Source organism: Anopheles ziemanni, chromosome 3 (genome assembly GCF_943734765.1).
Source record: "Anopheles ziemanni chromosome 3, idAnoZiCoDA_A2_x.2, whole genome shotgun sequence".
Classification (NCBI taxonomy): domain Eukaryota; kingdom Metazoa; phylum Arthropoda; class Insecta; order Diptera; family Culicidae; genus Anopheles; species Anopheles ziemanni.
In genome coordinates, this window is record NC_080706.1 from 27,915,609 (window position 1) to 27,983,684 (window position 68,076).

Consider the following 68,076-nt stretch of genomic DNA (forward strand, 5'->3'; position numbering starts at 1 on the left):
ATCGTGGCTTCTCAAGTTTCACATTTTTTTGGTTTGTTACGTGAATGAATCAAAATCATTCTCAATGGATGAGGCTAGGATGCGGCGGAAGGGGGGATTTTGGGGGTGGTTCTGGCTGGCCATCGGGTTTGTCCGATCGTGCGAGGCACGCGTCCACTAGCGCGTGGAAGCGACACGCAACCTCCCTCTCGGAGGTGTCGTATTTCGGTTATGAGTTATGAGTCGTTGGGCAAATTGTTTTGTTTTAATTTAACGACAACCGACCGTCGATCGGGCCGCGTCAGGCGGATCGGTGTCGTTACGAGCAATTAGCATACGAATGTGGTCTTTAAGGGAGTTTTTAAAAGCCTACCATCGCAAGGCCGCATCGTTGGGCCACGGGGTAGCCACGGTTGGCATCGGCAACCAGCAGCACCGACATAAAGTAAAAGGCATCTCCCCCGAGCGGTGGACGAGTAACGAGCGCAGAGTGTTCCGGAGACATTCCGGAGACCGCACCTTCTTTCTTTCGGATCCCTATCGGGCTGCATTCCTGGGGCGAAGGGCGAATCGCTCTCTGCGCTTCCGGTCGAGAAGGGCCTCAATCCGAGGGATAAGCCGATTTTACGTTCGAGCGAATGGCAACGCACGATCGGTGTACTTTTTGCGACATCGTAACGGCGATCGACGAATTCGCTGCCGTAAGCCGCGTGGAACCGGAGTGCACGAAGAACCCCCACGCTGTGGGTTCCATAATTTTCCATAATTTAATGGATGATCGTATCGATCTGTACGGTGTTCCCCCGTCTGCCATTTGTCGAAGGCACGGAAACGATCGTGTCACCATCTGTGACAGTGATGAGCAGACGCGTTTCGGATCAGTCATTACGAGGAGCACCTAATTTTTAAGAAACGGAACGTTGCTCCTTCGAAAATGAAGAATAAGTGTTACCAATATTTTTAAAACATTTATCGTACTTATACAATATAAATATTCCTTGGAAAAGCTTTAGTACAAACTAGTAAAATCAATAGCGAAAAATAAGGGCTGATTTAATTGAAACTAGACAGATTGTTTAATTGCAAAAGGAAGAATCGCACATTTATTGATTTCTTCATTTGATGATTTTATAGGTTCCTGCTAGGAATGGCTGGGAAAATTGAAATAGACACACAGATTGACGGCCACGATAGTGCTGGCAATGTGCTTCATTAGTGCACCGTGGCTCGGAAGGCTCGGTTCGATTCAGCGGTAATCTTCGGCAACGAATTGCAACACCGTTTTCCGAGGAATGGTTCCAAGCCACACCCCACCGGAGCCTTGCGAAAAATTGAACGATGCCAAGGTAACGACGGTGCTACCGTTTCGATATCAACGGGTCGCGATGGCAAGCGATAATTTCTCTTCCCTTTGTGGCGGAACTTCGCGAACAGACGGAACCAAAGCTGACCGTCTCTTGTGTCGCACAAAACATCCCTTCACGCGATCCCGCGGACCGATCGTTCAATGTTTCCTTCATGTTTTAATATCGGTTTCGTACTTCGCTTTCTTGCCCATGGACATTTCCTTCGTGTGAAGGGTTAGTACGAAAAACAAAAAATAACCATAAAATCGATAACAACAAAAAAAACAATCACATCCCGCAACACGTCGATGTTCGTCAGATTTCGGTCAAAGAAGTTCGTTCCGAATGGAGTTCAAGTGTGGCGAGAGGGCGGCCACTGAAACATTTCGCGCGGATTAAATTAAATGATACCTTTTAAGATGTCACGATCGAGGCATAAATACGGGGAAATAACATATCATAAGATTATCAATTAAGGCACCAACCCGATTGTCTTTGGGTGTCAGGATGTGGCTTTGTGAGGTGCTCTTCGGACCAATTGCCCCGCTATAGACCGCATTTTTATACCCTCTCGATCAATGGATTTTTTTCGCCTTGTTCCTTGTCGTGTGTAATTTCTCTAGGGGTTTCTCTTATTTCTCCCATGGCGGTTCCAGTGAAACTGCGTGCTGAACAAACTAAATGCCCACTACTACTACTACCACTTCACCAAGGATGGCCATTTTCAAGAAGGAACACCCAGCGCAGCAGGACAGGTGAGTGAGTCTTGCCAAGCTCCAAGTTGGGTCCTTTCTCGCGCTCTCGGACTTTTCATTGCCATTCTGCCCCTGGTTGAGATTTTGTCTGCACGGACTTGTTTCCATTCCCCAGCACGCGGTCGGACGCCCGCTAGCCACACGCGGTCGTAAAATAAAACTCCCTCCAGTAGCGCTTTAAGTGGTGGATTAAGAATTTCCGATCATCGTAACCGATACGGCGGGGGAAGACGATCGAAATAATGGCGTTCGCGACACGATGAAACCATAAACAGTGTGATAAAAGATATCGGCAAGATCGGCGGCCGCATTTCCCCGCCTGCAAAACGGGCGAAGGAGCAATCGTAGGATCTTGGTAATTAAATTTTTAATGATCATCTTCCCACATTACTTGCACACGATCGAGGTGGCAGGAAGTAGTTTAGATGGTTTTACACCAGACCATAGTTCACTTGAGGCCGATAGTCGACGGATTGTCAAACGACTCTAGAAAATCCAGTAAAACATCTCAAGTTTTTCGCGACGCACGATTCGTTTCGTGCACAAAAATTCCACGCTTTGAGTCGTACACCTCGTATATATTGGATTGAATAGTATTGTAGAAAAATATTTTAGCGAAAACGAAAATAATGTCGGGACTGAATTCAAACTTTCAAATGTAGGATAGCCGTGTTTCATAGTATCAACGACTTGCGCTGCATGGTATCTATAGTTTATTCTCATATTATCAAACATTATATCCTAATGGGACCATTAGAGCAGTACAAAACAGTAAAGTAGCCAACCGAAACGGAAACAACGTAACAAAACTAAAGGACGCGAAAAAAAACTACAGACTACGCGCGCACACGCACACACAAACACACGCCGCGTCGTGTGGTATAAGAATTATGTCAGCCTTTGGTACCTCACAAGAAGTACCGTTCCGGCGGAAGTACTCTTGTTGCAAATGATCAAGAATTAATGCAATTAATCCGATGATGCTAAAATCCGTTGGGTTAAAATAAATTACTACGGTGAATTCCAGAAACCGTGCCATGTTTATCGTGTCTGTCCACTCACCCACCACCACCTTCGAGCTGAATGGACGGTTCTGATTCCGATCGTTTGTGCGTTCGAACGTGGTGATGCTGATGATGGTGATGGACCGAAGAACTTTCGTTCCCATCGGAACCGACCGTATCGCTTGGAAGTCGTCCCGGTTGCTTCTCGAGGCCCGGTTCCTGCTGCAGATCCGGCACGCTACGGGCAACATTTTCATCCTCCTCCTTAGCTGACCGACTACCGCACGGATCGGCGCTTCCCACCGAGCTTCCGTTCAGCACCTGATCGTTCAGTTTCACGTCGTCCAAATCGACGTCACTGTTCGAGAAGAGTGCCGTTGCGCCGAGCCCGGAAGTTTTCCGTAAGACATCGGTTGAGCTGCCTGAGCTGGTCAGCGAACTGACCGACATCGCCATGGTCGATGGTGGCGTGGACACACCCGATGTTTGAGATGTTGGTGAGGTGGCCGATGCGGGAGACGTTGTCACAACCGGTGGCGGTTGCGTGCGATGGATGGGGGAAGTCGCGGTGTCACTTGTCGCTCGCCCGATACCTCCACCGGTAGCACCCCGTGCGTTACTTGGAATTGGGGTCGATGTAAAAGGATGACATCCACTTTGATTCTTCTCATCCTGATGCTTTTGGGTGAGATCGCACGCTTTGCCGAGGGCGCAAATCGTGTTCAGAACGCGTCCACTCAGCAGCACTAGAAAGGCAACGAACAATATCACCACCGAAGCGGCGTTCTCGAACGAGAGCGCATGGTAGAGAGCTTTAACAAGCACGACACCGAGTGGGAACGGTATGAAACCCATTCGGCGAGCGACCAGATCGGAGTGGTCACTGAACGCGTGCTTCTGGCGGGTCTGCGTCATATCGTACGCCAGGCTGGTCGTGTACTCTCGATACACATCGCACGGGATCTCGTTGAAGCGCGTGATAAACGCGTGCTTAATCCAATCCACCAGGCACTCGGTGACCATCACGTACATGCAGTCCGGGAACATCACAAAGAACTGCTCCGGCTTCCAGCTGAACTCCTTCATCGTCTGTATCAGCACGATCAGCATCAGCACCGACAGGTGAAAGCGTTCCCGCACATCACTGCAGCTCAGCTGGAAAAGATTGTTCTTGTCGAACTTCTTAAACACGCTGCCCTTCAGCTCGACAAAGTTGTTCGACATCATGATCGTCAGCAGACCCTTGTTGTTCGAGTTGATGGCCACGTTAAGCGACGTCGCCTGGAACATCACCAGCACACTGTGCATGGTGACGTACACGATCGCGAAGAGAAAGTGCGGAATGGTCCCCAGATGCTGCCGCTTGCTGTCCTTCGGCTCGGTCGCCGTCCAGAACAGGGCATCGATCGTATCCTGCCCGAACGCCGACAGCAAACGATCGCCCACCTCGAGCATGTTGTAGAATATGTACAGCTTGATGATCGACTGGCTCTTGATCATGTGGTACAGCATGTTCGTGTCGACGTACAGCAGCGTGTAGCTGCATATGATCCAGATGGTGCCCTTAAGCAGATCGCAAATTTCGGCCGGCGCTAGCAATCGCTGCGATGGACGCCGCAGGCCGATGCAGCGTGCAATTGGGCGGCTTATCAGTGCCCAAAGGGCAAGCAGGTATCTTATCGGTAGAAAGGTGTAGATGTACAGAAATGAATCGGCACACTGCAGCACACCGTACAGCATGAAGCTCTCGAGCTCGCGGGGTATCTTGAGGAAGGAGTAGATTTTCTCCCGCCGTGCCGAGTAGCGTTCTTCGTCATGCTCCAACACGTACCCTCGCGTTAGCTCTATTCGAACGAAATCGTACAAGCTTCCCCTTTCGTTACGCTCTGCAGAAAACCAATGACACATACAAAGCAAAATGCATTTAGAAACACAAAACCCAGAAAAAAAACAACAACGAGAAAGCAAAACTCACCTTCGGTAGCCTCTCCACTCAGTGACCGTTTGGTATCGTCCTCTGAAGATATCTCCTCGATACGACTGTTGCCCGTCGTCCCGTTTAGCCCGGAGCCGACGGAATCCCGGTTAAAACCATAGTGTGCCGCTAGGTCACCGCGGAAGCGTAACTTTTTCCTCTGTCGTTCCTGTGGCGTCGTAAGCATATCTTCCTTGCGAAACATTCTCACCGGGCTGGTTGCACCTGCATTTCCTGTCACGGGCGTTACTACAGTACAGTTTACCACACGTAAACGGTAACAGTGCTACGGGAAATGGATAGTTTTGCGACAATTTTGTTCCCGATACGTTCGATAACAGCTACCACGGATGTTAGCACACAAAGTATACGAATGTCGGCAGAAAGAAAAATACGTCAACGCCGATTATTCTCGCTCAGCTGTTGACACCAATTTCGATGTAGAGAGAGCTTTGTTCACGCAGGCTTGTTTATTGACATCGTAGTAAGCAGCGATTGTGGCTAAAATAGTCGCATGGATGCAACAAACTTGGACGTAAAGAATTGCTAAACATTGGGGAATAGGATACAGTAAATTCGTTAAAAATTTACGAGTAAAATATACGGTCCAATTACATATTTTTAGAGAACTTTTACACAATATTCAAGATATAGACAGAGCCAACTTCACCCTCTCTCGTCTGGAAATGTCAGACGCATTTTGTCAACACACAAGTTACACAATTCGCCTCGTTCGGTTTCGTTTCGTTTCGCGTACCGCATCAGTGTGCACAAGCAAATTGTGGCCGGCAAAATGTCCAAATATAAAGAGCTCACCAAACTTACCACCACCTACGCCCGGCGTATGAACTACCTATCGAATCGGATCTTCGGAGAGGTGGCACGCCCAACGAACCCGCAGTCAATGAAGGTGGTGAAAATGTTCAGTGAGGAACCGATCCACAAGCGGGACTACGTCGTCAACTGGTACCCGCGGCACGTGGAAACCCATCTGCTCGCGATGAAGCTGCGCGAGTACGGGCTGTTCCGGGACGAGCATCAGGATTTCAAGGAGGAAATGAAACGATTACGAGCGCTACGCGGTAAAGCCCCACCGAAGAAGGGCGAGGGAAAACGTTCGAAAAAGTAGTGCAAGGAAACCCGTCGAAGGTGCGTCATCCAGGTCAGCTAGTTTTAAAGTCCTTTCCTGTTGGGTGCTTTAATTTTATCCGTTGGGTGAATAATAAATCCAGCATGTTATTTAAAACAAGTAAAGAGCGACCGTGTACTCTTGCATATCTTTATTAGTAGATATAATTCTCACATACTCGACAAGAACGTAACTGGCTTACCGTAAGTTTGTCTCAAACCTTAATCTTATTCACGGGGATGAGCTTAGACTATAACAACCTCAATAAGACATAAATAACTTAGAAGTATGTTTTCACTTGGCAACTCGTTTTTTTCATGTCGCCGTCCTCCAATTCCTCCATCAGACGAAATTCCTCTTTAAAAGCAAAGTTGGTTCGGTGCGGACCCAATACCAGCGGAACCACTTCCGGAGCCCGAGCCGGACGTACTGTAAGTACGGCTGTCTTTTCTGCGTGGCGGCAACTCAAAGTGCCATTCATCACCGTCCTCCGATTCGAACGATCCGCTGGACGTTCCGGTTCCACCGTTAACGACGAGCGTTTCATCAACGACACTGAGTGCGTTGGTCGATTTGCTCGAAGGAATACGTTTAAACGGAGGATGCGCCTTGATACCGAACGTTGTTGGTCGATTTTTAGGCGATTCCGACAACATCAGCGATAGTAGCTTATACTGTAACGAGAGGAAAAAAGGGCAGTATATGTTAATTAAATCTAATTAAATAATTTCCTGTTTCGAAGAAATCTTACCTCACATTGATAATCCTCTTCAAAGCGATCAGGGAATGCGCTCTTCCGCACGTTCTTGAGCGTGCAGATCCTCTCCATCTCCGTACCGAAGCTTACGAGCAGCTCGAACAGGATTAAGCCGAGCGAATAGATGTCCACCTTGTAGTCGTACGGTAAACCCTTCAGCTGTTCCGGTGACATGTACAGTTGCGTTCCAACTTGCCTGGTGTGCCGATCGGGACCCATCGTGGGCATATTGTTCTCACTGTCATACTGCAAATCGCTCGAGTCGGTTACCAGCCCAAAGTCGCCAATTTTTATCCTTCCATCGAGCGAAAAGAAAATATTGCTTGGCTTCAGGTCACGATGTATTAGGCCCTTCAGATGGACGTACTCGACGCCGGCCACAATCTGCTCGAAGATGGGCACGATCTTGTCCCGACGGGCCGGGAACCCGTTCAAACTGAGCCACTCCTTGAGTGATTGTTTGTGGCACAGTTGCATCTGAATGTAGAGATAAATCTTATTGCTCTGGGTCGTCGTGCTTGCTTTGGTTGGCTGCGATAGGATGGAGCTCGTGCCGATCGTCGTGCCGTTGCGCAAGTCGACGGCTAGTGGTAGTGGCCTCTTGTTGTTCTGCACATTACCCGTGCTGGTGAGATCTAGCGAAAGGGGCCGGCGGTGTGTTTTGCGGAATGGATTCTGCTGCTGGGGGTTCTCTTTTCTGTACGCACCACCAACACCACCACCATTTGTGGATGCAGGTGGACGTGTTTCTGGTGAAGAAGACACTTGGATGGCCACTGCTCCATTGCTGCTAATACCGTTGCTCATTGATGGTTCCTTAAAAACAATGTCCAACGAATCATCGTTGTCATCGTCGTTGTTGGTCCACGTGTGTCTGCTTCCGTGCGCACCCGACGGTGCTTCCGACTCGGACTCGCTTGAAGAAGACTCATCGTCTTGCTCTTCGCTATCTCCGTCCCCATTTTCTAACCCCGACGGTTGCAGCGACGCTTCCGGATCTGCCCGGAATTCAATAAACGAGGAACCGTCGCTCTGCTCGTAGTGCAGTGATCGACCAACTCCTCCTTTTGTACCGGCACCGTTTGCGAAGGAAAAGTTCGGTTCCGCAGCACAAGGCATCCAGAGGTTGGCCTGAATGGACGAGGGAGGAATACTGTTTTTCGCCCCCCCGACAAACCGATTCAATGAACCGGACACCACCGACGATGCACCCGGAAGTGGAGGGCACGTATCCGTCGGTGTTTCGATGTCGATCGACGTTGAAAGGCAGTGTCGTTCGATCCACTCCCGATCGTTCCGTTCCTGCCAACCGGGGGGTGGCGTTTCGATCCACGCATGGAAATACCTCACAATGTTCTGATGCTCACAGTGGGCCAGCGTTTTCACTTCCCGCATCACACGGTCCTTCGATTCCTGCTTGTTCGGTAGCACGACGCGCTTGATCGCGTACCGGCAATCGTCTAGCTTATTGCGCACCTCAAATACCACCCCAAAGCCCCCCTTGCCGAGGCACTGGACGAGATCGAAATCTTCATGAAACCGGGACGTATAGTGTTCCATCATCCCTGCCCCTTGTCCCCGTGTTGGGTCATTGGCTGAGTTCGATTCGGAGTAGCTGCGCGTCGTCATACGAATAGCGGGCGGGAATTCTTCGACCGCTTCAACCGCCGTTGGGATCGGTACGGTAACCTTCCGCTCGACCACCACCATGACCGGGGGTTTTTCGGCACGTAGCTTAAGCATCATGTTAAGCACCAGCGCGCTCGTGATCGAAATGATCACGATTTCCTTCCACCAGTGCCACATGGTGACACTCATCACCTTAACCGGCACATCGAACATCGTCTCCACGTCGTCCGGTGCGGTTCCGGTGCGTTCGCCATCCTCCTCGTTGGTGGTGTTATCGATGGAAACTTCATTGTTTTTGTTACACCGCTCGGGTGGATCGTAGAGGAGGAAAAACCCATTGCCATTGATATAGCTCGAGGCGTAAAGTACCGAACGTGCGATCGCCGTTGATTCCCCATTGTCATCCGTTTGTGGCTCTTCGGGTACGCTGTTTTCGTCGGTTATCAATCCAGCTACGGCGCCACTAGCGGGCAATGGCCTCCAGGGAATAGCCGGTAGTTTACTTTCATCCGTTAGCAGCGCGATCTCCTGAAGGTTTTGCTCCCGTTTGTTCATCATCGCATTCGATTCCTGAATGTAAAGCTGCTTATCGTGCATTCCGATGTAAAGCGAAGGGCTTACCAATGGAGGCTTGTCGGCGGTGGTGTCTTCTACATTCACGTTCCACAACCAGTCGGTACGATCGAATAGATCCACTTCGACCAACCCACCTTCCGTATCGCCGGGTGGTGTACGCCAAGCGCTCACAATCGGCACGTTAAACTTGTGCTTCCACACAATCTCCCCCGGTGCGCTCTTACGCACCGCACAGATCACTCCCTCCGGAATGATCACCCGCAGCTCCAAATCCAGTATCACCGGGTCCACCTCGCGACGTTCCTTGCCACCGCGGCAATCTTCATTGCTCATCTTTTCCAGCTCATGGTGGCCAATGCTAAAGTTCCACCGCTCGCTACCGGTACGCGACTCGACCGCGCGTACCGTTTGCGTTTGCCGGCGGATCACGAGCACATCATCGATCGTGCTGCCACCGATTTCGTCCTCCGGCGGTGGACCATATTTACCTTCTCCGGCCGCCGATTCCATTGCCAGTTCGGTCGCATTCTTACACCCTTGCATCGTGCAGACGTAGATCAGGTTACCCGTTTGCATCGACACACCGTACGAGCGGGTTTCCTTTCCACCGGAGATGACGAGATCGTCCGAAAACTTGAACGACGATTGCAGCATCTCTTCAGCACTGAACGGGATCGGTTCGATTGAGTCTCCGTCGAACTTGTACAAACTTCCACTGAGCGACGGTATCATGCGTACCCATTTGCCGTTGTTGGTCAGCTCGAGCCGGTGGATGCTGGAGGAAAGCAACGAACCGGGGCCCGTTTGGATGCTCCATCGTTCCTTTCCCTCGTCGAGCATGTCCAGCGCGGACAGTTTGCCATCGAGTGTGGTTACAAAAACCAGTCTAAAAAGATTCAAAAGAACAAAATATCAATTAAAAATACGGTATAAATGGAATTTTATGAAAGAAACAAACGTTAGCTCTTTGAATATTCAAACTGGGCAATTCAATTCAACCTCTCAACTCTATGGCATAAACATTGCTCCTTTGACAGCTCTTGTTTGTTTATTCGAGAACAAACGTGTGTACTGCGTACGTTGTTTTGTGTTCGTTTAGTAAAAAAGCAGCCGCCTACGTTATGGGTCGTGAAATTTTAACCTTTCAGTTAGGAAACTACGCCAACTATATCGGAACACACTGGTGGAACATTCAGGTAAGCTACGCCACGCCTTTGCATCGATAAACACAATATGCACGCTTCCTATTCTTCGCTATCGTTAGGAATCATCGTTTAACTATGATCCCAATGCGGAACCATCGGAAATCGATCACTCGATCCTGTACCGGGAGGGTCAGACGAGTCAGCGGCAGGTCACGTTCACACCGCGACTCCTGATGGTCGATCTCGCCGGGACGCTGGGTCACGTCCCACGCACCGGTGATCTTTACGCAGATCCGATCGATCCGGCACAAATTACCGACGACCCGTCCGAACTCACCGACGTCGAGTGGGACGCACAAAAGTTGGAAATTATCAAGCAAAAAACCCCCGCCAAAAAGCATCCGTATCAGACGGATCTGGCCAGCGGGTCCACTGAGGGTGAGAAGGATTACGATTTCGCAAACACGGTGGAAAATTGGATCGATTTTAGCTACACCCGGTATCATCCGCGCAGCATCAATGTGATTGACCGATACGAACATTCCAAGGATGAAAACCAATTCGATACCATCACGAATGGCATGGAGCTGTGGAAGGATACGGATTTCCAGGACGAGCTTACGGATCGCACACGACAGTACGTTGAGGAGTCGGACGCTTGCCAAGGCTTCCAAATGCTGTTCGACTGTACGGATGGATTTTCAGGTCTCGGATTGAAACTGTTAGAGCATCTGCAGGATGAATACGGAAAACCCTCTCTGCTGTTTCCTGTGTTTTCTCCCAAGCCTCCGATGTTTAAGAGTGCGGATGAACCGATGAGCGATTCGATACGCGTTGTCAACACCGCTCTTACATTTGCGCAGCTGCCGGAGTATGCTTCGTTGTTCGTTCCACTCTCTACGATGCAGCGCTGCTGGCGCAATATAGATGGCCCTCGCACCCTTCCCAACATTGCGTATGATGCGGCGAATCTGTATCAAACATCCGGTATTCTGGCGAGCTTTCTCGAAACCGCATCCATACGCTATCGGCTAAAGGAACCGGCGAGCGGTGGATTTCTTTCCGGGCTGTGCTGTGATTTGAATGCGTACGGGCGTAAAATGGCCGCTGCTGGGATGGCCATGCCGTTTCCGCTCGGTAGTACGCAGGATTTGATCGACTGCCTCGATCAACTCGAGGACAAAAGCCTCAGCGTCCAGCTTTCCCCCAACGTGAACGTTGGCAAACGAGCTATCGTTCAATCCGTGTGTGTTCGGGGTCTACCACTGAATCGCCTAAAACGACCCCCGACGTCTAAATCCGCTCAGCGGCAGCAAATTATGCCCGCCTACCGGTGCACCAGCGTAAGCGAGATGCTGCAGTTTTTCTACTCGTGCAGCCTGGAGGTCAGTATGTCGCACGTAACGTCCGTTAAAGCACCGATGACTATACGGCAGCCATTTCCGGTGGAACTGTTCGACAAGCGGGTCGGTTTCGACGGGTTCCTCACCGACTGTCCGCTGGCACAAGCGACCATGGCGTACGTTCAGCAGTGCCCTACGCTGGCAACGATTCAATCATCCTCCGATCTCGGAGACGGCCTGGAAGCGCTTCATCGGGAGGTGAGCCGTATTCGACTGGCAAAAATTCCACGATTTACCGAGTGTGGCCTGGAGGAGGTGGACTACAAGGAAACGGTAGAGCGGCTGCTGGATTTGAAGGAGAATTACGACGAAAACTACGAGCTGTAGATTCGTTGGAATGTATTTCGCTTTTACAGTGCTATTTACAACTTCATTCATTTGCTTGCTAGGTTTTAAACCGAGTAATAAAGTGCTTTAAACTAATGTGAAATTAAATTCTGAAAACAATTTGCACACAATACTGGATGCATTAAGTCGTCGAGAGAGGCTTTAGAACAACCTGGTGTATCTTCAAATGATATAATAGCCTGGCTCGTAAGCCTATTAGTGGCACCTAAGCCTCCTCGCCGCTATGACTCAGATCGAACAAAACAGACTTTGCAAACAAACGTCCGCAGAGCTTGCCGTTTGTGTTGGTAAAGCACCTGCGCCGCAATTTGTGTTATCAATTTGTAGAATGTGCTTCACCAAATATTACGATGGAAAAGGAAGGTTGGAAGTCCCAAATCCACACTAAATGAAGCTTTAAAAAAGGCTAAAAAATCAGCCAAATCAATGACGCAATATTGGCCTACGATAAGGTGATAGATTTACCTGGCCGATAACCAATAAACCAACTGATAACCACGTTGATAAGAATTCAGAAGTTTATCTAATTGTGGTTGATAACTTTCTTTAATGAAGAAAGTGTGTAAGATGCTTATGATTACTGACGATCGTTGCGATCGCATCGATTCCAGAACGAAAACAATTCAGCGCAGACCGAACGCGAGACATAACATGATGATGTTTATGCACGCACAATCAATTTTAAACCTGCACGAACATGTTGCAACTGCACAAGATTGAAAAGGAGTTTTGACGGGGAGGGGGGATTAATTTTAGCCAATCTTACCCATCCCGATCGCGCTGCTGATCTACTTTGTCGTCGCAGAAGGGCAGCTGCTCGACCGTCTGTGGACCATCGTTTGGTGGATTGTTTAGTGACCCCGCGGCAGCATTCCCCAAGGCCACCGAGACGACGGTGGCCAGCAGCACCGCTCCGATGCACAGCGCGCAGCGAATAAAAACAGAGCACGTAGGCATGACGATTGCCGAACGCCTACTGCAGCGATTGTCCCACTAGTCGTGTGTCGCGAATTTTGCCAATTCGCGGGTTCATATTTCGTACACTTTACTACATACACTTGCTACAATTACAACGGAATAGAACTCGTTTGACTATCGAGAATTTAAACTATTTAAACGGCTCAAGAAAAACAATCTTTGCGGACGAAACGAAGCGCTCCCGACGTCGTCGAAATCTACAAGTTGAAACTGAAAAACATCCAACTTGGAACTGTCAGAATGGGCAGGGCTGTGCGCTACGAAGACCGGAGAATAAATGATAGAATTGTGGATTTGGTGAAGAATTCTTTCTTTTATGAATAAAAGATCAATCTAAATAAACAATTTGAAGTATTCATTGATTAAGGGATTTCCATAAATACCGAAGATAAAGGAAAAGTTTAAAATATAAATCCGTCCTCCACGCGGCAGCAATAGGAATTGACAGTTGACAGGTTGTCACACCGCGGGAGGTCCGCGGGAGGATTAACAGTTTTGAAAAGTCAAGGAAAAGTACTTCGTATACAATCGACGTAGACTTTTGCTTTCTAATTACGTTGTTCTGTACATTTTTGTTGCTCAAACATCATTTAATCAAGACCTAATTGTTTGGTACAATGAGTGCTCCTTCGGTAAGCTATACTCGAAACTTTTGGATAAATGTTCCTACTAGGGTTTCGTGATAATGTCTCACATTTACTTGCTGAATCTTTCAGAACTCGAAGAGCACAGCTGGCCCGTCACAGCCCGCGCCGTCGGGGACGTCGTCGGCACCGGTTTCCGTCCAAGAGTTCGTGATTCGTGTGCCAAAGAACTTGAAAAAGAAATATCACGTCATGCGATTCAATGCTACACTGAACGTGGACTTCGCCCAATGGCGCTCGGTAAAGATGGAACGAGAAAACAATCAGAAGGAATTCAAAGGAATGGAAGAAGTGATGCCAAAGTTCGGTGCTGGTTCGGAGTTTAACCGGGATTTGCGCGAAGAAGCTCGCCGAAAGCGATTCGGAATAATCTCGAAAAAGTACAAGCCCGAGGCCCAACCCTGGATCCTGAGAGCCGGTGGCAAGGGCGGGAAAATGTTCCGAGGGATCCGCGAAGGTGGAGTTGGTGAAAATGCAGCCTTCTATGTGTTTACGCATGCACCGGATGGTGCCATCGAGGCTTACCCGCTTAATGAGTGGTACAATTTTCAACCGATAAACCGATACAAAGCCCTTTCGGCGGAGGAAGCGGAACAGGAGTACGGTCGGCGGAAGAAAACGATGAACTACTTTTCGCTCATGTTCCGGAAGCGTTTGAGGAAGGGCGAAGACAACGATGGCGAGGAGCAGGAGGAAACGAAGGGCAAAAAGGGTGAGGGTGGTAAAAGCAAAGACCTGAAGATCAGTGATATGGACGAATGGATCGATTCGGACGATGTGTCATCGTCAGGGGATGATGACGAGGAAGGTAAACCGAAACAGAAGGACAGCGATGACGAGGCGAAGGATAAAAAAGCCAAGAACAAAAAGAAGGCCTTGGCGGATAGTAAGAAAAAGAAACGGGATGTGGACGAGGAAGCATTCGAAGAATCGGATGACGGCGACGAGGAAGGCCGAGAGTTGGACTATATTTCCGATTCTAGTGATAGCGAATCCGACCATGACGCCAAGGTTGTAAAGGAGATGAAATCCGTAGCGGAGGAAGATGCCCTCAGAAAGCTGCTAACGTCGGATGAAGACTCGGAGGAAGAGGAGAAAAAATCGGACGAAGAAGAAGAGAAGGAAGAGGACAAGAATGGGAAATCCAAGGAAAAGGACAAGGATGGCAAGGAGAAAGAAAGCAAGGAGGGCAAGAAGAAGAAGAAAGCCAAGAAGAATAAGAACAAAAAATCCGAATCGGACAAAAAGGATTCGTCGAGCGATTTCAGTTCGGACAGTTCCGATTCCGATGCGGCTGGTTCTAAGAAGAAAATTAAACCGAAGAAGGAAAAGGAAGGTGTCGGATCGAATCTTTCGAGTGCCAATAATTCGCGTTCCGCATCGCCGAGCGTGAGCCAGTTCGATTCGAACAAGCGCAAGCTGGTAGGATCAAATATGCCTTCGACTGACCTGACCGGTTCGGATAACAGCAACAGTCCTGTGTCGACTCCTGCGAAAAAGCTAAAATCGGAATCAGCACCCTCAATTCCACCGACCTTTGCTGGAATTGTGAATTCCTCGAGCAAAGAGTAAGTGACGGGATACGGGTTGGGACGGGGAAACGGAGTTGTGACTAATGTTTCATTCTATTTCTGCTTTTAGTGACAATGGAATAACTGAAGAAGCGGTCCGAAGGTACCTGATGCGTAAGCCTATGACCACCACGGAACTGTTGACAAAGTTCAAGAACAAGAAAACGGGCGTATCGAGCGAGAAGCTGGTGGAAACGATGACGCAGCTATTGAAGCGAATCAATCCCGTGAAGCAGACGATACAGGGCAAGATGTATCTTAGTATTAAACCGAAATAGGTGCCCTGTGTCTCGCGGTGTGGTTTGCTTTCTCAATAATACAATCTTTATGCTATAAATAAATTGGCACAATAATATTCCATTCTTAAAAATAGTTTCCATTTTATTTATACCCTATTAGCATCTATTCGTAAAACTATTTTTTCAGTTCGTCCGTGCTGATATTGTACTTCGCTTTCATGGTATCCAGCTCCTCCTGTTTCTTGTCCACGTCGAGCTGTTTGAATGCCTTCGTCGATTGGTAATACAGCACGACCAGATACCGATTACAAACGTTGAATCCTGAAAGGTGATCTCGGGCATTCTTTGCGTCGAAAATATCTTCATAGACGACGAACGCAGTACCACGAGTCTCAGGAGTGTTGCCACTGAAGAAGGAAAATAAGAATGTAAACTCATGATATGGTTGATTCATTAAGGTTTCCCGAAGGATCTATTGGTACTTACACACGAATTTGACGTATTGCTCCATATTTGCCAAATATATCGTACATTTCATCAGAGGTAATTTTGTACGGAAGATTACGCACGTACAGCACCCGGTTTACCTCTGGGGGTAGGCGTACCTTTAACAGAAATACAGCGCATTAATACAACATTCGGGAAAGTATGTTTGCACGTAAGGTTGTTTGTCACAAAAACTTACATTATTTCTTTTCTGCATTGCGAGAGCCATTCTGAAAGTGTGTTTAAATCAGTTTACAATTTGCGAACAAAAATGCAGCAAAGCGTTCTGAAAAATGCTTCTTGTTTACTAACTGAATTTGACATTTCGCTTCACTGACGAACACCATCATTTGCCACATGTTTATAACATCGTGCAAACGGCTTCACGTGGTTGAACGGTTATGGATTACAAAACTATAAAAAGCCTTAAATTACTAAACTTGTGGCAAAAATTGTTCAAGCATCGACTAATATTTTGTTATAAAATATTTTTATCGTTAATACAGTGTATAAACGGGGGTTAAAATGGGTTTGTAGTTGTATGTTTTGTCCAATTTCATGACCAACAAACTCAATGTGTGTCTGCTGTCAGTGCAATGTGCCTGTATTGTTCGAGAAAAGCAAAATATTACAACAGAGCAAAAAACATCTGTGTGCTATCAGTTTCACGTTCTTGACGAAGAAAAAAGTGAAAGCTAGAAGTATTAAAAGATGGCCTCGATCATACCGTTGTAATCGTCCTACATTACGGAGCGTTCTTTTCGCAAACCCCGCAATAGAATACGGTAGCATTCGGCCCACAGTGAGCAGTGCGTTATAATGTTCCGCAGCCGTAGTTGGTTCGGTGGAGGATGGAACCGTCCGAAGAATCGTCTGTCGCTCGATCATCTAAAATACCTGTACAGCGTACTAGAACGTAATACGACGGTATCGGAAAGCAACCGGGGGCTGCTGGTGGAATCACTTCGTTGCATTGCGGAAATACTGATCTGGGGCGATCAGAATGATTCGTCCGTGTTCGAGTGAGTTGCTACGCCTCCACCCCATCATGGTTGCCATCTTTCGTTGTGAATGCATTTGTTTTTTGATTTCCCCGCAGCTTCTTCCTGGAAAAGAATATGCTGTCCTATTTCCTGCATATCATGCGCCAGAAGAGCGGCGGTTCCAGTTTCGTCTGTGTGCAGCTACTGCAAACGCTAAATATTCTGTTCGAAAACATCCGCAACGAAACATCGCTATGTAAGTGTGAAAGCATTCCGGAAAACCAGACAGACCATCGCGGAAAGGTGGTCACCGATGCATGGCGCGCATGGGGTGTATTTTATTAACACGTATTTACGTTGTACCGTGTTGTGTAACGTTTCACTTTACTTACAGATTATTTACTCAGCAATAATCTGGTCAATTCGATAATCGTACACAAGTTCGATTTCTCTGACGAGGACGTGATGGGTTACTATATCCTGTTTCTGAAGACGCTAAGCCTGAAGCTCAACACGCATACGATACACTTCTTCTACAATGAACATACGAACGATTTCCCCCTGTACACCGAAGCGATCAAATTTTTCAACCACCCAGAGTCGATGGTACGCATTGCCGTGCGTACGATAACCTTGAACGTGTATAAGGTGCAGAATCCGAACATGCTGCAGTTTATCCGCGACAAAACGGCCGCACCGTACTTTAGCAATCTGGTATGGTTCATCGGCAAGCACATCCTGGAGCTGGATACGTGCGTCCGGAACGACATCGAGTAAGCAAGAATGTTCATGTCCAGTGTATGTGTAACGATGATACTAATAGTTCGTTTTCATCTTTTACACCCTCAGCCATCAATCGCAACATCGGCTGGCAAACCTGGTGGCGGAACATTTGGATCATCTGCACTATCTGAACGATATTCTCTGCCTCGATATTCCCGACCTGAATGCCGTCCTCACCGAGCACCTGTTGCACAAGCTGTTTGTGCCGTTGTACATCTTTTCCCTCACGCCATCGCCCCCGATCTCGATGGCCGTCGTGACGCGCAATCTCGCGGCCGTCCTGAACAAAGTCGTCGACATCGACATCAAGGAGATGAACAATCCGCGCGTCGCAAGCGTCGTTGCGCTGTTTCTCCTGTCGCTGGTGTTTCTCGTCGTGACGCATCGCCCGTTGATCAATGCGCTTACGTGGGTCATACTGAACGCGGATCATACCGTGTTCAAGGAGGGCGCGGCACAGGTGCTGAACGCCTACATCGATAACCGGGAGGTGGTTGCGTTGGGGTTCGTACAGCCGGTCGAGAGTTTAGAGGAGGCGCTGGGAAGTACGGTAGCTTCATCGTCCTCATGGGCGCACGGTGGGGACGATCAGCATCATCGGTCCGGTGAGGAGCCGGGCAATAAGAGCCCAAATAGCAGCAGTAGCAGCAATAGCAAAAGTGGGAATAGTAATGCTAGTAGCAGCAGTACTTCCACTAATGATCCACCCATATCGAGTACGTTCTACAAGAATGTTTGTCTTTTATGGTTTTAATTTTTGATTCTATTCTTTTGTAGATTCTCCTAGTCCGCCAACGCTCTCCGAAGAGATTGAAAAAGTCAACATCACGGATGAGGAAAAGGAAAAACTACTTTTCAACGCGTACCGTACGCCGGAAACGAATCGACCCTTCCTGGACATGGTCCTATCGTCTCTGGATTGCAACGAGAACGATTTTCTCGCCCTCCTATCGTTGTGCTTGCTGTACGCGCTAGCCAACAATAAAGGTAAGGACAACGGGGCGGTGCAGGTACGTCTCGTGCCGCGGTAGATCTTGCATTTCGAATTGGGTTTGGAACTTACTATTACATACAACTCGCCACACTAATCAGCTAGTTTTTCCACAGACTATGTAACAAATAGTTTTACAACCTTTTTCTCCTCACGCACTCTGCGCCACCGACATCCCTATCTGCTGTTTCGCTCGATACTAATATGCTCTACTATTGACTCTACTATTAATTGCCGCTGTTTAATATTGCTCGACCATGCACCTTCTCAACCTCTCTCCTGTTGCCGTGTTGTGTTTCCGAAATGCATTTTCCCACGACCATGCCGGGGTGGTGTATCCCATTATTCGGTCGCTGCCGGTTTTGTGTAGACGGTTGGTTAACTTTCATTAATCGTTCATTTTCGATGTTATCTTGTCTTGTTTCCTAACCAAGGTGGTTGATTTCTTTACCTGGTAGAGATTATGCATAACTATACTATTGGCATGTGTTTTGAGAAAGAAAAAAAACAATCAAATATCCTTTCCCTAACAAACCAAACAGCTTTCATCAACCACCATGTTAATATATTTGCATGACAAAGTTCGGTTTTTATGTTCTTGTTTTATATTTAGTCTATGGTTATGCTAATTTTTCTTATATATTCCACCCTCAAACGCTACCAGGCGTCAACTCGGAGTGGTTAGAAATTGTGCTGAATCGATCGTCACCGGCCAACCGTACTCAGTACAATATCATACTGATCGAGAAACTGCTGCAAATCGTCAACATTTCAAGTCAACCATGTAAGTTTTTGATATGGGACCGGTTGAGACAAGAGTGAGCACATTTTGAACCATTGATTGAAAATTTATTACAGCCTGTCGCATACGACTTGTTACCACCGAGCTGGCACTAACGCTTCTTGGGCAGGTCATTGGTGCGGGAGAAGATGCTACCACCATCCCGGAGGAGTACCGAGCTTCCCTAAACCAAGCGCGCAATCAGGCGATGAATGTGTTGAAGAATTTCTACAAATCAGAAGACATTTTTCTTGACCTTTTTGAGGATGAGTAAGTAATAAGAGGATGGAGAATAAATTGTTCGATTATCTTCACAAAGTCTCTCTCTCTCATCCTGTAGGTACAACGAAATGGTTAAAAGTACATTAAACGTAGAGTTCCTCTGTAACGATTCGACCATCCTGCTACCGCCCACCGGTACGCCACTCACGGGAATCAGTTTTACGCGCCGTTTGCCCTGTGGCGAGGTCGAAAAGGCACGCCGTGCCATACGCGTGTTCTTCCTGCTGCGTCGCATGTGCCAGACGCTAGCGGGCGAGAAGGAGACACTGCTTCCGCTCACAAACCTCGCGCAATGTGTTCAAATAGATAATGCGTTGGATTTGAGTAAGGATAATAAATTTTCTTTTTAGCAAACTGAATGCAAGATGATCATGATCATTCATCCCCCGTTTAGATAATAGCGATCTGATAGCTTGCACCGTGGTTATGCGCGATGGAACAAAGTACCGACGGTTTCTGGTTATGGACATCCTGCAGCTAATTCTCGTTGAACCGGACAGCAAACGGTTAGGCTGGGGTGTAGCAAAGTTCGTAGGGTTTCTGCAGGACGTCGAGGTGAACGGCGATAAGGAGGATTCGCGGAGCCTTCACCTGACCATTCACCGCGGCGGAGCGACCAACAACCGGACGCCCATCCTGTCGGCTAAGTTTATGTTCGATGACCACATCCGGTGTATGGCGGCGAAGCAGCGACTCACGAAGGGGCGCAGCAAGGCTCGGCAGAAGAAAATGTTTCAGATCGCTCAACTGCTTGAGATACCGGGGCAGCTAACCGAATCGTCCTTTCCGTCGCTGACCGCTGCTGGTGGCTCGGCAGCTAGCACACCCTCGGTAAGGCACGGCACCGGGGGACGTCAGACGCGGGAACATAGGCCTCTGTTTTCCACCAGCAACCGTGTGCCGGGTGTTGCCGCTGCACTGCGTCGTGACAGTATGCCATCGGGTAGCGTAAGTCGTGTCCAGATGAGTACGAGTCGCTCAACCGAAGGGTAGGAATCGTGATACGAAAACAGTACCATCGTGGCATAATGTCTCACATATTTCTCACGTTTTTAGCGAACCCACCGGAGCACGACGTAAACTAACGACTGGCGCAACCAGACGCGAAAGCAGCCAACCGATCGGTGTTGGTTCGAGTCAGATAAAGTCGCGGGACAATTCGCGCAACCGTTCGGGTACGCCGCGTTCGCGTGAATCGAGCCCACGCATCCCGCGACCTCGGTCGGAGGAAATACCATTGGAAGATTTTCGCCGTTCGCAAAACTCTAGCCCCGTCTCGCGTAACTCCTCAAATAATCCATCGCGCTCACATACGCCCTCACGATTATCACTCGAACCGCTGAGTGTGGTCAATATCTCGCCCATGGGTGCAGGTAACGGACACGGCGGAAATGGAGGCAACGGTATGCTGAGTGTTGCGGTCAAAGATGCGACCATTATTCCAAATGTCGTCACCGTCGGTACGGTATCGGTATCGGTAACGGTAGCCCCTGGGGCTCCAACAGCTCTTACCGTGCCGCTTGAATTGAGTCCAACATCCGAGGAAACTTCGTTCATCGCTAGTGAGGAGAGACAGAAAAAGCGTGGGGTCATCGAGACGGTTTAAACAATGTATGGTTCATAGAAACAAAAAAATCGTTCCATTACTCTCATTGCAGCAAGAGCATGTTTGTTAGGGATTTATTCTTTTTTATATTTATTTCTGTTGCTATAACAAGTAGATTTTATTGTTGAGATTTTAAATGTTCAGTTTGGTTAGGCAAATCAAAAATAAAAAAATGGTGGATCTAGTGTAAATGTATTGGATTTGTTTGATGCATCGTCTTCAGTTTTTTTTCTGCACAATCAACTTGCTTAACAAATTTTACACTCCCCGTTCTATTTCCTAACCAAATAAAGCTGAACATGATTTTCAACATAACTTTTATGGATTAGAAACTTAAGTACAATTGTAACGGAATTTGTAGCTCAATTTCAAATATTACTTTTCAACTACAAATGACGTTTCTTCCACAGCGCCACCTGTAGAAATCGCAACAACTAGTTTGACAGTTGTGGCGTTGTTGCCGCCATTTATTGTTCTTGTTGTCTTCACCCGGCAAGCTCATCTTGGGAACGACGAAGAAGTGTTTTACGAAATATTGAAGAAATTGTGCGTCGTGTCTGGCTGTAAGTACAATTTTTAGATACTTTTATCAACTGGCTTTGATCGTGCAGTGTGGTTATCCGCGGATTGTTGGCGTTCGCTTCGTATTCTATGATTGGAAAACTTGTTCGCTTGCATTCACAAAAGACTGTTCAATGGTTTTCCTTAAAATAACTGATCTTTTCTTCTTTTAGTCTATGTAAGAAGTTTCCCGGAAGCGTTCATTTCGGATAAGAAGTGCAGTTGGAATATCTTAAAGTATTAGTATTAAGATATTTAGCTACGATGCATCCTATTTGTGGTTATGTACATGATTCCTATGAAGGCTCGTTGTGAACGATGGCGTTACTCGAACTGCCTGGACCATTGCTGGTCATGGATCCTCATGTGAAAATGGCGAACAATGTAGGAGTAAAAGATGGAAGATAAAGATTTATCGAACGAAATCGCATCCCGCAGTGGGTTGAAAAAAACACAAGAAACAGTAGCATGGATTTCGAATCGATTGCACAAAAGAAGCTTAATCGTAAACACTGTTGTGTGGTGTGATATTGTTTTATTCATTAGCCTCGCTCCTCAATGCACCATAATTCGCAGGAGTTTATTTGTATAATTAATATTCTTGTATATGTATATATAGAGAATCTCTTGTTCCGCACTTCGTTTTGTTTTCTCTTACGTTTTATAAGGCAAAGCTTTTAAACTATATTTCGATAATATGGTTCGTGTCTGCAGCAGCCCGCCACCGATCCGACAGTGCGAGCGTGTATGCATGCATTTGCCACGGAAAGACATTCTACCCAAATGTAAGCTCGCGCTCCGCAGCCCGTCATTTGCACCGTCGCATCATGCGATGGTTCCTTTCCATTGTTTCATCTTGTGCGCCTAGGGTCACCCTTTTGCACTGCAGGAGTTTTGGACGCTATATCGAACGCATCATGCGGAGGATGGTCATGGATCAATCAAGAGCTAAGCACACCTGCATGCTGTAGGATGCAGCATTTGAGTTATGAGAAGAAGGTATAGACTAGCAAAACGGAAAACGAATGATCACTTCTAACTTAGCGGGCAATGAAAGCATTGCACTAACAGTTTTGATTAGAGTTGAGTTTTCTATTATTATGCATTGCTCTAGTGTATAGGGTTTTCCTTAATTCAAAGATTTTCTCCATAAAACTAGTGGTTAATGCAGTTTTCCGCACAGTAATAATGCTTGCGTGTTAAAGTGTAAGAGTGTATATAGATCGATAGTACAGTCTGTAGGCGCATCTTATGGTAAAAGGGTGGGTTCTGCCCCTCGCAACCCGATGGTTCACATCACAAATTGATCCTTTTAAAATCCATTTTAACCTTTTCGAACAATGTTCTGTTTTTAATTAACAAGCACTTAAACTTTTGAAAATAGCTTGTACGTTTCCTTCACTTGTTGAGCCCTTACGGAAACACATTTTAACACATTTTTTGTTTTTGAGTTTTTAAATCTGCTCTGGAGCTTTAAGCACCGGCACAGCGCACGAAAATACTGTGGTTGGTAAAAAAATATCTCATTAACTTATTTGGTATGTTGTGTGTGCATTATGGTTCTCTAGGTCGGACTAATGCAATTTTGTCTAGTTGAATGCTCCACGCTCCCGTTCTCCCTACAATTTTGCGTTTAGTTAATCTTTGGTTCGCTAGTTTCTACCAATGAAAAACTGTGTCCTCTAATGTTGCGTAAAGATAAGCTCCCCACACTACGGGAAAAAGGTCGAAAGTAAGCGTCACACACTAGCCAGGGTAAAAACGAATCTAGAAGCTATCTTATATAGATTATCGTTATGATTGATGGCCCTCTTTTAAAATGTTTTTTTTTTGTGAAAGCAGCAACTAGGTTTGTCCACAGGGGCTCGCATTTTTTAAAGTTTTGTAAAATGTAAAACGTGTACAATGGCACAAGTGTATAAGCATAAACTATGTTGGGTTGTACCTCCAATTTGGATAATACTACGATAGGATTTTCTTTCTTTTTTTATACTACTTGGGAAACACTCTACTGTGGTCAATTGTGATGTTCTGTTTTGGAAGGAAGAAGTTAAAGGGGAAACTTTATGCAATGGAACGATTAGTTAATGGCCGAACTTTATCACAAAGAAATATGTCAATGATTTCGCACGCGAATGATCGAATGATGGGTTGTGTGAATATTTTGTTCTTAACAACGCTCCCATGGACGATTGGATGATGGGTTTTCTCTCTCCAATTTAATCGACGTGATGTATCCATCTGGGAACCACGCTAAGCTGGCGGTCTCCCGGCTAGGTAACGTTGTACACTGCGACTTTGTTAAACTTAATCTTGAATCATCAAATCATTGCCGACAGCGGATTGAAGCGCATGATTTTGGAGAGCAAAATCCACAGGAAGGAGGTGAACGCACACAGGACAACCCCGCCCCAGCCGAGGTCCAAGCTCCAGGCGGTGACGAAGATTCGGGCACCGAGAAATTTCGATGCGGCACGGGCGGTTCCCTTGATGGCCACCACACCGTCGATGGTACCGTCGAAGTCGCTGTCGAGCAGCGGTCGTCCTTGCTGCCGCTTGAAGTGTATTATCATCAGCGTGAACAAGGCAAAGAGAGCTGTTGGAAGAGAGAGGAAGAGGACAGTTTTAGTAGACAGAAGGAAAATAATTGCAAATCTTCAGTAGTAATTTTTATGAAATGGGCAGCTATCAATTGACGTGACTTGTACAAATTTTTGCACTCTGCGCCGTAGGAACGTTTGACAGAAACAGATGCCCGAACGTCCCTTATGTCGGCATAATTCAAGAAAGGATATCAAACACCCCCGGGACATTGAAAAGTTGTGCGAACGGCGTTCTACCGGCGTTTCCTCTTCTCTAGCAGTTGTTGAATACACATTGCGTGACCGTCCGGCCAACCGAACAGCGTACATATCCGTGGACCTTGGCACGGCTCGCTGGGAATTGAAATGGTCGCTTTCTATTTCCGTTGCTCACAAAATACTGTCCGCCAACAACGATGGGAGTTTGCTGTTGCTGGTTCTGCTGCGTTTCTCCGGCACATCCTTTACGACCTGTCAGCTTCGGAACGGAACGGAACGGAAGCGTGTGCAACAAAGTTAACGATTGCCATGAAAGAGCGCGTGGTGGCGTGTTGCCCAGAGGGCAGGCAAAACCTCGCTCCAAGGGAATCAGCTGACGCGGGTTCCCCTTGGAATGGTAGCACAAATGATGGTCGTAGATCGATTTTTCTCGCACTGAACCGATTAACGTTTTGCCTTCCGACTCAAAGGGTGCGTTTGCAACAGTGTCATGAAACAGGGAGTAAAAGGATTTTATTGTTTTACGAAGGAGCTAACATGGTACCCTTGCTATAAGAACTGTTCACACGTCAACGCAAAATGGTCGGATCTGCAGGATAACGAATAGCACGAAGTAATGAGAACCACCAGGTACTTACCAGCTAGCAGGTACATCACGCCCGTCACCAGCACGGCACTGATCTGACGCTGACAGACGCCGAAGGCACCCACCAGCGCCGCACTGCCAAGTATGATGAGGCACACGAGCGAACAGGAAATCGATAAGTTCTGCATTCCTGCGATCGATCGTGCATTTGTTGTTTTCCCGTTCGTGTGAGGGTCGTGCAGATGGCGCAGCGAAATAGAGAGTAAGAGCAGGATATTATTTTCATATTTATGAGTCTCTGGGACGGCTGCCATCGCACGAGGTGGAATGGCAGGTGCTTCTTTGGGATATTTTATTTTTTTTCTCGTTATACACAAGCTTAAATTGAAAGTAGTAGAAAAAGATGGTGAAAGAAGTATACAGTAAATAGTAGAGGGGGCGAAGAATAGAACTAGAAGAAAGTGTGCTAACTTGAGGGATGCATAAAGAATGCATACTAGAGAAAGGCACAGTTCGGGCAAATAACAAGATAAGAAAGCCAAATGTGATATGTCGGGTAGGTGGGTTTGGAAGTATCATAAGGTTTATCCGACAGGGTTTGACCGGCAAGGTAGGATGAAAATTGTTGAGTGGAGGGAGGGAGATTCTATCACGGATTCATGAATGTTTCTCCGCAAGCAATCCCACGAAACCCACCCCACTATGGCTTCGGCGAGCGTTTCGTGATGTTTTTGTTTGCTTCAGATGATGTCCTTGCCGTGATCGATACTGGCTGCAATTTGCATGCTTTAGCTTTTGGCTGAGTGCAACCCTTGAATATGTGGATGGAACGGATGGGAGGAAAATTATATGTCCGCAGCAATGCAAGCGCATGAAGCAATGCAAGACGATGGCAGGATGCATCTATTGGTCGCCTGAGGGGGATGCAAAAGCGATTGAACTTTTGTGAAGCTGCAGCAAAATGGATTGTTGTTGAAGGCAACCTGCAGGCTTTTGGTTTCTATCTAATATTCGTTCTAATTTCTAGCTAAATCCACTGTGTGTGATGCGTGATTGGTTGATTCGTGAGGAGTGATATTTTGTTTGCCTGAATTTATTTCATGGATACATTTTTCTATAATTCCTAACACAATTGGACGTTTAGAAGCGATCTGTTTTTATTTGAACCAGAGCATGCACATTATTTGTTTCAGAATTGTATGAAAATTTTCGCCGTTAATTTAATAAAATAAATAGCTTCAATTTCTATTATATTCCTTAGAAATGAGCTATAGGCAATGTAGTGAAAAGAATTTAAAAAAAGCAAGAAATGCTTATAATTTTCATAACTCTTATTAAAGCATGCCTTGATCAAATACAATAATAAACTTTATCTTGGGAAACTCATTTATCCGCCTTTGTGTCCGGTGCGGAAAACTCCCGAATCGATCATGCCATTTTCTTGATCCTCTCGTTATGCGCACCGGACTTCGTAACCGATCCGGCATTATTTCATTAATGTTTGGCAGTGAAAGCCCTGGAAAAGGTGCCCTTCTGATTGAGGCTTTGGGAAAACTTCAAAGCGCAAATATGAGGTAAGATGAGATTGAGCGTAAATTCCCAGCTCTCGACATCAAAGAACTTGCGTTGCGATGTTTTTGGTGGAAAATTTGGAAATATGTTTCGAGTAGAAGAAGGATCATGAAGAAAAGTTTGCCAGCAATTGAAAGAAGACCCTCCAGATAGTAAGGGGGAACGAAATAAGATTCCTTGTGCTGACTAATCAGAAAGAGGGGGGGACAGTTTCGACAGGAGGGAGCGGGTGGAAAAAGTTGTTTAATCCTTGTTATCGAAAGAATCTGCAAGCGGTATGGCAAGTTGTACCTACTTAAATGCGGATGTAAGGAGGCCTGGGACTCACTGTGTTGCCAATCGGCCCTCGCGTCCTCGTCGTTGCCCTGGGCGCTCTCCATCGTGCCGGCGAGATAGTTCACGCACTGTTCGACCTGCGGAAACCCATCGTTCGACATGGTGCGGATCTCCTCGGGCGTCAGGTCGATGCAGAGCGTCCAGATGCCTCCGTTCATCGGCACGAGAAACACGCCGGCCCGGTTGTCGGTGCTGACCGGCGCCGATGGAGCGCCCTTCTGTTGGTGGTGGTGGTGTTGATGGTGGTTCGGGGTTGACGGGAGTCCTTTGGGGTGAACAAGGTAACGGGAAAAAAATCGCACAATGATGATGACTAACATTGGATGGATGCTGCCGTAGAGGAACTGGCTTACCTTTGCCCTTGAGCGGAATCTTTGCAGCCCGCCCGTCCAGGTACCACTGCAGCTCGATGGCACTCTCGTTGCTGATCCGGTCCAGGCTGGTGCGATCCCAGGACACGTGCTCCCAGTGATCGGTCATGATGGCGGCACACAGCATGGCCGTCGCACTGGATGTCATGAGCAGCGTCAGGAAAAGGAACAGTATCGGTGGCGGTATGGAGCAGCACGAACCATTGCCCGATGGGGTCTGTTGCGGTTGATTCCGGCCACCCGCTCCTCCCCCTCCTCCGGTGGCAGTGGTGGTTGTGGTGGTCGTCGTGGCCCCTCCCTGACTCCCACTCGTCGTCGTCGTGGTCATGATGGTCGTGGCGGAGGGTTGCATGCTTCCGGTGTAGTGCTGATAGTAGTAGCAGCTGTCGATGCTGGGAGACTTGTCCGGCGGTGGATAGTGGCCACCGCTCGCTAGCAGAAGGTAGTCGTTGTTCGTACCGTACCCGTGCAGCGTGTTGTTGTTCGTATCATTGGGCGGGCGGCTCACGCCGAGGAGCAGGGGAGCATCGTAGTCGTACTGTAGGTAGCCGTGTTGCGGTTGCTGGAGCTGCTGCTGCGTCGGATGTCTTCGATGCTGGGATGCTGCTGCGTGTGTACCGGCACCACCACCACTGCCGCCACCACTGCCTCCACTACCGCTCGATCCTTGGTAGTAGCGGTAGTAGGAGTTGTTCCGATGTATGACTGGCCAGCTGCGGGTGGTCGACTTGTTCCGGGAGTAACTGTTCGCCGTGATGGTGGTGCTGGTGTCCGACGCTGCCGTCGCCGTGGTGCTCGTACTACCAGTTTCGCGTCCCAGATCCACGATGAGTTTCGCTATCGTGGAGGAGGAGGAGGATGACGAATCTTCCGGCAACCCGGCGCTAGTGTTCCCAATGGACAAAAGATTCGTTTTGTCGGCGTTCGTTACGGTGTTGTGGTACGCCCGGCTGCTGGTAGGATCCGTCCCCGAGTGACTGCTCGACGTGATGTTGCTTCCTTCGGCGGTATTCTCGATGAGGCGCTGCTGTTCGTCGGCGGTTGTTTGGGGTAGTCCGTGTACTAAAGAAGTAGAAGGGTCTGTGGTGGCGCTGGTGGTAACGTTCGGCGGTTCGTGAACCGTGGCTATCGACGGCGGCCTTGGTGTGGGTATCGTGTAGGTGGTTATCGTCTCCGCTGCAGGCAGACAACGGGCCGTCACGGTGTACTTGCAGCCGGTGCCCGATCCGGTTTTTACGAGTCATAAATCGGTATCCCGTTTCTTCATTTTGTCGCTCCGGTCGTGGGTGGGGATGTTTATTTTTATGCGAACGCCGGGTTCCGGCCTTGGCCTTCGCTTGCTGCACTCACGTCACCAGTGAGTCCTTTTTTTTTCACCGTGTTCCGCTTGCGCTGCAATTGGTTCGTTGCTGCTCGCTTGTCTGTTGCAAAATTAATTAGGTGTTGTCCTGGTGGGTTTTTTACTTGTTCCTTTATTTTTCCTAAAAACACAGGGTAAATGTATCGGTAGTAGTATAGTAAAATCCGACGTGTCGTATAGAAAGTATCGACTTTCTTCCTATCATGTTTAAGTATTATATGGTGTTTCGCATTTCTGTTAAGAAAACTTGTTCAATAATTTTTCATCTAATAGAACAACCAACTTGGAGTTATTTTCAATTAAATTCAGATAAAACTAAAAATTGTTGCAAAAATCCCATAAAATCGTAGTGGCTTTTATAATAAAAAGGAACTATTGGGTTTCCTTTCGATAGTGCAAGACTTTCTCCCCTTTTTGTTCTCGTAATATTTATGGGAAACGAAAACTGATAAAGATCTCATTTTATCATACAATGTTCGAGATGTTTGTTAGTCTACATGAAAATACTAAACTGTGCATTGTAATAAACAATTTCTTTTAGTTCTGTGTCGTTTCGTGCGCGCGCTTTCTAATCAGCTTCAACCAATTTCTTTCGCGTGATAAAGAACCAACCCATTGGTTGATCAGTCTTGAAAGGTTTTTAATTTCTTAGCGGGTAGTAAATCTCGATTAGCACAGTTTAGTTGACTTATTCTGCCGGCTCGGGCCGAATACCCATCCCCCCCAGATGCCGTCGGTTTTAATTCTATTTCTTGTAAAGATTAGTCGGAGGATCTTCATCCGACGGGTCGACCGAGTTCCAACGGGGCGGCGCTTGGTTGCTATCGAATGTATGCCGGCTGTCTAGCGGTGGTGGCGGCGTGCTATCATGTTCAAGGCGCCTGGCGGCTTCCGTTGGACATTTTTACGAGGCCTTGATAGGAAGACACTGGAATGGGCGATGGGTGGCAACCGATCGGAACAAATGTAGCAGCGAATGTGGCTTTTCTCCGCTTACTTTCCAACGGCCAACAGACGACGACGCAGCTAGCGTTAACATGCTTTGAACTTTCGAACGAACATCAACAAAGTGCGGAGGAGAATGTACGGTCCCTGGCAAGTCGGGTCTTGACTCCGGCCATCGTTGCATTTCACGATGGAGGCGCATGGTATGATAATGGGTGCTTGTGATAAAATCACCTCCCGCAGCCGGCTGGAAAAATGGCAGAATGGCGCCCCATCCGGCCGTCGGTGGCGGTTCTTCGCATGATGAAATGGGATAACTATGGCGGATGGGAGGGATACATCCTAATTAACATTGTGTTTGCAAGTGACATAACGGCGCAAAATGGCCCACGGGTGAAACGGGGGTTTAATTCACCCGAAAGCACACCCGCACGTACCACTGGCGTTCTTAATGGGCGAGCATAATCAAAGTCCTTAATTAGTATTTTTTAGTACCAGCGAGTTTCCACTCGGCTAGATGGATAAGTTGTCTCAAAGACCGGGTATGGGTTTTCCTTGGGAGCTGATTTCCGTAAAGGATTGGTACAACTGAGGGCTGATTAAATATCCTGGAGTAGGCCGCTAATCCTACCGTTTTTCCTGGGCTTAATAAATAAGTTTATGGAACTACTAAATGATTTAATGGTAGTGGAGCGTACTAAATGGAGATAAAGGGATGTAAAATATTGACTAAAGTTTCATGCGTTTCTAATTGGTGAATTTAACCTCCGCTGAACTTATATGAATGATGCCGGATTTTTTTTTATCTTCATACAGTATCTGTCCCTCAATCAGCGTCAGCGCATTTACATCTGCATATTTATTTATTCAAACGAGTCTGAAAATTCAGATTTTTCCATTTTCCGTTTGCCTGCCCCGCTGATTCCGTTTCATCAGCCGACCAGAGCGCATAGCGAAAGATCGCGCTCGTGGGTAGAATTATTCGAGGGGTTTTCGTCCTGCAATTTGCATGATAACGTTGTTGAATATTAAAATATGTCATAAATGAGACGATTTTCATGTGCATCACATCGAACGCCCTACGGAGGTGTGCGGGTTTCCCGGGTGGTACGTTCATGGCGCCATTAATCGTGCATGAAAATTGAACGTTACTGCGTTCGTGTAATTGCATTTCGCTTCGTGTCGCCCGAATGAGCCGCTGTTCTCAATTATGTATTATGCAATCGCGTGTGTGTGTATGTGTGTATTAGGAGCAATTATTATTGCAGGATTTTCCGCCGTGTTATTATCTGCAAATCGACCCGGTCGATTTGTTATGTGGGTCATGCCTAGTATATGATTTTCTCGTCTGGTTTATGACTCTTTGTCGCCAAACGACCTTTTTATATATTCTTGTCGGTGGAAATATTTAGCAATTTGCAAATTCATCCAGCATCATCAAGGTGTTCGTACCTTGTTTAAAAATAAACTTTTTCATTGTCCCCGTAGAAAAGATATAAAGCAAACACGCCCGAGGGGAAGTGTCCTTAAATAAACCAGCACAATTACATTATGCACGACCGTTAGCCCACGATCTCCCGAGAATATAGCCCATCGTTTCCGTTCTGGGTAATTGGATTGGTTCATCAATTGTCTCCGTCTCATTGGATTCTGTTTGCTTTTTCAAGTACCGTCGTATCTCCGACTCTCGTCGTAGGTTTAGGATAGATTCAGCTTCTGTTTCTTCCTCTCCCCCCAACGTTTAATCCAACCTCTTAGTGAAATGTGTGATGTGTTTCTGTTTGATTTATTCTCTACGAATATGTGATGCGCACCGAATTCGTCCAATCTCGAGCGTCTCGGCAAATATACGGGGCAAAAAAAATGCGTTTAACCTAGGACATGATGGGTGTCATTCACTTGATTTCAGTGCTTTCCATTAGTACTTTTTGGTTGCGTGCTCGGGTAAAAATGTGTTGATACATTCTGGGCTGGGAACAAAATTCTCTTGCCCGAGCTCTAGAGCACCAAACGGTTGGTAGGTTATATGGTACTTGGGACTGAAGACTTGTGGAGTGCGTAGGTCGACGGAACACACTATTGCGTAAATACTATCCACTCGCTACGAGCAGGATCAACTGTCAACCTTTATTGGCTACCGTAAGGATAACCGTATAACGGGTGGATTTCCGCACGCACTCGGACACTTCCAATCGGAGGTGGACAAACGGAACAGGAATCGAGGAATGGAAGCTGGCGGAGTGTATTTGGCTTCGAATCCATTAGTGAAGAGCCTTCCTTTTTGCACGAGGAGCACTCCATGTGTAGGCTGTTTGAGTCCGAGATAAAAACACTGCCGTGCGACAATTTCTATCGGATCGTTTCAGAGGATTGCTAGAGGATGGCCATATCCGCAGTCTACGCCCACGAACAATTTATTTCGTAAAAAGGGTAGCTAGCAGCTTCAATTTAACGTTGCGGAAGTCGTAGTGTAAAGTTCATGTATATGTGGTTGGATATATTTGCTTGGATTAAGTGAACCACAGCAAGAAGGGTTCGTACTGTCAAGGTTCAAAAGGCAATCGATTGATAAATCTGATTCTAGCAATTTAACATAAACATATCCTAGCACCAGGATTACATATCCTGGTTTATCGAAATCCATCCTCCGGAGTTAATTCCAATTAAAACAATTTTGCATAGATATTCGTTAATGATGTCTTAACTTCTGAATAAATCTACGAAACACATTCATCAAATCGTTTCGATCCTTGAGACTGTTCGGTTCTAGGAAGGCACAGGAAGGGCACTGTTTTTAGCAAGGAAAAGGGACAGGTACAACAAATACTACAAACAATAGCTCCACATTAACGGCTGTGATGGGAAAAGTTTTCATGACCCCGTAGCAATTTTGATGATGTGGAAGAGGACCGTGCGTTTACTCTTTTCGCTTTAGCTCTGTTGCCCAGTTCTCTGCCTGTGGTCCGGATGTCGCCTGTAGCAATGGTTCCGGAGTCCTCTTTGTTCTCGGTAAGGGTTTCCGCTCGAGAAGAGCAGCCACGAGAAAAATCTGCCATGGAAAGGGCGGGTGAATCTTAAGCACTGATTCTATGAGAGGTAAACGACGATAGTTGTTGCGTAATTAAATCATTCCACTCCAGTGCGCCACGTGGCCCAGGTGGATTCTGGTAGAAGATTTGTTGATGTGACCTCTCCCTCCCCCCCAAATGAACTGCTAGTGCCACTGAATGGTGATTACGTGACCTCGTTCACAGCCACATGTATCAAGTGTAGGACACTCCATTATCCCTTGAACTTATCCAAAATTTATCCATCTTTTCGTTGTAGGTCGAGAGGAAAAGGTACCCTTTTACTTGATTTATGTGTGACCAATGCCTAATGTTTCCACCATTGTTTACTTCCCATTTATTGAATTATCAATGCTAACGAGTACAAACATTTTGCATAAATTTTATCAACGACCCGCTCTTTTCAGTTTTCCGCAAGCCCCGCGTGTTGACCTGCCTTCCAGCGTATGTCCTTTGCCAACTTCCGATGGCGTGTTGTGTGCATATACGTCGTCTAGACAGTGTACGTTCAGCGACATTTGCCGTCCTCTCCCTGACCTTCATAGCGGGGCCCTCGCAGACATTGCGTTCGTTGGACGTCGGCCAGATTAACCGACGATAAACGAGCTGGTTGCTGGTGCTTTGTGCCGTTTTCTTTTTAACGACACGGTTGTTTGCAAATCTAAATCATAACCCGTAACAATCAGCGACCCACAAACGCGCACAAGGTTTCGCATAACACCGTGCGGTGGGTTTCATGCGGCCAATAACCTCCCGGCTACTACTAGGCCAAGCCAGTAAGTTTGTTTGAGGCCGCCAAAGCCGAGTACCAAGAAGATCCTTATACATCCGTTTTACTCCGTTTGGCTTACTTTTCCTGCCCCGTTCTGGTTCGAAGAAAGCGAAAGGAACAGAAACAATCGAAACGTTCAGATTTGATTTATGACACCAGGAGGAGGAGGTCTTCGTGGACTCGAGTCGCCTTCGAGCGGCCGGTACACCAGCGTTAAGGTAGGAGGTCGGCACGTCGGAAAGTATAACAAAAATTAATTGTACAACATCACACCACAAGAGGTGCGGGTTTGTAAGGATAGCGGACGATTTAGTACAGCGTGGGTCCATTTTGTTGGTAACTTCTTGTGGTACTTTACGTCCGAATGTTGAACAAAACCTCTGAGAGCTCTTCAGGGTAATAAGGTGGATGGCGAAAGTTTGCATTTACTTACCGCGGGATAACGGATCGCGTTTACGGTTGTTATGCAGCTGTTTGGATTCAAAACTGCCGTTATGTACTTTCGGTGTCGTGTCCCCGAGGTGGAATCTTCTTATGTCGCGCCTACGACCTCTGCGTCGTTCCCAAGTGGACGATGAAATTCGTACGGAGCAGCAGGAAAGAACTTTCTTCCAATATTCTACCTTTTCGTTCTCTAATTCTTCCCTTTCGTTCTTCGTCGCACTACTAGAAACACTACGAATAGTACACTTCAGCCGCTCGTTAGTTGGTCACGAAGTTCGAACACGTTATCACGGAATATCGCGAACCGGGTCGAGAAACTACTAGCTAAATCGGGAAAAATAAACAATGTAGCCGCTCTGGGTGGCACTTTACGACATTGGGGAAATGGGCTGGGGCGGGTAATCGAGTCAAATGTCCTTTTTCGAAAGTTCCGCTACGTGGCGGAGTGGCAAGTATACTTGCCCGAGAGACTTGGCTGAAGCAAACATAATGCCCCAAGGCATAAAACTCAAGTGTAAAGAAATTCAACTACTGTGTTCTAATTCAATTGGTGGTCCGTCCTTTGTGGATAACATTTGGAGAGTAATTTTCTTAGCCTAGTCTTTGTGAATGATACATTTGAAAAGCATAGCAACATAGCAGGGGCTTTACAGTCAAAGGGACTTGAACAATTCTTCTACGCTACAAAGGAAACATGGGACACAGGAATGACGGCGCAAAAGCTCACTGAAGTAAATTGGATGCATGTTGTTTGCACTTGCTGCTGCTCTGCATGATTCACGTTTCAGGACGGTGTTGTAGGAAAAAATCGATTATTTTTCCCGTTTTTACTATTCGTGTTTAATGCTGCTGTGGCGGAGGGGTGCCGATGTTGAGTGATCGCAGGCTAATGTTTGTTCTTAATGGTGACATCTTACGAGGGCACTATGGTGAAGTACTAATCTTTGTGTGACTCAACTCAACTTGGTCACTTTTGGTAGAATAATCCTAATAAAATCCTTTTTTAAAAACCAAGCTCACATTTCCTTGTAACGGATGTGTACAAATCTAGCAAACGCCATCCGTCGACGGTAAAGGAAAAACACACCTTCAACTGTTCTCTCCACAGGATATACTGTTACGTGTTTCGAGAAAGCGTTAAGTAACACACTCGTCGGCAATGGAAAGCGAACAAGGATTGGGCTTCTCTGCTTTGTATATCGTCCTTTTTCGGCACACTTTTTGGCGGATGCGACATTAAAAAATACACATGCAAAACAACCTCACTGAGAAACTATTCCACCCGGGGGGCAATACCGTTTGTTATTTTTACTCCAATGCACTTAAATGACACTTCTTACTGGATATGTATGCCGGTGGCAGACGGAGATGTAATGTCAAAGAACGACTTGCTGCTGGTCACTTGGTTCACTTTTCTGGTTAGTTTTCTAACCACGGAATCTTCTGGCGCAACTTGTTTTCTTTTCCATATGCAATTAAGTAGTAGAAGCAGTAGAAAATCGAGTGGTAGTAGTAGTAGTAGTAGGAGTAGCAGTGATAGTGATAGTAGATGCGGCAGATGTGGTGGTTTCGGTTCGTTGTGCTTTCGATGGCGCTACTTATGGACACTTCGCCTTGTGCCTTGCTGTCTATCGCTCGTTGCGTGCTGCGAGTCCTTGCCGAGTCCTTTACGCGTACGCTGCGCTTCGTGTGTCAACTTGAACTGTGAACTGTCGCAACGGAGCTACTACTACAAACCGTCGGCAACACACGGAAGGAACGAAAGAGAGCGATGAAAGGTCCACTGAGCATAAGAATACCAAACAGAGCATGTGTCCCAGGTCAGACATACAGCGAGGATTTCTGATAGGTCCCTTTACCGAGAAAACGAGAGAGAGTGTTCCAAAAAACACAAAGGATGTCTGATATAAACATGTTCTACCCCAAGGAGTATGGTTTTTATCTCCTTCCTTGGGTACTCTCGTTACTTTTGACTTTCACTCTGCAAAAGTGTATCCACTAACATAAAACATCAGTAGAATCCTTATGAGGATCCTTCTAGGACAATATTCGCTCTCCGAGAAAGAGTAAAAATCTTGCGCACTCCGGAAATTTAGAAAATCAATATGAATCGATGTATAAACACATCAAGCACAGTTTTTCCAATTGAAGTACTTCAGAGAAAGAGAGAGAGAGTTAGTTTCTCCCATTTTCCACGGCACGTTTATTCATATGAAGCTCTTTCACTATAAAGTTCCGTTTGACACGGCCACGATAGAGTTCATATAGGTCGGACGCTCATGGCTAGATATCCTGCCAAAGAGAAGAACACAGGGGGGGACAGTGGGGGGATGGTGTATCGAAATTGTACACAACAAGCACGAAACACAAATCGCGGCTACATCCTACGGAGAGCCTTGGAATAAGCAGACGGGATGCAAACGAAATGGTTGTAGATTCGTAGCTTAGGTGAGTTTTGCTTTTGCTTTTGGCGACTGTTAGTGTTTATTTTTCTTTGTGAGATAACTTCTAACCGTCTGGAACGGATGTGGAGGAGGAGGGTGTGTCGGTTGAAGTTGAATTTTTAACCTAGTGTCGTGTGTCTGTGAGAGGTTTTCGTTTCGACCTTTAATCGAATGTGCCCCCACGTCAATAAGGGATAAGGAGAAGGACATTCGCACGAAAGGTGCGTTTGATCCGTACACGGCCTTTGATGTTTGTCGGGTTCGTCGGGCAGCAGTGGGCGGTTTAAACATATCTATATGTGTAGATCAGCGATAAGAACGGGTTCGACACGTATAGAGTTCACACACTCCTTCCTCCACCAATCTTTTGCTGCACGACGATGAAAGGCAGGACAAATCAATATGTGCGTCTGTGGAACATATTCACCTTCCCTCGCGATGCATACATTATTGACGGTAGTGCAGGCACGGCCTTCCGGTCCTTTTGCCGCGGCGAGTGTTGGTCGACAAATTTGCTTCATCGATGACCGATGCTTTTAACGGTGCAGTAGTGTTTTATGTGCGTCCACCAACAGGTCAACAGGTCCCCCCCTCCCCCTGGGTAGTGTGCGTTATGGGGATGGGGAAGAGTGGCGGAACTGGGAGGACAACCTGCCCGATGAAACAGACCGGTGAAAGTTTGAATCATTAATCACGCCTCCTACCGCAACTAAAACACAAGGCTTTGGGTTCAGGATCCACTCTGTTGCTGTGTGTGGCCATCGGACGATAAAGGAAGAATAAGCATATTTTATGTACACGGTTGGTGCAAAAATAAAATGCCTGAATGGATGTTTTGCAGACCGTGAAATGTTCTGAAGCTATTGATTGATTTATGTTGTGCCACGGGAAAACCAACTCCGGGGCAGTTAGTCAAGCTTAATGACAACTTTAATTGGATGAGGGATTTGGATATTTTCATTTATTCAAGTATAAGTTGTACAAGCTTTGAGCAGCTAATTCTTTGCGGTGCTACAGCCAAAAATATTCTAAATTGAATATTTTAAGTTAACTGTCTAATAAATTAACTATTCTAAATACTATTAGATTTTTTACGTTGCAAACTTGTTATAATTTGGTTTTCGCGGTATTTCACCTATCCAGGAATGAAGAATATAATTATGTGTGAAAAAATAACATAGGTTGTCCCATTTTTTTACGGGTCGTCCCGGATTAAGTCATGCATAATGTTCATTAATCCATCCATGGAACCATTTTTATGCATGTCCAACATCTGTTTTCCACAATCTGTGTGAGGTCCGGGTCGTTTTATTTGCGATGCGAATATGTTTTCTAATAAATTATTCAAAACGGTACGGTGACCCAATTGAAGGTACTACGCCAATTGAGGGAACCTTGGTTGTGTAATTAACTTGAAGGTTACATTATATGTTGTGTGATTCGATTTGTAATTTTATTATTGTGTCCGTTTCGTTTCAGAACTGTACAAAACTGGTTTCTCTAACATACAACAATGGCGGAAAAATCGGAAACACTCGTTACGAAGGAGGAGCGTACCAATGAGGCAAAAGAATTGTTCGGCCGGGGAAGCCGTAATTACTGCATGAAACAATACGCCGAAGCGGCCGATGATCTCAGCGCGTGCTGTGGCATCTACTCCGAGCTGTATGGGCCACTGGCGGACGAGTGCGGGCTGCCATATTTGCTGTATGCAAAATCGCTAATTGCGTTGGGTAAAGATGAGAACAATCTGCTCGTCCCGGGCGACGACGAGGCCGAGGCGGATGACGACGACGAAGAGGAGGTGGAAGGGGAGGAGGAGAGCGCTGACGGAGAGGAAAATGAACAAGAAGAGGGTGAAGAGGGCGATAAGGATGATGGTGATGATGCGGCGGCGATGGACACAAATGAAGCCTCGGAGAAGAGTGCCCCAAAAGAGGAGGATAAATCGGAGGCGGCAGCAGTTGCGAAGGAAAATGGGGATGCTGAGCAAGAAAACACGAAGCAAAAGGAAGAAACTGCAGCCGAGGGTCCATCCTCCTCTACAAAGGATGCCAAGGATGATGACCCACAGCCTGGACCGTCCACTTCGAATGGGGCCAGCGGGGCCGGGCAGGAGGAAGTGGAAGACGCAGCAGGCAATCTGCAGGTTGCGTGGGAAATTCTGGAACTGGCTGTAAAGATTTTTGAAGAGCAGGGTGAAAAGGCGTACGAAAATCTTTCCGAGTGCTACTCCGAGTTGGCCGGAATTTCCTTTGAAAACAGTCACTTCCAGGAGGCAATCAATGATTACAGTAAGTGGCAGCTGGATGAGTTGGTTGTTTTACACATTTAACACGTGTTGTTTCAAATCAAACGTTTTTCTTTCAGCAAAAGCCATGGAAATTTCTAAGAAAACAAACAAATCCGATCTTCGCATGCTGGCCGAGGTGCACTATAAGGTGGGCCTTTGCTATTTGATGATAAACGATTTCGATTCGTCGGTAAAATCGTTCCATGGAGCCGTCGGTGAGCTGGACAAGGTGATCGAGGAAGTAAAAGCAAAGGAACAAACCGACGAGACGAAGGAAACGATCGAAGAGCTGGAAGAGACGAAGAAGGAAATTTTGGAAAAGATTGCAGATGTTGAGGATGCAAAGAAAACGGTTGGTATAAACAAGTTGTACGGTACAATTTACAAAGGTTTTGATCGTTACTTTAACTAATTTTCTTCCAGTCCATTGAGGAAGTAAAACGTGAGCTCTCTAAAATTATCGTCTCCGGTGAGGGAGAATCAAGCAACGGGTTGAACAATGGAGCCGGCACATCCTCCTCGTCCTCGGCGGCCACCAATGGTGCCAGTAATGGTTCCGCCACCTCGACAGCAGCAACACCACCCAAACCAGCGAACGACATTTCACATCTCATCAAGCGGAAAAAGCCGGACAGTGTTACTACCGAGGTGGAAGGATCACCCGCTAAAAAGACGGCTTCGGAAACGGACAATGTTGCCGCTGCTCACAACGCTAGTGCGTAATGTTACACAACCCTTTTTATGTTATTAATCGCCGGTGGTCGCAAAACAAAAAAAAAAAAGACTCATTTGTAACTTTGTCACCGATTGTCTAGTACTTAGAGCTTTGAATTTCAAAACATTGATTTTAATTTTTCGTTTCATACACGTTTCTTAATATGTTTCGTTTCTTTGTCTGCGAAGCCATTTTTATTCGCTGAAGTATTGTCATTTTGAATTTTCCTAGTGGAGAAAGACAAGCGTTTAAATTATTTGTTACCCGCTGTATCATTCTTAACATCTTCATACTTGCTGAGATTTCTTCGTTTTCCGGCATTCCATGATGCTACCGGTAGTTGTCACGATTGCTGACGGCCAAAACAGCATTGTATGCATGATCTTTACGTCTTATGAATAAATATCAGAAAACAATCTTATGCTTTTAGTGCACTGCTATTATGAGAAAATTATGCTGGATTTTACGATTTCGAGGATTTGCTCATTTTTTATTTGAGGTTATATAAAATGATGTTAACATCGTATCCTTCCATTCTATTCCTACAGACAACCGTTGTCGCCTGATTGCGTTTTTCAGTGAAAATGTTACCAATTGCTTGTGTAATGCTTTAACATACCAATCTTCTCTCCGCGGCATTGCATGACACACAGGGAACAATGGCGCACTGCAGCATGGAAAAGTGATCTTTTTAAATGCACCAACCCTCCCCTCCCCTCCGGTTGTGGCCGGTTCGTGGCGGTCGAAGACAAATGGCAACTGTAATAGGCACAATAAGTAAAAGTGCGTACGAGCCAGGTAAGTTCCTGCAGGCAGCAAGCCATCAGCCACAGCATTGGAACATGCACTATGTTGGGTCGGATGTAGACGCTCAGGGCGGTACATCCGATGCCACCTCCGGGGTGTGCGCATCGTCGGGGATGGCAGACAGGAAGAGACCGACCGAGCCAAACCACTGATTGCCAGTGCGGTCGTTTTGTCAGCGTCGGGAAAATTAACGATAATGGAGCCGTTTAGTGTCATTTCGTCGAGCCGCCCGTGTCTTGGGGTCGTCCGGGTTCTGCTCGAAAACTTTCGCTGCTGCGCCGAAACTTTTCACCATCCTTTCGCTTTCCGTGGGGCGTGCGCGCCCGCGTTCGTCCAACCGCAAGAAGGTGAAAACACGGTGCCTCTTGCCGGTCGTATTGCGTTCGATCACCGGGAAAAACACGCGGTGCTTCTCGTCTCGCGCTTGGTACTGCGTGAGGCTGCTCCATCCGTTACGGCCCGCACCGTTCACCCGGCGGTCTTGGTGGACATTTGGAGGCACCCTTTTCTTTCCGTTCGCGTGCGTGTGTGTGTGTGTGTGCTACCCCTGTTGTTGTGGCTGCCGTTCTCGGTTGATTGATTGGCCATTTGGTGTCATTTCCTCAACCGCCGGTGGTGGATCAGTAGAGCGTTTTGAGTGTGAACAGCGTTGCGGAGTGTAATTTCATCCGGCGTTTCTCTACCATCGCTGCGGGCAGACCAGGCCATTCACGGTAGTCCGCCGTGGCCGTGGGAGCCAGCTGCTGCTGGTGCTACTGGAACGTTTAATTTACCGGAGGCTCTCCGATGGGTAAGTGTCGCTTGCAATTACCGGTGACTGTCACCGGGCGGAGGTAAGGGTTTTATGGCTTTTCTTTTGGGCTCGAAAAGATTGTGAACATCGGTTTTTGACGGTGCCCATCAACCAATTACAAAATAACAACATGGTTGATCGATATGATTTAGTTTGAATTGGTTGATCGTTAAAGGATCATTTAAAATGTATCACCAGCGTTCATAAATTAGTAAATAACAGTCTGGTTTGGGACCGAAAGGGATACTTTTCGTTCTATCTGCTCTCCATGTTTCAAAAAAATTTTTAATTTTGTTTACTTGATTCGCAATACCACAGTTGAATTATACTTCAAAGTCGAGAAAATACAATTTTTTTGTAAATAATATTTATGTGTCAATGCTAAGCAGCAATGATAAAGACAATGAAAGTAAAAGTACTCAAATTGATCTTTAACACGCAATGCACAAACAGAGATGGTGATGTTAATTTTAAAACAATGCTAAAGATTTTCGATATTTTAAAAACGTTGTTTGATTTCTTTTATGAATATTTTCGTATCATGAAACAATCATGTTCAGTAAATGATAGTGGATCAATCAACGCCAAAATTGCGCACCATTCAGCTTTGTCTCCTCGTTGGGGGAACTTTGCCTCTTTTGAACAACCCTCTACCCGTCAAATCTAGCTACACGCCGTGTAAACCTGAAAAAGTTGCTACAAATTGCGACTTAACATGCTATAAATCAATCGACGCGGCTGGTGAACAAAATAACACCAAACTCACCTCGAGTGCACTGGGGTCGAAAGTTTTTAGGTATTTTTGCCCCCCCATCCTGTAACCGAGAAATACACGATAAGGTCCCATTAATTATGACATTTAAACGGGTGGGCTTGCGCTTGTTTTTGTAAGCTTGTTGTTCGGATTGCGTTTGCGGGCGCGAAATCTTTCCGGCGTGTGGAGAGGTCATCGTGGTCTCCTTCCGTTTCGGTCAGGACACGCCGCGCCCGCCGTGTTGGTGGCTCGTTAAACGAATTCATTGATCATACAGTTCCGGCAGCCCGGGGGACGTAAATGAATATCTTCTTGCCTGTCAAAAAGGACTATTATTATTGCCGTAGTAGGGTTCAGCCGTACAGCAGATCCAGTCCCGTCGATGGTATCGTCCCGATCGAAGGAGGTCATGTCCGCAATCAACAAGGTAAAGAAAGTGCAACAGGTAAATTAACGCAAACCGATGGGGAGAGTAATTGCATGTTTCGAGACTCGGGCCGAATTGAGCAATGTCTGACACCTTTAAAGGACCCTTACCTTACTTGTATTTGGACACCCTTTGGGGTCCTTGCCACTTGAGGCCAGTTGATGGAGTGATAGTGACTTCATTGTACAGAAATCGGTTTTGTTTTGGTCAATTATCTTTTGATTGTTTACAAGATTGTTTTACTTTAAGAATGTAGATCAGAAGTGATACTATTTATGTAGATATCGCTGTTGATGTCTTTTAACCAGGGTTTAATCTTCTTTATGAAATACATTTTAACGTCGTTTAAAATCATCATCGTGTCGTGGAAACACGTTAAAAGGGGACTCTCTATCTCTCCGGTTAAATCATGCATTATTAAGCTTATTTATGTCCACCAGCAGTGAAACACTAAATTGGCATGATCCTTCCACCTTTCTGGCTTCCTTTCATACCTTTCATTCTTTCGGGCCTTCGAAAAAACTTTCTCCAAGGAATAATACCGTTTCGCATCCGGAACAATGCATTTTTCCATCCCCGGGATCTCACTTTTCGCATCGTTTTCGGACCCGCGGAAAAGTGTCTTCACGTATGCACCAACTCGGAATCTCGCCATTCCGGCGGGATGCGGCCCAACAATCCGGCTGATTACGGACATCGTTTGTGCGCTTCGATGGTTAATTTATTTGACAGACAAATTTATTTTAATCTCCTGCACACCAAGCACGCACCAGCAATTTGCAATGCGATGCTCCGTGACCCGCATTTGGCGCTTGTTCTGTAGGGGGGAGATTTTACCCCTGACAAAGAACGAACCTCCTTTGGAACGGTCGACATCGAACCGCCATCGACAGCATGCCAAACATTCAGGTGCATCCGCCATCGTTCCATTCGTCGCAAACTGCTCGTTTACGGATCGCGCTCGACTGCGGATCGAAATCAGATCTTCCAATCCGTTCTTAGGCCTCTTCTTCCTCAACCATGTCTTCCTCCCCCTTCGGCTGGTGCATCGCAAATCCACTTGTGGAACCTGTTTCAGCGCGAAGCACGCGGTCGATCATTCGTTCGTCCTTCGAACGAGATCCGGTTGGGCGCGCGGTTCCTTTTCTTTCCCGCTTACCCAAGGACTTTTAGGGTCGCAGCAAGCCATCCTTAAAAATTCCTTGTCAAAATACTTTATTCGTAAAAAAAAACAACAACGGGGGAAACAAAATATCCACCTCAATACCGGCGGCGAAAGGGACCGTAAAGCACGCAATGACATGAATAAAAAATACATCTTTTTTTTAAACCTCTCCTTATTCGCCTTAAGCAAGGCTCCCCGTTGGGGTCTTGGGGTAAGAATAATTGAGCCAACCTTGTTGTTGCTTTATTTTTTCCTCCTACCAAAAGTGTATTGCTCCTGAAATCCGATCCGTGATTTCTTCGGCCGTCGGTCGGTATCGGTAGCGGTAGATTGTAAAGCCAAGGACTCCACTCCTCCCTTCCCTCAGGGGAAGAGCGAACAATGTGTATAAACACGGCGACAAAAAAGTAGACCGGACCAAGTAACGAGCCCGGAATTTGGCCCTAGGCCCCCGGGAGAAAGTTCTGGGACGATTTATGAACGTATTCTTCACGGTACCGCCCGGTTTCGTGGTCTGTATGGTATGTTTTGCTTTGCTGGAGAGGAAAGGTTGGAGGATAGTTTGGCAAAGATGTTGTTACGAAAATGTGTTGTTAAAATAAAGTTTTAATTTGGTGCGTGCTGGAGTTCTATCAGATTTTACGGGTACAGAATGTCATAGAACCATGATAGCTTTTAAAGGATATGAAGGGTTACACTTCGTTAAGAAAAGATATCATAAAGCAGTTATACATTTTAAATAATTTTATTAAAACAAACAACCCATCAAGGAATTCTTAAGTGATTCCAAAATCGTGGTCAGTTCGATAACCTTCAAGATTCAATCGAAGTCAAAGCCCTTTGACAAAACACAATGGAGTGAAGATTAAGCTTTTCTTCAGCCACTCAACAGTCTCTAACCTCTTTCTTCGGAGCACACAATAGTCGAATTAAAGCAGCGGGGGGTTGGCCCGGTTCACCAAAATTTTTCATAATACAATTACGAATAATTGGACTTACTCCAGCAACATCATCGCATTTGGGGGTGAATTTTTGATGCGCTCCCCGGACGGTGTTGATGAAAAAGAATGACCCGAACTTCCACAACCGGGCAGTACCGTATGCGTCGAGGTTCAATCACAGCTTCTACCGGTTCCGCCGGTTCTCGGGGCGCCGAACTTTTGCTGCACGGAGCATTTCCGTTGCTTCCGTTGCCTCGGCACAGCTGCGCCCGGAACGACACGGCACCGCACGGGGTGTGTCTAACTGTACGCGATGCATGCTGCCGCCCACTCTACCAACACCACCACCCTCACCAACCATCGCCCGATCCGATATGGTGAGATATCGGACGCTGGATTCCCATTCTCACTCCGCCCGCGGTGTACACACTCCGGTGCTAATGATCTATCGATCGGCCACGATCAATCTGACATCTGCCACACCGCTGTGGGAAGGAATCCCCGCCGACGGGTTCTGGTGCGCTCGGTTTTACTCGGTACGGTACTTGCGTGCGTCTATCTGCAGCGGACCCTGACCTAGTTCAAGGCCCGCAGTACCATGCGTCTAGAACGGTTTCTGCCTGTGGCTTGAACTTTCTCCCCGCGAAGGCATCAGGAGGATCAGCAGCTCCGTTCAACGATCCCACCATCTTGCGTGGTGCGTGTGTGTGCGTGTGTGTGGTGCGTGCATAGGCCATGCAGAATGCGCACACAGCTAGTCCCGAAACGGCTAGCGGACCGCGGCGGATCAGCCGAGAACCGGTCCGCGTGCTGCACGGGCGAGAATCTTCATTCTTGTAGAACTAATGATTGCCCTCTTGCTTTTCTAGGTTCTCGTCCGAACGAATCCGACGGAAGAATTTCCACACGTACGCTCGTGCGGTACTGGCATTTGGCGTGCGTTTCCCATTTCGCCGTCCCCTCCGAGGGATCTCCACGTTGGCTGCGGACAAGCCTTCAACCCGGGGCTAAGACAACCAAACCACGGACCGGCATCGATGGCTAAATATCTACACGTGAAGAGCACCGTATACGTTACCCACGAGCCGGGAGACGGGTCAGTTCCGCGGGCAAATGACTTCTGGCATCCCTTCGGTAGCCGGTTGAGTGATTTCTTTTCCATGGAAGAGGATTAAAATAACTCATCCCTCACCATCGCCACCACCGCATGCCCTTGGAATTGAAGTACCTTTCTTCCTCCGGGAAGATTACCCAGAGTAAATCTCCGGGGTTCGCACTTGACCTGGCGTACCGAAATTAATTCGGCTAAATGAAGCCAATGTGCTTGGAGAATTTGAATGGAGTATTTCGAACCATTTCGGTGCGAAAACTCACTGAACGATCTACCACCTTAGCGTTGGGAAGAGGATCGTTTGAATAATGCAGGGAGCAAAAAAGAACCGGTTCTCATAGCTATGTTTACAATATCACTCCACCCGAAGTGTTTGATACATACTCGTAGCGTAAGGCACTGTGCGAATGATGTGCTCCGTTAATGGCAAGAAACAACGTACAGTCGGTGCGAAATGTCTTTCTTTGTAATGTTTATTTTAGCTGTACTTCTGCTTTGAGAATCGGATTTGAGCTGCCCGATCAACCCACAGTCCAATCCAAGTTTCCAATCATTGCAATGGTTCTTGCCAAAGGAGTATTATTGTGTTTTGTACAGCTCCATTGACATGCTTTCTTATGAAGATATAAACCATAAATAAATTGTATTAAATTTAAGTAACATTTTCCGAGCACCCGTTATATATTGCATGCATTGAGCAGGTTCTGACGAATGCACCGAAGCGTTGGTGAAAGGAATTTCAATTTGAATGTGCAATAAACATTCAACAAACACACGGTAAATAGTCGCTTAATCTCGTAATCCATCGGCCGATCCTCGACAGTGAAGCGCCGTTCAATAGAACCGGGTGCAATATCCACAAACTAACCGGTGGGTTTTCCTTTCTTTCCGTCCCGCCAACCACATAGGGGAAATAGAGCGGAAACGTGTGGCGGTGAAAGAATGTTCTACTAGAGAACCTTCCATGCAACATCTCCCTTGTCCAATGTAAATAAGTTGCCGAGGGAAGAGGCTAATCAGCAGATCTGTTCCCCGTAGCGATCGTGGTGATGGGGCCGGAAGCAGGAACCGTGGCTCGTTTTAAGAAAGATATCCCACTCTCATGCAATTAATTATACCGGATTAGTCGGCATCGATCAATCTTTTTATCAGCGGTCAGTCCGTAAGCCTCGCAGCTGCACATGTCGATTGGAGACGCTCGAGGAAACTTCCGCAAAAACGCAACGTCTCGTGGAGGCAGTTCCGCCCGCTGGCGTTGCAACTTTGCAGTTTGTCCCGATTGCAGGTGTACATGTGTGTGTGTGTGTGTGGGTGGGGGAGGGTGGTGCCGGCCAAGCGCGTGCACTTGACTTTGCGTGCGTTTGTCGGTCCGATAATGATTGTCGGCTCGTGCTCCGAGCCACCGTTGCTCTCGGAAGGAATCAATCCTAGTCGGGCCACGGACTTTTTGCCTTCACGTGCCGCATGACGTCGGATGCTTGCGGGTCGGATTTAGAATTTTTCGCTCATAATCTATCACTTATCCGGGCCGTCCCGTTAGCCTTCAGCCGGCTGGATAACTGGTCAGCACGCGAGTGCTCTATCCCGCCCGTAACGATTAAATTATTAATCACCCCACGTTGAGCAGCACAACCGGCCAAGAAGAAGTGGTGATTCTCAGTGACTCATCGAGGCGAAGCGTTGAGAAGACTGCTCATTCCATCTGGTGCGGTGTTTTATTTTTCCTTCAACAATCCGCCATGTGGATGGGGCGGTGCAATTCGATTGCAGCAATGAGCGGCTCAGGTGATAAGAGACTATTAGATACAATTTTTTGTTCTCAGCTTTGCTTTATAATGACGACTTGCGGCCAACGACGCCATCGATGGCGATAAAGATTAAGAGCGTTTTAAGGTCTTTAAAACATTCCCCACGAATGGAGGGCGATAAACCGCCATCTTTATCGGTGCAAGTACCAGTTTTCTGGCCGCTCGTCATTTTATTAGTTTATTTACGGTGCGTGTAGTGTGGAAATGCTTTTTTTTTAACGATTTTCGAAACATCTTTAGTGCAGCAATAATCCACTCGTTTTACTTGTTTTTTTTTTTTAGTGAAAGAAGAAAACCTAATTAGAGGCCTTGAAAATTGACGTGCCATTTCCTGCCCAGCCCAAAAAGGGGGTAGGGTGTTTCGATTTTTCTCCACGAAATTTTGGAAAACCACCGAAAATCGATCTTTTCCCGCGCCCGTTCGATGCGCTCGACCGAAGCTGAGACATATTTACCTTTCACTGTTTAGTTTCCGCCTTGTGCGCTTCCTCCCGCCATGCCCGTCAGCTACGCACCGTCCGCCATGCGGCTTAGCACTTCCGCGCCCCGGCGACCCCGTTTGCCCCCGGTTCGGTTCGGATTTCCCGGCTTGCGGGTTGACTCCGATCCGTTGACTTTCCGTTTCTGTTTGCACTTTGGCCACGCGAGCGGCTTAAACAGCACATTTGGACCTTCCTTTCCGTGCTTCGTGTCGGAGGATGCTCATCTGGACCCACTTTCGTGTTGAATTATGTCCCGTTCGGTGCGCCGCGTCGCAGGTTGTGGTCTCTCGGGGGCTCGTTTACGGCGTCACAAAATCCAGCCAACCCCGCCTGCAAAGGCCCACCCAGCGGATGGGAAGTGTTTCGAGGGAAAGAATAATGACTACAAGTCACCCTAAAACACTAGCCCCGATGGGGTGGATTAACGATATTGCAACGGGAACGGATGGAGGGGCTCGTATGTTTATGTTGAACCAACATAAGTTCTTGCATCGGTTGTAGCGTGTGACGTTGTACCTGATGAACTTTACCGTCTCGCTTTTCCTTCCATCAGCTCGGTTCGCTTAACAATTTTAACAGCAGTTCATCCGATCGGCCTCCCTTTTCCTGCTTTACCTGCGGAACGCGTTGGAAACCTTTCCCTCGGATTGATTTCGGTGTCAGCACGATGGGCCTCACTTCTAATGGACACGTGCACTCCCAAAACTGTCACCTATCGGGTGGTGGGCATTGTTTTCTTGCAGCTTTTTCCATTGTAGGAAACTAATTGCAGAATAAATACCACAACGGACTGGGCCTGTTTGCATAACCGTACTATATGCCCGTCCAAACGGTGCATTCAATTCCCGGGAAATTAGTTAGAGGGTTTTGAAAGAGGTCGTCACTTGATTATGGATATGATAGAAAAGGAAAATATTGTACTTATCTTTAAAATAAATGGAAATAATTTGTACCAAGTTGAATAAACTATATGTAATGACAAGTCCAAAAGAGTTGACTTCAACTCATTATCGTAATTTTCGCTCGTCACCTCGCAGGTTGTGCTTAATTTCCCTATTCGGCCAGTGCCGAAGCACTCGAAAACAACACAATTTCGCCTAAACAATAGGCGCATGGGCAGAATAAATCCTAATCTTCGGAATCGTCCATGAACGCGTCCTCCGCGTTCCGTGACAGAAACAATCACCTATCGGGAAGTTGATAATAATCCCCCTTAGGAAAAGCGAAACAATCGCCCGAGCCGTAAGGTAACCAAATTACATCACGAACAATGTTTTGTGTGTTGTTGCCGTACCGAAGGAATTGCACCATCCACCGATTGTGTCGCCCCTGTCGCGGCCGTTGCGGATCGCTTCCTGCAGCCATTGTGTCTTTGGGCGGACGTTTTCCTGGTTCGTGTGGTAGGATTTGGCGATTTTCCACCCTTCCCCTCTCTAAACGCGCCAAATGGATGCGCCAATGTCAACCGTCCAGTTTTTTTGTGACGACTTACATTTACAAAACGATGACAGTTGCGTCCTCGCGATGGAAAAATGGTTCTCACTTTCTTTTGTGTTTGGGCAATGGGTGGAAAACAACCCCACGGAAGCTCTGCTGTACGCAGGCAGACATGGTTAGATTTGTAGCTTGCAGTGTCACAAGTTGGATAACAACTCGAGCTAAATATGAGATGTAACGAATTTTGGGACAAAGACATGGAAGATATACTATTTATAACGAAACCAATCCTAAGCGAACGAATTGAATAAAGTACAAGAATTACAAGTATTATTTGTAAACCAGACACTGCTTTCCGTCTACGGTACTTTGGAAGAAATCTATGATGAAGGATTAAAGTTCAAAGAGAGCTTTACTTATAATCAGAATTTGTATCAAACGTACTGGACTTGTTCCCAAACTTATCCCAACCGAGCGGCTGAGGTATTTTAGGGTCGTTTGAATATAAATATCTTATAGTGAAAGTCCTGTCGGCCATTCTACACACACCTCCTGCAATGTTGGCCATTTGTTCATCCGCAAGTTGTGCGGCACGCAGGACATACTGCCGTTCGACCCAGTCAATGTAAACGTTTGTCTTCGTTTGGTGACCTACATGGAAAGCCGCCCGTGCCACCAATCGACCTCACTTGCACTCTTGCTATCAGAAAGCGTGCAGCATAACATGGACACCCATCCCGAGCGTTAATCGCTTCGACGACCGGCGCGGATCGTATCGTCGTCGTCGTCGTCGTCGTCGTCGTCGTCTTCGTTGGAAGGGAGCAAAAGTGCCGACGGACGAACCCAAAACTAACCCTCCTACTACACCCCCCGCACTCCACCGTGGGTGATGATTTATGTCCGGCGAAGTTTACGATTACCGCGATTTACTCGGCGGGTCCATATGTTTGCAATTAGGGACTTCGTCTGGAGTCTGCTGGACACTGCTTTCCGGTCGTGTTTTCTTTGGTGCACAACAAAAAAAGAGGAAACAAAAAACTCCAGATGCTTTCGCAAACAGTTTACAACGTGTTTTACAACCATTGACTGCGGAAGGTGATTGTAGGATGAAACCCCGAAGGAACCATTCCACTCCGCGGTTTAGTGTTATGTGTATGTTTTAAAATGTAAGTCTTGGTAAAACAAAAAAAAAACGACTCTCATCAAACCGAAGCCAGCACAAGAATCGAGTGCACGGCGGCGTGGCGCGATCTCGACATTAAATGGCTGGTGTTAATGGTTTTAAGCTCCAGTTCCCGCGGGTTGGCCGATTTGGGATATTTTGCCAACCCCTCGCCGCACCAACTGCGCGGGCAAATGGCTCTAAAAGGGACACAATTTGGGTCCGGCCACGGTCCGGCACACATTGAAAGTTGAGCCCACGAATTCAATTTTCGCACCCTTTTATCTGGCACTTCTTTTGCACAATTTACCCGCCGCCCCGTATGATCGATTCCTTTTGCTTCGCCGATAATGTGTATGTGTTTTTCGAAGTGGCATTTAAAGTACCAATCGTGCCTTCATTTTGTTTTGTGCAATAAAATGTTTGTGTTGCACCTTCTCGCCGGTGGTATCGTTGTGCGAAAGGGAGGCGGAGCATCATTAATATGTTGGTTATCGACCACTTTTACCACCCACACAACACGTATGCATGTAAATCGAATATCAACTTGAAATAATCGTACTTCTATGCAATATGATTGAATCGTAGATGATGCAAAAATAATACCTATACGTACAAAAGTGGAGGCGCTAACCGTACATTGTTCAAAATGTATATGTTTAGTCGTATATTTTCTAAGTCGGCATCATATACGATTTACGATATACATCAGCCAGACATTGCTCGTTTATCTATACGTATGCATAAAGAAAATCGTATTACATTCTTAATCGGCATCATATGGAACAAAGAATATACATTGCTCGTACATTGTCTATGCTTACTGCGATTCCGATTCGAAATATACTAATATGTGATTCAATTTATTCAACTTAATACGACTTCGTGTTGTGTGGGCAGGTACTCCCTTTTCGGCGTTCAAACAGGACTGGTTTGTGTAATGAATGCTTAAAAAAAATATCCCCTCGTCGGTTTTGGGTAAGGTAAAGGCAACCCCGAATGAATCGGACAGGATACAGATAAAGTATGCTTATTGATTTACTGGTTGCACGAACATTGGTATTATCTTTCATATAAAGGTTTAACCTCCAAATTCGGGGTTTAGTTTTAATTGTATAAATGTTGAAGTTGCTAAACTGACAAAATTGAAAAATATAGCAGGTATTGTATTTAAAAGAATAAATGTGATGCCCAATCATTTATGTTCGCTTAATTTAAACGATTGCTGAGAAACCAAATGTGAAGAATGCTTTGTATATTTCAGAATCACTATAATAAGAAATTTTATGATAAACTTCCCGAGCAATTCCGGTCAATTAACAATATATCCGACTTACGATACCTTTCAATATTGCCAAACACACTGGTGAAAACAAATGAAAAAAAAAGTTAATTTTAATAGCATGAATCTTGATTCGGGATAACCGATGCATAAATTCCCGAATCTTCCCGAGGCAGTGAAAGTAATACCTTGCGGACCAATGCTGCCATGTGTTGCTGATAAAATTATTCACAAGAAAAGCACGAAAAGATCATCGGGGGAAAAAAAGTGTGCTCTGATAAAACATCGCTTCGATAAGTGATGGCGATTTCTTGATTACATTTCCAGCTGCAGCCTCTTTCACCCGAAAGCATCCGATAATTTCTCGATCAGCAGAAGTATCTTTTTAAAAGCTTTTCCACTCTCCTCCGGAAGATCGATGTGCCTTTGCGAACGATGAAGAATATCGAACCCCCACAGGTTCCCCCTTTCCACAACGAAGGGGACATTATTTATGCGAATGAAAATATCGCTGGACAAAATAAAAATAAAACCTGCGATGGAAAAAAATGGCCGAAAATATGGCGGTGACAAATCCGTTTGGCAGGCAATTGACGAAAACCAGCCACGACAAGGGCCTCCGGTGTACGGCGTGCAGTTCTGGAAGGGGGGATGAGAAGCGTGAAATGTACCCCGAAACAACTAAACGGGAATGGCCAACCGTAAACCGGCGAAAAGGAAAACATGCTGTTGGACGAGATTTGATAATGAACTACGAAAGTTTTGAGGCACGAACTGCGCGCAGGCGAAAACAATCACCAACCAAAAAAACCATCAGCGTCGCAACATCAAAGAAAATTCCTGCATCCCGTGGCCGGGCCACCCTCCTTCGTCCCCGCTTTCTTAGTTTCGCCGTTTTTTCGCTCCTGTCCTTGGCCAGTTCATCGTTAGCGGTGCATGCGACGCGAAGTGTCCGAACGGGGTACTTTCGCGTTCATGAAACTGAAAGTGGCATAAAGTTGTCGCGGCCACCCGGAGGGCATGGACGAAGGAAAGCCGTTGTGTTGTGGCTCGAAAAGAAGAGGATTCGGCCGGAGATCGAGCCGTTCGCTTGGAGTCTAAATTTATCGTCCAATAGCTCGGAGCAAGAATGACGAAAATTGGATGGACTCCAGGATGAGCTGGGCGAAGCTACTCTTGTTTTTAACTGTTCCCTGGATTTTGACCCTGTTCCACTGTTTGCAAAGGGAAAGTAAAACGAAACGGAGTATGTGTCTTCTCGGATACTCCTTGACGCGCTTCGAAGAGCGCTCCTGAATGTTATTGTATCGGTTCGCGAAGTGCAAATCCCACTGCACGCAGTACAAGTTCCCGGAAAAAGCCATTCCGCCTCGATCTAGCTCAAGGACTGCCGGCTTAAGTCTGAACTGGAGCAGTTCTAAGGGCGCGGGAAATGCTAATCGTAGCCATGTTCGTACACCATGTACTGCATGCGAGTAGATCACTGATGATGTTCTGCTTTTCTGTGTTCGCTCCACGGCCTTTAAACCCGTAAGTAGAAGACTTGTACATCGTGTGGGCTCAATGCCACCGTTCCATGGTGGACGTTGCTTCAATGGACAAAACAAAAAAGGTTCCCCGGTTTGTCGTACTTAATCTGAAACGCGGTGTGCTGAATTTTGTGTACGAGGATGCCAATTTCGTTCCCGTTTGGTTTCATCCCATTTTACGCCTTCATTGTGTTGCGTGTATGATATACTTTTAGATGTTTCAGATATTTGTACTATTTGTGTGAACCATAGGAATTGCATTGGTATTTCTTTCACTTTTTAAATTCTTATTTTCTTCTTTTTATGTGTACAATATTGGTAAGTGAAATGTTTGCACCATTTGACATTGAATGAAAAATTATGGATTTCAAGAAACAGCTGAAATATCCTTGTACGTTTTATAACAAACTGAAGGTAATTACAAAATAGAAAATTTATGCTTTTAATTTTAAGCATTAATTAATACTTCAATAAATCTCTTGGGAGATCCAGCTTGACCAGTATCGGTGACACATTTGCCATGCTAGTAGCCCAATAGTTCTCGGTACTTCTCTTATTCCTTTCCCAGTGCTGGACCTTCGGATGCTCAGACTATCGTTGCGGCTGTGGAAACGACGCCACATTAACATATTTCCATAAACGATTTGCTCGACCGTTTTCCCCTTGACCCCCTTGGCGCAGTGCCACGGGAAGAGGATCCCGAAAAGCGTTCCAACATACCACGCCTGCATCCTGCCAGTTGTACATACGTATCGCTTGGTGTCTCAGTTTATTGCATTTTCTTGCGCCTCCGTTTTACTCCGCCGTAAAAAAGGGCGCATCGTCTTCGGACCTTCGTGTTTGCGCATTGCTCGGTGTATGTCGCTACAAGTTATTGTTTTAGGATCTTCACCGGCAGTTTTTCGGTTTTTTTCCCCTCCTTCGGTTCCCGGCACTTCCGAAGAAGATGTATGGCCCGTGTGTGGCGGTGGACATGGTTGTACGGTCGGTCGGGTGGTTAGTTTCAATTTAACATTTCGTTCTTCTTACCAACCATTCGAAGCAGTCCAACGCGTCCTGCGTTCGGTATCACCGGTAACCTATTTACTTATTTTTCTTTTCATTAGCCAGCATCCCGGCTGCAAACATTGTGCCAGTTCTTCGCACTTTACATAACCTCAATTCTGTTTTCCACGATCCCGAGTTGGTTACCCGGTCATGGCCTAGGGTTTGGTTTTTCTTGTTAACGTTGTACGGGGAATGAAATAAAATAATTAACCACCCGACTGCGACAAGTTAAATAAAGGTTATGTCTACTGGGGAATATTTGTAGTGGACCTTTGTAGTTTTCACTAGCTAAAATCACCACCGCGTGGCAATGATACACCATCGAACTGAACATCTTCAAGCAAGTCTTCAAGCAAATTCCAAAGTTGCATTATGCCGCTGTCCAGTGGTTTGAGGCGAAAGTTTGTTGGAAAGTGCAAATTGTTATGAGCAAGGATGAGCTTCTTGCTTAGACATCCATTAATTTGTCTTTTCATCTGCCTGGGGCGGACTACTCGCAGGCGGCATCGTTTATTAATTACGTGCCATGATAGCCGTTAGCGATATCAACCTTTGTCCATGTGTCAAAAGATTAATGATAGTTTAAGTGTAATTATTTATTGCTACTTTGTTGTATGTATTGCAGTTGTTTTATCTCCGAGCCAGATAACAATACTGGCAATTTTTCCCAGGAATCGCGTGGAAGCAAGTGTGACTGCTGAGGCAGTATTAGAAAGAGTAAGAAATGTTAATAGTTACATGCAGTGTAGTTTTGGAAAGAACTGAAGGGTTTCCTCATTGTCTCCAGTCCACATCTGTTGCATCAACATAATCACTGCAATGCGTAGCTGCGCAAACAGTGCATAAAGTTTTAAGTGGTGAAATGGAATTACTGGTTTGGAAATTGACATGAATCTTGTCTTGGCCATCGAGGGACGTTCTGTTGTGATTTGAATACTTAAAGTCAACAATGCATTTGTGTTATCTGTAAGTGAGGTTACGCATTGTTGAAGGTTATGCTTGCTTTTTGCTATGCATTTGTTCATATTTTGTTGGTCAAAACAAAATATTACAATACAATGTAAATGGATTTAAGCACTAAATATAAACCATTTATTAGAATATGTCTAAAATTCACTCTCTGCTTCGACTTTCCTTGAGATGTTAAATGAGTATCATTGGAACAGTTTCCGCTGCGTGAAAACGTAAGCAAACAATGGCAAACGCACCTCAAGAGCTAACATTGTGACCCTTGAAATAGGCGCCATTAAAAATCCCTCGCTTCCCTTTATTGCGTGCGTGAATGCGCTCGTGCGTCATCTTCTCTAATTGCACGCGCTAGATAGATGGTATTTGTTCGGTGCATCATAAAACCAAATATGAAGCTAAAAGCAACAAAACACTCGGTTCGGTTAATGAAGAAAGAGGCGTCAATGGGGACGGGAGGGGGAGCGGTTCGCAATGGTACGGTGTGTGACGACGGTGAAAGCTGTGGCCCGTCCCCTAGGTTTTGCTGCCCGTCCGATATTCTTCAGAAGCATCGGCAGCGATGGCACGAGCACGCTGAAAGTTATGTCTCGAACGATGCTCACTTATGCGGTTGTGTTGCGCGAACGCCGATGCTGTTATGCTGCGCGGATAGAAGAGGATACCATCCGTGGCCCCGAAATTGGGTGGCCATTAGGAGGGCGGGAGGAGAAACAAAAAAAAAACAATCAGGCTACCCCACATCCATCTTCAATGGCGGCAGGGGTAAAACACAAACAACGTGATAAAACTTCACTTTCATCGCAACGAAAATGAATCTTTTTGTTTCGGAGCTAACACTTATGCTGACGGCTGCAAGGAGGGTGGCTTCTGCCTCTACATTAAGCCTCTGTCGCCCGAGCGCCCTTCAAAGGTTTGATATCGGTGTTCGATGGTGCTTTCCACGAACCACGTGGACCACGTGGAAAAGAAGTGGCTGAGTGGTTTCGTTTTAAAGTTTCCTCCTTCCTTTAGTTTGTTTTCTTCCTCGGCTTTGTTTTCGGGGGGGATTTCAATACCTTCTTCCACAGGGAATCATGGTTTGTTGATTTTATGTTCCGGTTTAATGTCCCCGCGCGACCCCGCGTGCTCCCGGAATTCCCGCCACCCCACTGGCGCGCATCGAAGGAAAGCGTTTTTCCCCAAATGCTGCCTAATGAGTAGCTAGTGATTCTACATCGTTTTACATACTGATGCTGCTGGTGGAAACTTTCATTACCGTTCGGTAATTTCGCCTTGGCATGCGGTCGGGACCGCTTACTCGTTCGGCGAACGATACCCATTGTAGTGGAAGACCTCAACGCTGACAGATGAAACGAACCTCCGGCCGAAAAATGGTAAAATCGAAAGGGAAACCCGGGCAGAATGCTTCGCGGTGAAATTAAAAGTAAAAATAACGAACGGAAACCAACCGTGCGGAGCGCAGGAAGAACGGCGAATGCGACACCGGCTGCCAAACTGTCATAAAAAGATTGAATTTTTCCGCTCCCATTATGAGACACGCGATACACGCATACCGCCCGGTTCCGTTCGATAGGCCACGCGCTGTCGATCGAGTGACGATTTTCACTTTTATATCATTAGGCGCTGCCGCGTGAGGCACCGCTCGGTGCGGTTGGCGGTCGGGAGGAAGACATTCGGAACCGGCCAGCCGAAAGTCGACGCAGTGTGGAAAAAAGTAATGAGAACATCCGCCTGACGAGAAAGTAAACTCATTGATCACTGTCCGCAGCTGCGGAGTGGGGTGGGGAGAGGGGGTGATCGTGCCGTGTCGGAAGTGATTCTTTAGCCCACGGCCCGAGGTTTGACAGGTTAATTTGGATGTGAAAAATTTGGCTTAGTTTTTAACCTTGAAAAGATACGTAGATCGCGATGTTGAACGTTTCTGGAATGGAAAAAGTAAAATGATTAAAAGTGAAAAGTAACGTTATTTGCTGTTTCGATAATTTAAGAAGCTAAATTATTGAAAACTGATTTAACCTTTAGTAAAACTTCCAACACAACACATCTTTTTTACGCTCTCTAATATACTCCAACGGAAATGTCACATATCGATCCGAGTCGGGCGATGTGAGCGTTTGGATTGACCGCGGACCGGAAACCGTGCAGCATCGCAATGGAAAGGGAGAAAACGGGAGCATCACTCACACGGACGGGCACTGTTTGACTTGCTGTGGGACACGATAATGTGTGAAACACGAAACACACGCGATGAGTTTGGAAAATTACAACGCAAGCACATAAAACGCTTCGCATCGATCGAACATCCGAGCGTGGCGCATCGAGTGGCATCCCTGGTGTCGAATTGAGATGCTAATAAAGGGCAGTTCGTGCATGAAAGATAACCTTGTGGGATGAGTTTTCCATCCCGGACGAGTCGTCTCCACGCTCGTCAACAAGTGCGTTATTTATGTGTATTTTTGTTTCCTGCAGTTTCCTCTTTTCCGACAACTTTTCTTTGCCACAACGTTGGCTTCCAGTGGGTATCACATTTCCATCGACTGGCGATGCCCAATCCAATAAATTTCGTTTGGATGCATTTTTTCGAATGACCTTATTTTTATTTCTTCGCCGCTTGATCGATGCTGCTGGCGATTGGGATCACGTTCCGGGAAAAGCGCACAAACGGAAATGCCACGCCAGAGGACGCAGAAGAAGAAGTAAGCGATCCGATCGCGATTTATTGTGCGTCCGATGCACAAACGTGTCAATCGTGTGCATTAAAGGCAACGGTGTCGGTATTGGTTTCGGAAAGGGCCAAAAATAATGAACAGCCCGAGGGGAGAAGCCGACCGTTATGGGAAGTGTCCGTTTTATTCGTTTCGTTTACGTTTACAGCCCCCAGACCGGTCAATCCCCCCTCCTCGCAGGTGCTGTCGGTAGGTCTTGAACTTTTTGTTTCTTTTGTTGATGTCTTAAGCTTTCCCTTACACTATCCTTTTGGTGACAGATCCTTGGACCACCCAGAATGTGTTGTTTTTTTGTAAGTTAGTGTGAATTATCATTACCAAAAGGCGTTTAAAAAAACATTGTAATGTTGTTTATATTATGTTTCACACGTCAATTAGCATTAAATAAACAAGTAATTAACGTGGTTTACTATCATTGTCAGGCCAACCATGGGGCATGCTTAATTGCCATGTTTTTAAACGCATAATGGGACAAAAATAATAAAATTACTTGCGAGCCACAAATCACGCTGAATTTCTTTAAATGAATCACAGCTGTTTTTGTGGAATTTCAAACCCAATCCTTGTGCATCCGTAACACATCCTGGTCCGCCGTTGGGAATACCCATGATGTTTTTTTACAGATGAAAAATGTCTCTAGAGACCCTCCCATCCCTTCGTGTAACCTTGTCGTATAAACACAGAAATGCAACCAGCGGGGAGTCGGTCGATCCGATACGTTACTCAACTTCGCTGGCTTACTCATCTTTCACACCGCGCACCGTGGTGACCTTCTTCCTGTGGCAGCCCGGTAAAAGCCGTTATGCAACCTTGGCCTGAACCGGGTCCACGGTTTCCCAACCACTCGACTGGCTGACTGTTCGATGAGTCGTGCGTCTCTGCAAACGCATTTGAGCAAACTGGGTGAACGCAAAACTCAAACAGTTCCGCTTGGGAGGCTGGAAATCTTCAAGATCTTCGTCTGGTACAGAGCACTACTTGCTGTTTCAATTGCGAGTTCGGCTGCAGGATGCGATTGGCACAGCCTTGGCTGGTATGACGCGGTGGAAAATCGAAGCGAAACGAAGTCGCCTTCGAACGGCGGAACGATGAGCGGGAACGATAATGGCGGACTGCATAATGCACGTAAAACTTTGAATGACACACTGTTATGACATACACGCGCCATTCACTTCATTGTTGCACGCGGATTGCTTCGTGTGCGTATGCGAGAGAGTTGTGCATGCAAAATACTCGGTGCAAGCAAATGACGTTTATTCGTTTTTCTTTCGCCAACGCCTAAAAAGGACGGACTTTCAGTAGGGGTTCGTGAGGTAATACGTAAGGTACGTGTAGGTAAAACTATTGAGTTTTCAATGAACTTTATTAGTGATTATTGATTTTAATAATTCAAACTAGTTCATTGGTTCAAACTAGTAACCTGTTTGGAAATTTCTGCCTTTTTCATGATTTTTTCATCATGATTTTTTCAATGTCCCCCCAAAATAGCCGATTTTTGATAGATCTGTATCTGGTTAAGGATAAATTCACCTACGCTTTGGTAAAATGCACCATAGCAAAGGGGCAATTCGTATCAAAACAGTGAGGCAAAATGCATTCCTCCTCAAATAACAAAATTTGGATCAATTTATGAATTCGAAAAATTTCCTGTGATTTTATCGGAAGCAAATGAAATTCAAGGAAACAATGCTTTTATTAATCTTTATTTTGAATGATTCAAAATGTTTAGCAAAATTCTTTTTATGTCAAAGCTATCAAACTCACGGGGGGACCGTATTTTAGTTCACTCTTGCAGGGTGACAACTTTTTCCGCGACCAAAATGCGTTTTTCATAAGAAATTGGAAAAGGTGCCTCAGAGACGCATATTACCCCAGCCATCCCTACACGTAGTCGTAGTGGCCTAGATGCTCTTCATCTTCTTTCGTTGGCAGGGAACATCTGGACGGACCTCGGACGCTCGTGAAGGTCACGCTTTCGTTGGCAGTCGGGGCGACTGTTGTCGTGTCTGGAGCCACAAGCTCCTGGATCGCTCTCCCCAACAATCGCGTCAATGGTGGACTTAACATGGTCCATTTCAGCATCAGCAAAGGATAGAAAACAATGTCAACTCAGTTTCCCTCTCCATACGCGTAGGAAGTTCCTTTTCTTGTTTATTTCAATACATTGTACTTCAACTACCTGAGGTCTTACCAATGTCAATTCAAAATGTTGTATGAAAAACCCCCACAAAATTGAAACTTCATGCAATGCGAATGATGCGAACGAACTGGTTTCTTGATTTATGGTTTTAGTTGCATTTTTTTACTACAGTTTTATCCCACTCCCGAGGGTTCTCCCTTTGGTGATGCACTGCGTGTTACCATTTTTTCCTCCGCTTGCAAAAAAACCGTGCTTCGTCAGCGAAAGTCTCATTGCGGAACCCGGTCTTTAAAAGCCCACCGGAGATAAGTCGCTTAATAGGCCATTGTTAAGATTCTACGAATATCTCTTCCCTGCATGCAGCACGTTACGACGTGGTGGATTTTAACCGTACGATCAACCGATTCAGCCGTACGTTGTTTTCCCTACCTTCCTTACCTGAGCTAGGGATCACACACAAACAAGAAGGCTCCAGTACGCGATTTGCTAAAATGGACACAAATGAAAATGCTGTGAGGGTTGTTTTTCTTGCTCTTCTGTCGTTGTTCTTTTTTTCGATGCCAATTTGGAGTCTGTTTCACTTTCCGGATTGACGAGTCCAGTCGGGTCACGGGTTGGACGTTGAGGTGGGCGTGTATGCCACACATCGCATGATGAACCATCGGGGGAACGTCGAGCCCGCGTAACCATCGGCATCCGGTATGATTCATTGGGCGTATGCAGTGATTCAGTGAAAGCTTTTTCATCCCATGGCGCGATGTTATCGGTGAGCTGATTGAGCAAACCGTTTCGCTGACCTTAAGCCGCAGTCGCTTCATAAAAATCGATTTAATTTTGATGATTTAACATTAGTGGGGAGGTTTTTTCGAGATAGGGTTCAATGGTTTATCATCAAGAGAAGAAGTGTTTTGCTCGTTGTTATGCCACAAAAAATAAGTTGGAAGCTACCATGTGCAACCGGTTCGGAGCTTGGTGCTCGCAGTGAACAAGAAACGATTTTTCCCCTGGTAACGAAGATACATCTTCCCTGCTTTCAACGGGTTGGTTATGTTATCAATCAAGACTTTCACTCTCTTTTAGATCGACTGCAGAAACGGCAAACGTGCATGTGATGAAAGAAAAATAAATTGCAGTCTATCGTACGTGTGCATATTTGGCCTAATGTGTGATGTATGCATGTTTGGCTTTGATTGTTTACCGTGGCTAACTGGTCCTTACCGTTTATCTCGCCAGCGCGATCGCAATCGATTTGTTTCGAAGCAATTTTCGTTCATTTCATCATTACAATATAAACATCATTACTCAACTACCTCTTTTTACCCCTTTTTTTCAAATCAATCCCTTGTTTTGCTTAGCCCCCCTTAAGAGAGATTGGGTGAATCGATTTCGAAATTCCTCTAAACTGTAGCATCTTGACGCGCGCCGTCGTTGCATCGGTGATTGCAGATGCAGTGGCAATCGGACGAGAGTAAAAGTAAATCAATTCAAACCGATCGCAGCCCGGGTTAGCAGCTGCTGCGCGCACCAAGCAAATAAAAGCATAAACGACGTGCATAATGATGCTACTCATGAGGTTTCTCCTTCAACGAGACCCCCCTACCAACGCCACTAAGACAATACCTGGTGCCCGTTGTTTTACGAATTTCCCTACTTTACCGGCCATATTGCTGATTGCAGGGCTATTGTTCGTTTGTCTATGGCTCCCCCGATTATGTGATGAAAATCACTTTCCTCCATTTAACGTGAAATTAAAGGTAAATGAATTATTTAGAAATTTTGTACAAAAGGAAGTAGAGCCGCACGGTGCAACTAATAAAATGATGGTAGAAGTTGTTTACTCGAATGTGTACCAGTTTTGCTTAACAAGAAATCGAAGTAAATTTTTCATTTTATATCTATTTTGATTTTTATGTTAAAGTATTCGACTTGAAATATTTTAATCATGTATACTACATCATCAATCAGACTCCCCAGAACTAAGGTAAGATGGAACATTACAATGAGATAACGTCAAAGTTAGTGAGAGTGAAAGTGTTTACTCCAACGTGGAATGATCGTGATCTGAGTGCCTTTCTTCCTAGAGCGTTCCACTGCCATACAGTTCCGGTCATGACTACCGATCTGCCGATCTCCATCACAGAAGGGCACCCGGGATCGAGGGTGTTACCGTTTGCGTGGCCAATCTTTCTCTCCCGATCGAGCACGAGCCAGCGACGAAACGGGCCATGTCCGTGCGCGACCCCGGACGATGCTGATGCTACATGCTGATTAAACCGGCCGGCCATTTTACAAGCACCCTCTCCCCTCCCCACTCTGCGTCCATCCGGCGTCCGGTGGAAATGCAAATGCGTACCACGGGAGAACTTAATTGTTCGGGGGGGGCCACTTTCGCGCAAAACGGTTCCCCGCGATTGTCGGGCGCACGTGTGTGCGCTTATTATTTTGGGACGATTTCTTTTCACCGGCCACGGCTTGCTTTTCGCCGCCATGGACATCTGTTCCGGCTGAGGGCATTAATGGGCGCCGCGCGGAAAAACAGGAGACGCCACGCTAGGTCGACCGAGGTGGTGTGGTAGAAATTTTGGTTTCGCAAAGAAAACCATCGCCAACAACAACCTAAAGAACGAGCAATCATAAATTCAACTTAAAATAATATTGCACCGTGTGCGGGGTGTTTCGCTGGCTTTTTTTTGTCGTGTTTTGGCTGTTGATCATTTTCCGTCGATGCGCGTGTAGCCTGTGCCATAAACGTGTCCGGCGATAGTTGGTCCAGTGAAACATTCATAAAGTGCCGTTGATGCGTATCTAATGGTAGAAATGTGCCATGAGAAAGTGTCACCTAATGACACCTAGCGCTGTAAAACGATAATCTCTATCTGTGCCAATCTTTATCATGGGAGATCGGAATTTATTGTGCTTCGATACCATAAACGGATTAATAAAGACAAATGTTTGGGGTCGTTTTTTCCAATGATTTTCAAAAAAACCGAATCGTGTTACGTGGTGTAACTTTAAACTGTGTCAAAGATATAACGGGAATAATAAAATGTAGGTAAGCGGAGTATGACAAAATGACGGTTAAAACTGAATTATTTTCACAACCAAGAACATAGTGTTTGTTTTTAAGTAAGCATCACAGAAAGTGGAATGCGGGGAAGTTTTCACGTTCGATTTCCATCTGTGCGAATGATTGAGCATGTTTTTTTGCGAACATTCAACTTCAATAGGTTTTCCTCGTCGCCTTAGGAGCTTCCCCCCTGTAAACTGCACTTTGCCTGCAAGCAGTGTCTTAATTGCTCGCTTAAGCGTATCGCCGATGCTACCGGCCGAAAGTGTGCTTCAGCCCAACCTGGTCCAATAAAGAGTGTGCTGGAGGTTTTCTAATTTATCGAAATAATAGTAACAACTGAAGCAGCTAAACGATTCAATCGAACGATGGATGAATTGGTGGAGGTTCCTTTTAAAATTAAAATTATCTTTTCGCACCGTTTGGTAAAAAAACGGTTGCCTATCATAAAAAAGTACTGAGTAACAAAAGGGACAAGAAGACGTAATAAAAAGAAAGAAACAAAAAGATGCAGTTAGTGAAGCAGTGAAAGGGAAAGCTGTTTTTCGTCTTGCCCCTTTCAGAAAATGATAATTGCAGATGAAAAATACGTCCTTATACTTGCACCCTTATATTTTGTTGGAAAAGGTTCCACAAAGAGCAGAAAAATGTCATTATACAGGCTCGAAACGAAAGGTTTCGTGGAAAATGAAAATCGGAATAGGAAAGTGGTTGATCATTGCACCGCTGCATCGAACCGAATGGTTGGTTAATTAGGATTTTGATTGGTTCCAGTGTTTGATCGATCTTGGTTTATTTTAAAATTTTCTCCACGAGAACTGAAACAGTAAAGGGGTTTCAATAGATTTCAGTCAGATGTTTTAAGTTATTTGATGAACAATTAGCTTTACTATAAAATAGTAAAATAAAAGCGAAGAACGTTGAATTTCGTTGTTTTCCCGATTAAAAAAAACAAAATAAAATTGCTTGACTTAAATAAGCCAGATCATAGCAATTTCAATTGTCTTACACCTTCCATGATAAATCATTTATTTTAACTTTCTTTTTGTTGAATGAAGCTAATGACGCTAAATGTTCGTTTTGGATGCCTGTCTGCGTTTACAACATATCAGAGGGTGCCAACGCATAGGAAATGTGCTAATTAAAATTATTTTACAGCGCAATCATTTAAAGTGATATTAACTCCCTGGGATGGTCGGCCAATACCACCGGCATACGGGTTGGGTTTGTTTGTGTAAGAAAAAGAAATCATCGTAGCAAGAAACGGTACAAACAGTGGAGAAGGGTTGGTTAATTTTAAATTATTTGTTTTGTTAATGAAAGTGAAAACATTTCTTCTGCAACTGTTACTGCCACATTACTGACCCTCGTTCACGTTTCGGGCCCACCCGAGAGCAGCAAAGGCAACCCTCCGGGGACAGGAGTGGCCGTGATCGGACGTGAAGAAAGGCCGAAGTGAGCGAAAAGCATCCGCGAACGGTGGAGATGTATTTCGTGGTGCGTTGTTAAAAAGAGATTTAACTACACGTTATTACATCTGTCCGGCCGCCCGTGACGGTGCAATTGTCGAACGATAGTGGTCTCCCAAATCGGTCGGCCATAAATTTGTCAACTAATGAAACGCGGAGAAAATTATTATAAATTAGAGTCAGCTCGACCAGAAACGGTATCCCATATCCATATGTTAATGGATGATAATTAATTAGCTGAATTGCTGCTGTTTACAGGATCCATTTCTGATTTCACCGCCAGTAATCCATACTTTAAGCAGTGTACCAGTTTTTGGGTCTCTTTGGAAAGTTTTGGTTTTTTATCGATTTTGTAGTCAAACTTCGAACAATATGATACAGTCTTGATAAATACGTTAATTAACTTAAGATTAACCCTGCAATGAAGCTTAGATAATAATATAACGTAATCGTCTTTGTATTTTTAATAACACATGTCTGCCTGACTCTACGATTTTTTCGAACGTTCTTTCAAAAATGGATTCGAAATTTGTCTGATGAAATACTACGTGTATTTTTATAATGCGACAGCATCAAAGAACTTTTTTTTCGGATCGTTACATGCTGTTTTATTTGTCAAACTTAACTTGCTCCACCAAAAATCATGTTTTGAAATTCAATAACAAGAAAATATTTGAAATGACAGGTAAACTCGCATAACTTTCTCCTATTTACCTCATAACTACTAATAACAAGAGTAACAGAATAGAACATAAACCTTATTTCTGTCAAAAATATTGTATAGTGAAAAATCATTGTTTTGTACATTTTGCAATGGACTTTTCAATGGATGTGATTTTTTTTAAACATTCTGAATCTTCAAATGTTAAAAGTTCTCATTGTAAACAAGTTTATATTTTTATTCTTTTAGAGGTGAATCAACAATACTTTTTGCGTTTCAGTTTTAAGTTGTATATCTAAGGGATATCTTGCCGGCATGAAGCATCTTCTTCCAGAAATGCGTTACTCATCTGACATAATCGTACATCGAACTTCATGGATCAAACTTTCCCGTTTTCCCCGCCTTCCAACGGGTGAGATAGTGCTCTCCCCCGGGAAAAGGCTGGAATCGTACTGATGATCGTTTGCACGAGCAGAATTGTAGAAGGGCCAACATTTCCGAGTTCCCTACGAACTGCTGCTGCAACAGGTGAGCAACGGTTTGTTGCCAACGATCGCGATCGCGTGAAAAGGGCTCGCGAAGATTAACGGAGAGAACGCGGTTTCGTTAGGTGGAACTCACTTTCTTTCGCCTTTTGTCCCGCGCGTGCATCACTCACTCTCTCGGGAAACGGAGCGATCGGTCGGCGCTTTGGGGTTTTTCTTATGGCTTTTACAACCGCCCGTTAGGCGGAGAGCCGCTTGGCGATCGTGGGGCTTTTCGCCGAGGCTCCATGGTGGATGCCGTCTCTCGGCTGCTGCGTGTATGCATCAAGCGGACCGCTGCTGCATCTCGAGCCGGAGGCTCCCGGAGCCCAAGACTCTCTTAGTGCCCCGCGGGCTGATGGTTCCGCGTGCGTAAACTCGTGCCACTCACCCGATCATTTCCGCCGACCGGTGCGCGAAGTGGAAGACGCGATCGAACCCACCGTCATCCACATCCTCGCCATCATCATCATCATCGTTGTCGGACCGGGCCAGGTCGGCCGGTCGCTCGATAAGCTCCCCGGGGCGGCGAATCACTGTTCAGTTGTTTGCCGACTGCAGTCCGGTTCGGTCGCATCTTCGGGCTTGTACAAGTTGCTTGTGTGCCAAGACGTTTGTGAACGCATTGCCGCCGCGTGTGCAGTAGATCTCTCCGTTGTGGCCGCGTGTGTGCGCACACTTACAAGTGGTTTCCCTGGTGGTGCTGCTGCGCGTCTGTCGGCTTCCGATCCGGTAGATTTTCTATTTGTGATTACGTTTCGCACTCTGCGCGCGGTTGGGCTTTGGGGGCCGAGTGCGCTGTGGATGGTTTGAAAACTATTTCCTGTACTTCCCGTGCGATTGCGCCGACACACCGTTTGGTGAAATGCCTTGCGGCTTATCCGGCGAGCAAAGTTCTTCGTAGTTGCTTAGTTGCTAGAAGTGAAACCGTGGTACGTGTGGTTAATTGATTTAAATCAAATTAACAGTTTTATTTCATTGGTGTGGCTTGAAGAGAATTTTCTGTTACAAAATAATTGTTAATTTATTACAAGCATATGCAGAAAGCCATTATTTGGAGAAGACAGAAAGTAAACACCGGCAATAATCATAAAAGAAGGCAACAGTAAAGACTTGAAGCAGCTAGAAACCGTGTTGTGCTCAAATCGAATCGAAGAATCGAAACATCTGTGAACGATCGATGGGTTGTTTTTTGCTTTGCATGGTTGAATCGATGATGCTTTTTTTCCCTCATTTTCCCAAACAATTCGAACTTGATAGGCGTACAAATATCGGCACATTCAACCCATCGCATCGCGGACCTCCCAGGTTCTCCAGTAGCACCGGAGCAGATGGAGTAGCGACTCTCCCGTGCTGCACATTGTTTAAGGTTCAATGTTTTACCGTGCCCCAGACCCCAGAGTGTTGATAGAGAAAATCAGTTCGCCTAATATCGTTATAATTACCTGTGAATAATTCATAATAATTTCCTTATGAATATTTAGCCCTCCCCGCCCTCCGGATGCCTACTGTTCTCGGTGTTGGGCGCACGGGGCGATATAATGAGTCGTGGTGAGATCTGTATCTTGGGGCGAACGAAAATTACCAGAATCTAATTCACAGCATACGTTTTATGACATTTTCGTACGGGAGAAGATTTTTGCCGCGAGACGGCAAAGTGAAGGACAGGAAGCCGCGGCACGATCTCGTGGATGGATGGGAGGATGCTGTGAACCTGTGCTTTCGTTTGGGCTGGTGGAACTATGTGTGTGTATGCGAGTGAGTTTGTGATGTGGCAGGAGAAATGAAAAAGTGGGACTCTGTGACAAATGGTTTCGTCAAGCCCCGGCGACGATGACGGAAAGTCCGCGATGGAAAGTCATCATTTGAACTTGGCAAATCTTGTCCGGTGCACTCGACCTGGACAGGATGTAAGGTGAAGCAGGAACTTTGCTTTCATTTTCATGATTCAACGTAAACTGTGTGTGTGTGTCTATATGTGTGTATTTGGTGCATCGTAAATTGCTCAATCTTGTTGCAAATTGCCAGCTGGAGGCTGGCCAATGCCGATGAAGAACTTGTTAATAATTTAAAACCACCTTCCCCTTCAACTGTGCGACTTCGACAGGAAGGTGGGA

General features: G+C 46.1%; 10 protein-coding genes across 12 annotated transcripts; 5 read left to right on the forward strand and 5 right to left on the reverse strand.

Annotated features, from left to right (window-relative positions):
• Window positions 1–2,929: 2,929 nt before the first annotated feature.
• Window positions 2,930–5,442, reverse strand: LOC131286751 (protein TAPT1 homolog). The gene is made up of 2 exons (XM_058315748.1): window positions 5,060–5,442; window positions 2,930–4,970 (listed from the first exon to the last, which is right to left on the reverse strand). The coding sequence occupies exons 1-2, from the start codon at window positions 5,262–5,264 to the stop codon at window positions 3,139–3,141; spliced, it is 2,037 nt and encodes a 678-aa protein (XP_058171731.1). The 5' UTR covers window positions 5,265–5,442; the 3' UTR covers window positions 2,930–3,138.
• A 398-nt stretch (window positions 5,443–5,840) lies between these two features.
• LOC131288060 (small ribosomal subunit protein mS33) lies at window positions 5,841–6,302 on the forward strand. Its single transcript, XM_058317160.1, has one exon. The coding sequence runs from the start codon at window positions 5,853–5,855 to the stop codon at window positions 6,186–6,188; it is 336 nt and encodes a 111-aa protein (XP_058173143.1). The 5' UTR covers window positions 5,841–5,852; the 3' UTR covers window positions 6,189–6,302.
• A 228-nt stretch (window positions 6,303–6,530) lies between these two features.
• Window positions 6,531–13,175, reverse strand: LOC131289057 (eukaryotic translation initiation factor 2-alpha kinase-like). Its single transcript, XM_058318257.1, has 3 exons — window positions 12,813–13,175; window positions 6,940–10,036; window positions 6,531–6,862 (listed from the first exon to the last, which is right to left on the reverse strand). Exons 1-3 carry the CDS (start codon window positions 13,001–13,003, stop codon window positions 6,548–6,550), a joined length of 3,603 nt encoding a protein of 1,200 aa, XP_058174240.1. The 5' UTR covers window positions 13,004–13,175; the 3' UTR covers window positions 6,531–6,547.
• On the forward strand, window positions 10,249–12,028 carry LOC131289058 (protein misato). Its single transcript, XM_058318258.1, has 2 exons — window positions 10,249–10,346; window positions 10,415–12,028. Exons 1-2 carry the CDS (start codon window positions 10,272–10,274, stop codon window positions 12,023–12,025), a joined length of 1,686 nt encoding a protein of 561 aa, XP_058174241.1. The 5' UTR covers window positions 10,249–10,271; the 3' UTR covers window positions 12,026–12,028.
• Window positions 13,176–13,641: 466 nt separating the features above from the next.
• Window positions 13,642–15,603, forward strand: LOC131289892 (general transcription factor IIF subunit 1). The gene is made up of 3 exons (XM_058319232.1): window positions 13,642–13,656; window positions 13,741–15,236; window positions 15,310–15,603. The coding sequence occupies exons 1-3, from the start codon at window positions 13,642–13,644 to the stop codon at window positions 15,515–15,517; spliced, it is 1,719 nt and encodes a 572-aa protein (XP_058175215.1). The 3' UTR covers window positions 15,518–15,603.
• On the reverse strand, window positions 15,601–16,193 carry LOC131289893 (splicing factor 3B subunit 6). The gene is made up of 3 exons (XM_058319233.1): window positions 16,164–16,193; window positions 15,965–16,083; window positions 15,601–15,885 (listed from the first exon to the last, which is right to left on the reverse strand). Exons 1-3 carry the CDS (start codon window positions 16,191–16,193, stop codon window positions 15,654–15,656), a joined length of 381 nt encoding a protein of 126 aa, XP_058175216.1. The 3' UTR covers window positions 15,601–15,653.
• A 590-nt stretch (window positions 16,194–16,783) lies between these two features.
• LOC131284016 (protein CLEC16A homolog) lies at window positions 16,784–21,511 on the forward strand. Its single transcript, XM_058312870.1, has 11 exons — window positions 16,784–16,986; window positions 17,064–17,203; window positions 17,342–17,720; window positions 17,797–18,291; window positions 18,367–18,434; window positions 18,505–18,717; window positions 19,386–19,505; window positions 19,580–19,772; window positions 19,843–20,108; window positions 20,179–20,773; window positions 20,985–21,511. The coding sequence occupies exons 1-11, from the start codon at window positions 16,784–16,786 to the stop codon at window positions 21,388–21,390; spliced, it is 3,078 nt and encodes a 1,025-aa protein (XP_058168853.1). The 3' UTR covers window positions 21,391–21,511.
• A 2,761-nt stretch (window positions 21,512–24,272) lies between these two features.
• On the reverse strand, window positions 24,273–27,969 carry LOC131288208 (uncharacterized). Of its 3 annotated transcripts, none has more exons than XM_058317325.1 (4): window positions 27,600–27,969; window positions 27,239–27,511; window positions 25,391–25,528; window positions 24,273–24,547 (listed from the first exon to the last, which is right to left on the reverse strand). In XM_058317325.1, the coding sequence occupies exons 1-4, from the start codon at window positions 27,967–27,969 to the stop codon at window positions 24,273–24,275; spliced, it is 1,056 nt and encodes a 351-aa protein (XP_058173308.1). The 3 variants fall into 3 exon arrangements, with proteins under 3 accessions (XP_058173308.1, XP_058173306.1, XP_058173307.1); XM_058317323.1 differs by having other exon boundaries at window positions 27,206–27,511; XM_058317324.1 differs by having other exon boundaries at window positions 27,206–27,438; window positions 27,533–27,969.
• An 80-nt stretch (window positions 27,970–28,049) lies between these two features.
• Window positions 28,050–30,016, reverse strand: LOC131284466 (uncharacterized). The gene is made up of 3 exons (XM_058313326.1): window positions 29,975–30,016; window positions 28,236–28,824; window positions 28,050–28,120 (listed from the first exon to the last, which is right to left on the reverse strand). Exons 1-3 carry the CDS (start codon window positions 30,014–30,016, stop codon window positions 28,050–28,052), a joined length of 702 nt encoding a protein of 233 aa, XP_058169309.1.
• Window positions 30,017–38,135: 8,119 nt separating this feature from the next.
• LOC131286752 (protein NASP homolog) lies at window positions 38,136–39,715 on the forward strand. Its single transcript, XM_058315749.1, has 3 exons — window positions 38,136–38,944; window positions 39,021–39,295; window positions 39,367–39,715. The coding sequence occupies exons 1-3, from the start codon at window positions 38,164–38,166 to the stop codon at window positions 39,664–39,666; spliced, it is 1,356 nt and encodes a 451-aa protein (XP_058171732.1). The 5' UTR covers window positions 38,136–38,163; the 3' UTR covers window positions 39,667–39,715.
• Window positions 39,716–68,076: the final 28,361 nt, after the last annotated feature.

Coding starts and splice junctions, on each gene's coding strand:
- LOC131286751 (XM_058315748.1), bottom strand. CDS start 5,264: ATGTTTCGCAAGGAAGATATGCTTACGACGCCACAGGAACGACAGAGG. Junction 4,971..5,059: donor GAGTGGAGAGGCTACCGAAG/GTGAGTTTTGCT, acceptor GGTTTTCTGCAG/AGCGTAACGAAAGGGGAAGC.
- LOC131288060 (XM_058317160.1), top strand. CDS start 5,853: ATGTCCAAATATAAAGAGCTCACCAAACTTACCACCACCTACGCCCGG.
- LOC131289058 (XM_058318258.1), top strand. CDS start 10,272: ATGGGTCGTGAAATTTTAACCTTTCAGTTAGGAAACTACGCCAACTAT. Junction 10,347..10,414: donor CACACTGGTGGAACATTCAG/GTAAGCTACGCC, acceptor CGCTATCGTTAG/GAATCATCGTTTAACTATGA.
- LOC131289057 (XM_058318257.1), bottom strand. CDS start 13,003: ATGCCTACGTGCTCTGTTTTTATTCGCTGCGCGCTGTGCATCGGAGCG. Junction 10,037..12,812: donor CAGCAGCGCGATCGGGATGG/GTAAGATTGGCT, acceptor GAATCTTTTTAG/ACTGGTTTTTGTAACCACAC. Junction 6,863..6,939: donor AAGAGGATTATCAATGTGAG/GTAAGATTTCTT, acceptor CTCTCGTTACAG/TATAAGCTACTATCGCTGAT.
- LOC131289892 (XM_058319232.1), top strand. Junction 15,237..15,309: donor GTGAATTCCTCGAGCAAAGA/GTAAGTGACGGG, acceptor TTCTGCTTTTAG/TGACAATGGAATAACTGAAG.
- LOC131289893 (XM_058319233.1), bottom strand. CDS start 16,193: ATGGCTCTCGCAATGCAGAAAAGAAATAAT. Junction 16,084..16,163: donor CAATGCAGAAAAGAAATAAT/GTAAGTTTTTGT, acceptor TTTCTGTTAAAG/GTACGCCTACCCCCAGAGGT. Junction 15,886..15,964: donor GCAATACGTCAAATTCGTGT/GTAAGTACCAAT, acceptor TTCCTTCTTCAG/TGGCAACACTCCTGAGACTC.
- LOC131284016 (XM_058312870.1), top strand. CDS start 16,784: ATGTTCCGCAGCCGTAGTTGGTTCGGTGGAGGATGGAACCGTCCGAAG. Junction 16,987..17,063: donor AATGATTCGTCCGTGTTCGA/GTGAGTTGCTAC, acceptor ATTTCCCCGCAG/CTTCTTCCTGGAAAAGAATA. Junction 18,435..18,504: donor CAGTACTTCCACTAATGATC/CACCCATATCGA, acceptor TCTATTCTTTTG/TAGATTCTCCTAGTCCGCCA.
- LOC131288208 (XM_058317323.1), bottom strand. CDS start 27,969: ATGCAACCCTCCGCCACGACCATCATGACCACGACGACGACGAGTGGG. Junction 27,512..27,599: donor GATTCCGCTCAAGGGCAAAG/GTAAGCCAGTTC, acceptor TTCACCCCAAAG/GACTCCCGTCAACCCCGAAC. Junction 24,548..25,390: donor CGTGATGTACCTGCTAGCTG/GTAAGTACCTGG, acceptor CTCTTCCAACAG/CTCTCTTTGCCTTGTTCACG.
- LOC131284466 (XM_058313326.1), bottom strand. CDS start 30,016: ATGTTAACGCTAGCTGCGTCGTCGTCTGTTGGCCGTTGGAAA. Junction 28,825..29,974: donor CGTCTGTTGGCCGTTGGAAA/GTAAGCGGAGAA, acceptor ACCGGCTGCAAG/TACACCGTGACGGCCCGTTG. Junction 28,121..28,235: donor CGGCAGTGGTGGTGGTGCCG/GTACACACGCAG, acceptor CCTCGGCGTGAG/CCGCCCGCCCAATGATACGA.
- LOC131286752 (XM_058315749.1), top strand. CDS start 38,164: ATGGCGGAAAAATCGGAAACACTCGTTACGAAGGAGGAGCGTACCAAT. Junction 38,945..39,020: donor GGAGGCAATCAATGATTACA/GTAAGTGGCAGC, acceptor TTTTTCTTTCAG/CAAAAGCCATGGAAATTTCT. Junction 39,296..39,366: donor TTGAGGATGCAAAGAAAACG/GTTGGTATAAAC, acceptor ATTTTCTTCCAG/TCCATTGAGGAAGTAAAACG.